The sequence below is a fragment of the Leptodactylus fuscus genome, chromosome 7 (assembly GCF_031893055.1).
Source record: "Leptodactylus fuscus isolate aLepFus1 chromosome 7, aLepFus1.hap2, whole genome shotgun sequence".
NCBI lineage: Eukaryota > Metazoa > Chordata > Amphibia > Anura > Leptodactylidae > Leptodactylus > Leptodactylus fuscus.
Genome location: NC_134271.1, coordinates 141,578,137 through 141,650,225, shown reverse-complemented (window position 1 = coordinate 141,650,225; position 72,089 = coordinate 141,578,137). Strand labels below are relative to the sequence as shown.

General features: G+C 44.2%; 1 protein-coding gene across 1 annotated transcript; it reads right to left on the bottom strand.

Moving 5' to 3' along the window:
* Positions 1-11,835: 11,835 nt before the first annotated feature.
* INSRR (insulin receptor related receptor) lies at positions 11,836-42,266 on the bottom strand. Its single transcript, XM_075281178.1, has 22 exons — positions 42,173-42,266; positions 35,783-36,325; positions 27,420-27,741; positions 26,762-26,904; positions 26,418-26,562; positions 25,967-26,181; positions 25,703-25,826; positions 24,787-25,025; positions 24,256-24,423; positions 23,206-23,389; positions 22,557-22,598; positions 20,775-21,049; positions 20,309-20,445; positions 19,668-19,836; positions 19,419-19,527; positions 16,164-16,234; positions 14,277-14,506; positions 13,986-14,096; positions 13,670-13,829; positions 13,348-13,477; positions 12,359-12,493; positions 11,836-12,199 (listed from the first exon to the last, which is right to left on the bottom strand). Exons 1-22 carry the CDS (start codon positions 42,264-42,266, stop codon positions 11,836-11,838), a joined length of 4,110 nt encoding a protein of 1,369 aa, XP_075137279.1.
* Positions 42,267-72,089: the final 29,823 nt, after the last annotated feature.

Below are 72,089 nucleotides of genomic sequence, written 5' to 3'. Positions count from 1 at the left end.
TTGTGGCCTTCACACAGTATAATGCCCCCCTTGTGGCCTTCACACAATATAATGTCCCCTTTGTGGCGCCCACACATTAATCCTCCCTTAAGGCCTTCATGCAGATTAATGCCCTCCTTTTGGTCTCCACACAGTATAATGTCCCCCTTTTGGGCTCCAGTGCAATGCCCTATATTGGACCCCATACAGTATTATATCTATCTTGTGGCCACAGAAACCTCCTCACCTGGTCAGTGAATTCTGTACATGCCCTTCAAGGGTAGATTTGGAAAATGCAGTGGACATGTGATGGGCATGTATATACTGTATAGTGGATTATGGTATGGGTTGTGGGCACTTTGTAGGGTGAGATAGGAGGACATGAGTCGTACATATGAGGACTTGTGGGTGGCATTATATGGCGGGCTATACCTAAGCTATACCTATAATCCTGTTCCCATCACTGTATTGGGCAGGTGACTTTACCGGAGCCTCTATCTGGATACTTTGACCTCCATTAGAAGCATTTTGGCCAGGCCTAAGAGTTTATGTAAGATGCCTACAAGATGGTGCCCTGGTGTCCTGTAGGATGTTCCTAGTCACTGACAGCAAGCAGAACGGTGAGGAACTGAAGCACAAAGCTGATTATGTTATGTTAGAAAGTTCCAGGTCTTATAGAAACCCACCAAAGCCCTTTCAGGTAGGTAGAGAACCAACCTCTTGGGGTCCTATAGGCACACTCACTACATAACATTCGGTAAATTCCTTTCGGAAATCTACACCCTTATATCTGCCGATTCCTCTTTCTTATAGTCACGCTGCCCCCTTGTGACCGCACAGTGTACCTAGAAGACACATCACAGAAGGATGGGCGCTGGCTGATATTGGTTACTTTAGGTTAGTTCTAACGGGAGGAACAACATCGTAATATTATGGCGGTCTCCTTAAAAGGAAAAAAGTTGCAAAAAACAATTTACAATACGATCAACGCCATATAGCCCAAGCTGTCAGCTGTGAGCGCTGTGCTGAGGGTCACTAGTTATTTCATGCTGCCATCTTGTGGCCAATCTAAAATATTTTCAGTCTCAACCTGAGGAGAAAAGTAAGGAGAGCCCCATTCCTGAAATGATCTGAAGGATAATGATTAGAAATGAGCGAGTAGTGAAATATTCGAGATTCCATATTCGTTTCGAGTAAAGCCTCAATATTCGACTACTCGATCGAATATCGAATCCCATTATAGTCTATGGGAAAAAATGCTCGTTTCAGGGGAAACCACTATTCGACTAAAGGAGAGTCACCAAGTCCACGAGTAGCAGGAGGAGAGTGTTTAGGAGGAGCACTGTGCAGTTAAAGCGCATGGACACCATTATAGTCTATGGGGTGCGTGCGCTTTAACTGCACAGCGCTTGCAGTTGCGCTGATAAAAAAGTAAACTCCCTCGTAACATCCAGCTGACTAGCAAGGACGAGCCTGCTGCAGAACCAGCGTTGATTTGCCACAGGCTCGTCCTTGCTAGTCAGGAGAGCTGGCAGCTTGCTGTTACGAGGGAGCTTACTTTTTCTCATAGGAATGAATTGACCAGAGTTGATTGGCCAGTGTACAGAATTCGGCCAATCAACGCTGGTTCTGCCTGAGGCTCTTCTGTGAGGAGTCTAAAATTGGACCACAATGGAGACTGCTGTGGTCCGATCTTAGGCTCCGCCTCCTCACAGACGAGCCTCCGGCAGAACCAGCATTGATTGTCCAAATGCTATATACTAGCCAATCAAGGCTGGTCAATTCATTTCCATACCTCCCAACTTTTGAAGAACTGAAAGAAGGACAAAATGTGCGGCGCGCTATGCGCGCTGCGGCAAATTTAGCCCCACCCACTTTTGTGTTGACTCCGCCCACTCGTTAATTTTTCATGTGCCCACACACAGTATAATCCTCCTACAGTCACCCGTAAATTATATGTCCCCCCTCTATCTCTCCCCCAGTTTCATATACACCCTTCATCTGCCCCCAGTTTCATGTCCCTCCATCTCTGCCCCCAGATTCATGTCCCTCCATCTCTGCCCCCAGATTCATGTCCCACATCTCTGCCCCCAGATTCATGTCCCTCCATCTCTGCCCCCAGATTCATGTCCCTCCATCTCTGCCCCCAGATTCATGTCCCTCCATCTCTGCCCCCAGATTCCTGTCCCTCCATCTCTGCCCCCAGATTCATGTCCCCCATCTCTGCCCCCAGATTCCTGTCCCTCCATCTCTGCCCCCAAATTCATGTCCTCTCCATCTCTGCCCCCAGATTCATGTCCCCCATCTCTGCCCCCAGATTCATGTCCCCCATCTCTGCCCCCAGATTCATGTCCCTCCATCTCTGCCCCCAAATTCATGTCCCTCCATCTCTGCCCCCAAATTCATGTCCTCTCCATCTCTGCCCCAGATTCATGTCCCCCATCTCTGCCCCCAGATTCATGTCCCCCATCTCTGCCCTCAGATTCATGTCCTCTCCATCTCTGCCCCCAGATTCATGTCCCCCATCTCTGCCCCCAGTTTCATGTCCACTCCATCTCTGCCCCCAGATTCATGTCCCCTCCATCTCTGCCCCCAGATTCATGTCCCCACATCTCTGCCCCCAGATTCCTGTCCCTCCATCTCTGCCCCCAGATTCATGTCCCCATCTCTGCCCGCAGATTCATGTCCTCTCCATCTCTGCCCCCAGATTCATGTCCCCATCTCTGCCCGCAGATTCATGTCCTCTCCATCTCTGCCCCCAGATTCATGTCCCTCCATCTCTGCCCCCAGATTCATGTCCTCTCCATCTCTGCCCCCAGATTCATGTCCCACATCTCTGCCCCCAGATTCATGTCCTCTCCATCTCTGCCCCCAGTGTCATGCCGTCCTCTCCTTCATCTGCCCCCAGATTCACGTTCCACCGCCACATTAAACTTACCTTCTCCTCCGCTCCTTCGCCACTCTCTGCCCGCCTCTCTCACTGACACATGCGGCTGAAGCTGCTCGCGTGCTCGCTTCGCCGCTGCGTCTCTCTCTCGCTGACACATGCGGCTGAAGCGATGAGCTGACCTGTGTCAGCTCCTCGCTTCGCCGCTGCCGCCGGCTCCTGGCTTGTACATCGCGTCTACAAGCCAGGAGCCCGCGGCAGCAGCGAAGCGAGGAGCTGACACAGGTCAGCTCCTCGCTTCAGCCGCATGTGTCAGCAAGAGAGAGATGCAGCGGCGAAGCGAGCACGCGAGCAGCTTCAGCCGCATGTGTCAGGGAGAGAGGCGGGCAGCGGCGAAGCGAGGAGCTGACCTGTGTCAGCTCCTTGCTTCAGCCGCATATGTGTTCAACTCAGATCTGCGTCCTCTGGACGCAGATCTGAGTTGAAATCGGGACATACCTCCCTCCAACCGGGACCGCGGGACATGTCACCCAAATCGTGACTGTCCCGCGGAAATCGGGACGGTTGGGAGGTATGCATTCCTATGAGAAAAAGTAAGCTCCCTCGTAACAGCAAGCTGCCAGCTCTCCCGACTAGCAAGGACGAGCCTGCTGCAGAACCAGCGTTGATTTGCCAAATGCTATACACTGTATAGCATTCGGCCAATCAACGCTGGCTCTCAATCGAATATTTACTGCGAGTAGCTAGTAGTATTCGATCGAGTACGAATATTTCGAATACCGTAGTATTCGATTGAATACTACTTGCTCATCTCTGTTAATGATGCCACTTTTTAGATTGGCACCGTGCATGTAGAAATGGCTCCCACACAATATAATGGAGCTGGCAATGTCTGGTGGCTGCATGAAGTAGACCTCAGCTGGACCAAAGAGATGTGGAGAAGAGTGGGAACACTACTCCTGTATAGCCCACACTGAGAAGGTGGTAACGGAGGTGGAGGAACATATCCAGGTACCAACACAAAACCAAATTCTTGGTTGTAGGGTTGACCGACCTCTGTACACTCTTGGGTAGTCGGGAACTGGTACAGGACTGATGGAGGTGACCTCACTAAGCTTCAGGCCTACATCAAGGTGCGATCTAGGTATGGAATAGTTGCAATATCCTGTATGAGCCAGAGACCAGACCTGGTGTGACCCAGAGAGTTGGTGAGGACCAATGACTAACCATTGAGATGGTGGACCAAGGTCTCAGTTACGTCTGTGTCGGTCTGTCCTTGATTTTGCCAACACATTGAAAACCACAAGAAAATCTCATGCCGATTTAACAATTTTTTTAGAAGGAGCATCTCAACCACAGTGTGTGAGTAGACCCTAAGGAGTTAATGCCATGGTCCTGCTCTAAGAACCTGAAATACTCCTTCACCTTCTAAATGAAAGTAGTTCCCACAAACCCATAAGGGAAATGATGGTCCCTCCTTCCATGTTACAAGTCCCGGTATAACCTAGTAATAATTACACAGACTGAAACTTCTGAGAATTCTGCTGAGAATGAACTGGCCATGGTCTAGCCCTTGACAGATCAGAACAATGGACATACATAACTGTAGTGTGAATCACGCCTTAATGTAATTTGGAATATTTGGGTCAAATCCAGCTTGGTACGAACCAATTTGCCCATCTCTAATACTCACCTATGCTCAACACTCTGTTGTCCAGTCCTGGACCACTTTCCCTATCGTACCGAGACTTGCCGTGTCAGAATCGGAGAGAGTGGCCTCAGCAGTCATTAGAGAGGAACCATTGAGGTCAAGACCATTGGCCAACTGAGCCTCTCCATGTCCTAGCAAGTACTCGGGCTGCTATATTTGTTACACCTCAGCTCCATCTTGGGCTACCATCAGGCTAGTACTGGTGGCATTGCTGTCAAGAGGTTACCGTGCCAAGGAAAGGGTCATGAAGTCAGTAACACCATTTTTCTGACAACGGCCTGGGCCTGATTCATACTGTTCGAGAAGATTCACCTGACCATGTTTCTGCAAATCCTTCAGCCAGTACTGGCACTGGATGAAGTCACTTAGTATTCTCTGAGCTTCACAACCTCAGGGAATAAGAATGAGGTGGATGGCAGTGCTGCCTGCTGTTTCTTGCCCTACACGTCTAATCTTTTGAGTGCCCATCTGCTCCGGTCATGAAGAGTCATCGCTCAATTTCTCCATCCTGAACTCCAGGATCCTATTCACATAGCTTGTACATCCTCCTTTGCCATTCACATTATCCCACTTCTCAGGCACACAACAGATTCGGCAATGTTAGCCTTTGAGAAACAAGCTAGCCTTTGGGGAACAAGATCTGCTCTATAATTGCACCATGTGGACGGATAGCAAAATGGGTAGAAACGGATGTCCAAATGGAAGACCCCAAGACATGTGAACACCTCTCTTATACGAAAGTCCTTCCCACCTGACGGGTCTACAAGGCAAAGAGTGTAGTGTGAGGCAGCACCAAAGAGACACCACCCTCCACAACCAGGTTTCGTCCACTCAAAGAGATGTTGTGCTACCTTCTTACCATCCTTTGGTGGTTTCTCTTGCCACCAGGTTCCACGCCACCATCTTTCCACCCTTTGGTGGTGGCTCCTACTATCTTACAGCCAATGGTAGAAAGGGCAGTACACAAGGCATGAGGCTTAGACTCATGGATCCACCACAGGTCAGAAGATAAAGGACAACATCAGCTTAAGCAAACACAGGAAGGAAAAAATAAATAAAGTCCCAATAGACCGTGCCAAGGTGGAAGTGAACCCTAAACCCAGACACCACATGGTGGCAATTCTAATCCCTGCAGCGCCATCTAATCACAGTCTGAGAAATCTTGATGGATATTTGATCACTTGTATCTACAGATGTATTTTTGGCCGTTATCATTTATTTTTGGCCACATACAGTATGAGGTTATAAATAGCCGCCATCGATCAGAAGGATCAGGAAATGTTTTCCGTGCCCAGACCTTCGTGTGTTCCTCAGACGGGTTGCTAGGGGCCAGGTAATGACTCCTGTATTGTACGGCAGGATGAGGTCTAATGAGCGCTGAGTGCTGGGTAAACATGGCACCCTTTTATCTTGGACAGATCCTTTCTTCTTGCCTTCCTATGGAGAGGAGGGAGATAAATGAGCACATATGTGCCGCTCTATAGGATGAATACAGCTACGTCAGTGGAAAAACTCCACTATGGACACTGGCAAAGTGACTAATACAGGCTGTTAATTCACACTAAATATTAGACCAAGACGGCACACAGGACAGATGGGAAATGAGACAGCAATGATGTGATGTCAGGGGTCAGAAGACGGGTTATATTGATCATTGTTTTCGGGCAAAAAACAGTAGATGGTCTTCTTACCAGATGGACCACTGTAGTTCAGAAAGAGGTGGTCGATCTACAACATAACTCGATATAATGGATTGGCCACAAGTTGCTTTTATATAGTGGGAGTCAGGATTGGCATGATGGGTGTGTGTGACCTTCTAGAAAAGACACCACATTGTCAGGCATCACCAGGATTACTTTGGGTATGGAGCCGTTGGACACTCTACATTGAGAACTGCGTGGTGGTATTGTGCGTCACTACTGTATAGATTAGGTATGGTATATTTGAAGTGTATGGTGTAAGCAGCCCTGTATACCGGTCCATATTATACTCCATTCAGTAAACCCCAAAAGGGCCACTGCTCAGTAGAAAACTTTGATTTTTTTTTTTAAAGTTTTTTTTTTTTTTTTTTTTTTTTTTAACTTCTTTGGCGTTTCGTGAATTTCCTAGCAGGTAGGAGGACCAGACCAATGGATAGGTGGACGTCTAAAATACCAGTAACACACGGACTCCTATGTGCCCCATTGACTATACTGGGATCCATTGGGTGTCCATAGGGTTAAAACTGAATATTGAGTGAAAAGAACGGACTAGGGGGTCAGTCAAAGTGGAGGGGTCAACTGTCAACCTAGTATATTACAGTAGAAAGAGTCAAAAGGAGTAAAGAGCTCATATCACTCGTTTATGTGGATACCACTTGCAGTGAGATAACATTGCTTCCACGTTGCTTTGTGAGTGGAAGATACCTGCCAGGTAAAGAAGGCGACAAACGTCACCCTGTTGAAAGAGGACCTTTCACCATCTGGGACAAATGCCGCTAGAAAGCAGACAGTGCGCTGAATTCGGTGCACTAGCGGCTTTCCCGTTCTGTGTACCCCGTGAAGAGCTATCGGTGTCGGTACTGTAGTTCTTCACTGTCAGAAGGGCGTTTCTGACAGTCACTCAGGAACGCCCTTCCTCACCATAGCGTCTACAGCGCGAGGAGGAGCGTTTCTTACCCCCCCCAGTACTCATCTATGGAGGGGAGGGGGGCGTTCCTCACCGCTCTCACAGTACAGCACTATAGACGTTACTATAAGGAAGGGCGCTCCTGACTGACTGCCAGAAACGCCCTTCTGACACTGAAGAGCTACGGTACCGGCGCCGATCGCTCTTCACCCGGGACACAGAACGGGTCAGCTTTCTAGCAGTGTATTACACCGCATGCGCAGGAGGTGAAAGGTCCTCTAACTACCAGCGGGTCTCCGGCAGTTCTTACATGTAACCGCCCACTGTTACCCTGCCAGAGTATAGCAGGTTTACCAGGGAGATTGAATACTGAAATCTGGGGTACAGAAACTATCACAGCAATCCAGAGGTGAGTGAAATCCGCAGTCTATAAAAGAACAAAAAAAACTTTTAATTTGCAGATGGAGGTGGGTGGAGCCTGACAGAGGGAGAAGGAAGAGGAGACTGCAATGGCAGAGCTGTGAGGAGGAGCTGGGTAATAAGAATCCTCTATTTGATCTGGGAGCAGATTTGGAGAGACGGCGTCATCATATCTGAGGGGAAAGAGAACCATTTCACGTGAAGCGGAGAGAGAAACAAGAGCAAGTCTGGCTCCAAAGTGTCATCATTTTACCTCAGGTACCCCCAGTTATACAGCCTCCTCCATTTTACCTCAGGTACCCCCAGTTATACAGCCTCCTCCATTTTACCTCAGGTACCTCCAGTTATACAGCCTCCTCCATTTTACCTCAGGTATCCCCAGTTATACAGCCTCCTCCATTTTACCTCAGGTACCCCCAGTTACACAGCCTCCTCCATTTTACCTCAGGTACCCCCAGTTATACATCCTCCATTTTACCTCAGGTACCCCCAGTTATACAGCCTCCTCCATTTTACCTCAGGTACCCCCAGTTATACAGCCTCCTCCATTTTACCTCAGGTACCCCCAGTTATACAGCCTCCTCCATTTTACCTCAGGTACCCCCAGTTATACAGCCTCCTCCATTTTACCTCAGGTACCCCCAGTTATACAGCCTCCTCCATTTTACCTCAGGTACCCCCAGTTATACAGCCTCCTCCATTTTGTTTTTGAGACACTTGACATCTGCATTATCCTATCTGTGTGGAGAATGTCCAGAGTAAAGCTTTAGTATAACAGTTTTATATATCACAACATATCACATTGAGGACATTGCAACTGGTTAAGACTGAATACTTGCTCCTAAGGGCTAGCTCACACGGGGGGGGGGGGGGGGGGGGGGGGGGGGGGTTGGGTCGGATTTTGATGCGGAATTCCCTTCAGAATCCGGCTAAAAAAAAACCACCTCCCATTGAAATCAATGGGAGACGATCATTTCCTTTTTCCACGAGCGGTTTGTTCCTGCTCGTGTAAAAAAGCAGCTACATGCCCTTTCTTCAGGCGGACATCCGCCTCGCGACACCTCCCTCCCAACTAGGCCCATTCATTTGGGCCTAATCCAGAGCGGAATGCCGCAACTGGATGCCGATGCACTACATTGGCATCCAGTCACGACTAGTCGTTTTTTGGAGCAGAATCTGATCTGAGGCGGCCTCCGCGTCAAATTCCAGTCCAAAGACACCAAAGCCACTTTTACAAGTGTGACCTGCTGCCATCTTGGGTCCCCTGCAACCTCAAGTGTGGTCAGAATGTAAAACAAACAAGATGTACATGACTCCATGTGATCTATTGTATTGTAGAGCTGTATTTGAGACTTTGTTCACAAATTGAATATTTTTTGGTTCCACACCCAGTGTGTCTTTAAAAAAAAAAAAAAAAAATCCTCACAAGTGTTTCAACCAGTTATCCTGGGGATTAGAGTACTAACTGGAAGACTATGGCACAAGAACTTCTCCAACCTTTGTAAGCACTATGCTGAGATAAGTGTGTGAAAATTATGGAAAAAGTCTTAGGGCCCCTTCACACGGTGTAAGCGCGCCGCTCATTTAGACATGTGGCGCGCTTACGCCGTGTGAAGGGGCCCTTAGAGCCTAAAAATTCACTATAACTGGCAAAGATCTTGAACAGTGGTTAAAAACTGTAAAACGAAGTAGATTAGTAAGTATCAGAACTTCATAGTGTGGTGAATTGGCCAAGTCATTGAGGAGACAAAGGCGTATTAAAATGGTCCAAACATTGTTTTAATAAAATAAAGGTGAAAACAGCACCGGAGAGGAAATATCCGGGAGTCTTACAATCATGATAGGGTTAGGCTTACAGAACAAGAGCTGCACTTATATAATGGTGGCGACCAAGACAATGTAGAAACAGGTAAGTGGAGTGTTCACAAGACTGGCCATTGCTGGACTCGTAGAATGGCCCTCACATTGTCATGTTTCACTCTTCTTGCATCAAAAACAACGATAATATTGTTCAGGTATAAACCCCCTAAAGCTGGAACGTACACTGTCTTAAGGGTCCTCCCCAAGAACATCATGCAAGCTGGTATCACAAGTATCACCATTGTCAAGTATAACTAAGTCATGGGCCTAAGAGTAGAGCATGATGGGTATTCCATCTGATGGTACTTGAATCCAGTCATCATGCTTGGGCATGATGAGGATTCTCTCTATGGTGGTCCTTGATTCCATCTAGGATGATACAGCCTCTACTTGTCAGAACACAGTTATGACGAGAGTATTCCTTAACAAAAACCATTCCTGTTGACCACCTAAGCAGACAGGGGCATTAGGAGAAGAGTAGCCCCATAAGAAAACAGGACCATTAACGTTTTACTACTCCAAAGCTTAGGGTAGCTGGCCCCCTTTTATTGTAGAAGAGAAGAGCCAGCATGACCCTCAGGCTGGGTTTCCTTCTCGTATAGAGTACTGGTTGAGGTACCTAAAGGAGCAAGGGGCCCCTGCCATACAAGCTGCCTTATTAGTAGGTGTACAAAGCCAATTTTATGCAAAATAAAATAAAAAAAAGAAAGCACCATACAAGATAAACCATAACACAACAATTCTACAACCACCAAGAATGGTCTCAAAAATGGTCTACAAGAAGCCTCCTTGGCAGACTATTGCTACTTAACTGGCCTGTAGTGTCATTAAAGTGCACAAAAAGAGTCTCCAAGTTAGCCGCAGGGGAGTTTGACACTGTACAGTAATATTTAAGATGATACAGACTTTGGCATCAATAGTGCATCTCAACAAGGCAACTGAGGAAAGTTTTGTTTGGAGGGAAGCCCTATTACCGATTATAGTAAAATATTAGTGGATCCAGTAGGTTCACCAAATGGCCCTTGGATGTCCCCTTGACCTAGGACTATAGAAGCCAATTTGTCCACTTATATATAGCAGTCCTTGCCTTGATTAGGCCCAAGCCCTTGAAGACGTTAATCAAATTAGGCAACCCAAACATGGTGGAGCTGTGTGCACAGAGGTTATATAGAGACCCCATATTACAAAGTCATAGGCTCTCATTGTGCTACCATAGGATACCTATACAACAATTATAATTTTTAGGAGAGAATACCTCTGTAATAGGTCATCAAATAAGCCCTTAGGATATGTTGCAATTACTTTAGCCCATGGTAAGTGCCGGAAGCACAGAAATTTGTCATCCTCATTTAGTGAACCTAGCCTTAATGTCATATTTCTGTAAAAATAAAAATAGGAGTCTTAATAAATTTTGGTAGGAGACCAAGTAGCCTAAAGTGCCATGGAAAGGTGGCCATACATTTTAGATGGATCATTTGGAGCCTTCATCCGACTGCTTTTCCTTCCGACTACTCCCAATACACATGCAGGCTTGGTATAAGTCCGTAATAGATGGGAGTAAGCCATGGCGGTCACTCATCTTCCCTGAGAAGAAAAAGATTGGGCTTGTTGGACCTTATTTTCACCAATGATTGCCACTGGAGGAAAGTTGGGAAACTGGCTGACGTTAATCTAAGCTGTATAGTCGACTTAAGGAAGATGGCCATCTCCTGCCTTTGACATCTTTTTCCAGAACAATTCATACAATCAAAAACCATAGTCTATAGTAACCATGTAATCATCATAAACAGGTCATAAATAAGAAGTGGGACATCCCTGAGATACAATCAGATCTTATAAAGGGACAAAAACACTGAACTTTGAAGAAAAGACCTGGTGGCCAAACTCATTCAGTTCTCAGTGGCACCAGCTACACAATCATCCAACATAAGGTAGAAGTAACTTTGCTTTAGTCCAGCACCGCTCAAACATCTGACATCCTTTACTCATCTGGAAACCTCATAACGTCACAATAAAATGTTCACACAAAGTCCAAAAATTTAAAAAAAAAGTTAAAATCAAAATAATCTTCAGAGCAACCACAGTCCATGATATGAATCCATTAAGTCCATGGAGCCATTCTATTTCATCCTGCTGCTACGAAGAGTCCTTCAAAGACCCAATGAAGGCTCCGCTTGCTGGTCAGGGTCGTAGGGACTCTTCACCAGATTATGGTTGGATCAAAACGGAGTAATCAAATCCCATTTCTTGGGCAGATTGTTGACAGTAAGACGACTCACAAGATTGTTGAAATAAGTTGCATGGACTGGCATACAAATGAGTAAAGTGTTACGTGTACGGTTCATACGGACGGTCAAAAAGTTGAGACTTTTCAGTGCTTTACATTCCCATTGATGTGATAGATGTTCTTTTTAGCAGGAGGACACTTTTTGGTGTTTATGGCATGTAACGCACGGTCCTTCTTTTCTTTGTACAAAGATGAAAAGTTGGAGAAGGAAGATGAAGAAGATGAAGATGAAAAGGATGGGGGAGGGTTTTCCAAAAGGTTTTTCTGTGCCTGATCTGCTTCAACGTCAGACACTTCAGCCGATTCTCTACGTTTTTCATGGGTGGTATAGAAGAAGGAGAGATGTTTGAAGCTGGGATGCAAATCGTCTTTAAGGCTCTCCAGGATCTGAATAAACGATGGCCGATTTTTGGGACTTTTCTGCCAGCACCAGCGCATCAATTCATGTCTGGAAACAAAATGTAGACAGTTAGCAAGAATTGGTTTTAGGATCCACTGAAAGGATATTCTGGGCATAGCAATTTCCAAATTTGGCAAGCCATCTGATGAGAATTTAAAGGACCAGGAGAGTCTTTCCATGTAAAGAGCAAAACCAGGAAACACTTACAGTCTATCGGGACAGTTCTCCGGTTTCTCCAGGATTCCATTGTCCATGACATAGTGGAGGACCTGCTCATTGGCCATGCCTTGATAAGGCTGCTCTGCTAAGGTGGCAATTTCCCAAAGAACCACCCCAAAAGACCTGTAAAAAGGAAGGAAGGCTAGTGAGAACTACCTGTACTTGGTGAGATCTGAACACTGCAATGATTCAGCAACGTAAACTAATAAGACAGATTAATACTTTTTTTTTTTTTTTTTTTTTTTTTTACTTTCGAAAAACTTTTTTACATTGCAAAAAATTATTTCATCCATAAAGAGCTTAAAGGGATCCCATTGTTTAAACTAAATTTTTTTTTGTCCCCATCACGTCGGACTAGCCTTAAGAAAGGCTATGTCTCTTACCTTTAGATGTCTTCTCCGAGACGCCGTTCTGTAGAAATCCCAATTTTTTCTGGTATGCAAATGTGTTCTCTCGCAGCACTGGGGGCAGTACCCAGCGCTGCGAGAGAAATCTCCAGCGCCACCTCCATCCTCTTCAGGAGTCTTTTTCTGGCGCAGGCGGTGAAACTTGTAGGCCTCGGGCAAAATGGCCGCTTACTGTGTAAGCAGCCATTTTTCTTGTGGCCGCGGGCATGCACAGTCAGCTCAGCCTGTGGCCTACAAGTTTCACCGCTTGTGCCAGAAGAAGACGCGTTCCTGAAGATGATGGAGGCGGCGCTGGAGATTTGTCTCACAGCATTGGGAACGCCCCCAGTGCTGCGAGATAACTCATTTGCATACCGGCAAAAAACAATATTTCTACGGAACGGCGGCGTGGAGAAGACATCTAAAGGTAGGAGAAGAATAGCCTTTCTTAAGGCTATTCCGACGTGTGATCTACAAAAAAAAAATAAAATTAAGTTTGAATCATAGGATCCCTTTACAATTCAATCCACAATAATACGGCATTTAAAAAGATTGGACATCCATAAAACAACAGATAAGACACAGACATACCAGACGTCCGAGTATGGGGTAAAGATTCCGTCTTTGAGAGACTCTGGTGACATCCATCGGACAGGAAGCAGCGACTTGCCACCTTTTCGGTAGTAGTCAGTTTCATAAATATCTCTAGTCATGCCAAAATCTAGAATAAAAACAGAATTAATAAGTCTATCGGCAACCTACAGTCCTCACCAGGCTTTGTGGCATGGCTTTGGTTCAGTATGAATTAGATTTGGGACCTCTAGTATTAATGGTTATAATGGGGTTACCAGTTGACCCATATGTTTAATCGTTCATCTATGAGCAAAGTCTTCTTGCGTAACCAATAACCTACCTCCAATCTTTACTGTAAGGTCCTCCGACACCATACAGTTACGGGCTGCCAAATCTCGATGTACAAATTTTTTAGCATTAAGATATGCCATCCCATCAGCAATTTCGCCTGCCATCTGAATCATTTCCTTTAAGGATGGAGGAGTGGCATTAACTGTATTCTGTAGAAAGGGAAAATTTTTTGAGTTCTTGCGTCGTATACAATATACTCAAAAAGAAATTTGGCTTTGGTTATAGGCTACCATAGAAGTGGAGTCTAAAATGGTGGCCCAGACAAAGCCTGGGATGGCCAAAGCAAACCCATTAAAGTTAAGTACCTCATCATCTGCTCTGAGAGAACGTAAATAACTTTTTAGATCTCCTCTGGTCATGAGCTCCATAATAACCAAAGCTGGTTGTCCTCGAGACACAACCCCTAGAAGACGAACCTGAGGAACATAAGGAACATTGTATCACTTGGCCGTGCCTCTCATTGTTTATAGCAAATACTTCCATTCTTACTTAACACAAGGCTAATATTCTAGTTCTTTTTTAATTCTTGGAAAGAAAACAATGTGGGAACATAGACAATTGTATTGTGAAGTCACCCGCTATAAGAGGTCACTTACCACATGATGACAGATAAATGCTTTCATAACAGATGCTTCGTTCAAAAAATCTATCCTTTCTCTCATGCTGGCCAATTCATTGACTGTTTTCAGAGCCACTCTGGTCAGTGGCTCTCCTTTCACAAGGTCTTTGGCTTCTCCTTCATACACCATGCCAAACGAGCCTTGGCCAAGCTCTTTGATGATGGTAATTTTCTCTCTTGGAAACTCCCATTCATCGGGAACGTACACTGTAATATTGTAACAAAAGTTGTAATGTCTACTTCACATTGTAGATATGGTCCACCAGGCACTCATTAACCCTCTCACCAGACCAGGTCTACCAAGCACCAAGTTCCTACAAACAAATTTTGTTCATGGTCCATGCATGAGGAAGTCAATATGTTCAGTAAACAACTATTGAATGTTTGGGTCTTAATTGTAGGGTTTGGTCCAACGAGCTTCCACAAAGGCTCAATTAGAAGCTTGGGCCACCAAATGTTCTAAAACCATCACAGAGACCTGTATCACCAGTTATCTGACTCAAACGTTACTCATCAGATTATGCTATGAATTCCTCCAAGGCTTTGGCTCTCCAGGGACATGGAGACTCTTTGACCTTTAAAGGGATTCTACCACTAAAACACTTTTTTTTCTAGTTACCACGTCGGAATAGCCTTTAAAAAGGCTATTCGTCTCTTACCTGTGGAAGTGCTCTCCGCCGCGTTGTTCGTTCAAAATACCGGTTTGTACCGGTATGCTAATTAGTTCTCTCGCAGCGATGGGGGCGTCCCCATTGCAGCTCGAAAACCGACCGCAGCGCCGCCTCTCTGGTCTTCAGTGTCCTCCCCTTGCCTCTTCAGCGTCTGTCGGACGCCTGCGCAGTATGCTCTCTGTTTGGCGAAGATTGCCGAACGTACTGCGCATGCGCGAAAGTGCGGCGCCCGCACTATGGCTGGGACCGCAATTTCGCGCATGCGCAGTACGTTCGGCAATCTTCGCCGAACAGAGCGTACTGCGCAGGCGTCCGACAGTACGCTGAAGAAGAAAGGGGAGGACACCGAAGACCAAAGAGGCGGCGCTGCGGTCGGTTTTCGAGCAGCAATGGGGACGCCCCCATCGCTGCTCCTGCGATGGGGACGCCCCCATCGCTGCGAGAGAACTAATTAGCATACCGGTACAAACCGGTATTTTGAACGAACGGCGCGGCGGAGAGCACTTCCACAGGTAAGAGATGAATAGCCTTTTTAAAGGCTGTTCCGACGTGGTAACTAGAAAAAAATGTGTGTTAGTGGTAGAATCCCTTTAAGATTTATCCAACTTGTTCTTTGACATGTTGACAGCCAACCGTGTTCTCCTTACTCCTCAGATTATGCTATGAATTCTTCTAAGGATTTAACTCTACAGAAGTCTGGAGGATTTCTGAGCTTAAAATATACATAAAGGATTTACCTCACTAGTTCTTTGAGGTTCAGAGGTTATCATTCTTCAGGTTCATGAAAAAAGGTTGAAAGTGGCCAAACACGTTCAATAATTGAACTTCCTGACCTTCCCCTACATAGGAAGGTTCAGGTTCAGTCAAGCATGTATGTTCTCTCAATGGGTAGAAGAGAATACGTTGCTGCCAATCTTCATGTTGTTTCCAGTAAGGACAGAGGATTGGGAATGTTGAAATTCAACATGCCCAATCCTTTGTATTCCCCAACATCTCACAAATATCATAAAACGACCATCTAAAGACCTGCAAAATGGTCATCTGTTGGTTTTTCTGACTGTAGCCCAATATGCATGACCACTGTTAGATTGGGGAATGCACTTAAATCATAAATAGGCGCAGCAGTCAAAATTAATATTTTGGGATATCTACATATAATCACTCAGCTTGATAATTTCTAGTTCTATACTCACTCTCCGAGGCACTGAAATACTCCGGATTGACAGAGGCATACAGCGCTCCACTGGGGTAGCCATCATTCTTTCTGGAAGCAAACCAAAAGAGTAATTTAAAAAAAAAAAAAAAAAAAAAAAAATAGTTATATTGCATTAAAACTAGGGGTACTGAATAGTTGATAAATTGTTTAAAGGCAAGGGGACACAATACTGGGACACCCAGAAATGACTAAAAAGGAGGTTCTGAAATTCTAATGCCTGCAGTGGAGAAGAGTCTGAAAGGAGCACCTCATTCAATGTCTATGGAGCCAAACAAACAGTGTAGAACACTCATAGGGCCCCTAGGAACCTATCTATAAAACATAGTGTAGAATACTGTCAGGGCTCCTAGGAACCTATCTATAAAACATAGTGTAGAACACTGTCAGGGCTCCTAGGATCCTATCTATAAAACATAGTGTAGAACACTGTCAGGGCTCCTAGGAACCTATCTATAAAACATAGTGTATAGCACTGTCAGGGCTCCTAGGAACCTATCTATCCAATTTCTAACTAAGGCAAACACAGCCAAAGTTATGAGAGTGAATGTGACATAGGTCTATGGAAAAAAGATGACAGGCAAAGAATACAAAGTCAGATTTTAAAGACAGTACTACTTTATATACAGGGAAACACTTAAGATATTTTGGTTATATTAACAATAGCATTCCTTAACACTGTGTCCGGGTCAGTCAACAAAAAAGGGAGAAAAAAAACAAAACAAACACATGACATTCCTAAGTATGTTTGTGTGCACAGGGTTGTATATTGGGTGAACAACAAGAAACTGCTAGTATATAAATTAATAGAATCATTATTATACCATTGTGTTCAATTATACAGATGAAATTGCTCCATCAAAAGTACTTTCAAGACAATATAGATTGACAATGAAAGGGTTACCTGTGTGTAAGCAGCAGCACAGATTGCAGGAGACAGTCACTCACTGAACCTATCCCATCTAGGTCTATGTCTTCAATTCTATTCTAACACCACTAATCTGCCTGTGTATACTTGCTTGATTCTGCAAGTCCTCTTATAACGGTTGCTGGACTTTCTGAATTGTGCCTTCTATAGCCTAGCTATGACGTAGTAAGATGGGTCATAGATCAGTATTTGCACGTAAACTATGACATCAACGAAAGGCCACAAGGGTCATGAAAACGCAAGCTTAGTCTATAAGATATCAGCACTGTAAAATCTGCCTACCAGTTTCAGGTGGAAATTTCAAGGAGTGAAAGAGAAAGTTGTGATTGAGTTCCAATAGCTGGATAGAGATCTGATCTCGAAGATAGAAATCTGTCCAAAACTCCCTGTTCTTTGACAATATGATGAAACCTATTTACTGTATCTACCATCCACAAGGCAGACCTGCGATGAGTAGTTTCTGCAGACATTACTGGTGTCTACTAGTTTATACTGGAAGTAAATAATAAAAAAATAGACCCTTCACCCTCTGGCAGACGACTCCCTGGTGTTTTCAGACATCCAAACTGATCCCAGAAACAAATATCTCCTCTGTTTTCTCATTTTTTTGTAAACCGACCAGAGATGGTTGTCAGAACCAGTACGTTCCTTTCCAAACTCGTAACTTACTTCTTTAGAGACAAAGTTCAGGAAATAAACTGCAAAAGTGTTACATGTAACCACAAGCCGACACCCAAAAAGAAAATGGAGAGTCTTGGGATGGTCTTCCCGTAGACTCCAGTCATACATTTTTGTAATTGTGAGATTTTTTTTCTATTCTGCAACTTTTTGCCTTCCTGTTCAATAAATTTTGAAGTCTTCGCTTTGTGGAGACTCCTGGACTCTTCATGCTTCTTGTAGTGTTAGAAATCTGATATTGGAGGGTCATTGGTGGAAAAAAGGAAAAAAAAAATGCTGCACCACCACCACAGGTACTGGTAGTTTTGTACAGATCAATGCCTGATTTTCTAGAAACCTAGGTGGCTTGATTGGATATTAAAGTCAAACAAGAATATAGTTTCCGTACCCAGCCGGTACACTGCTTCACGCCGATGAGGACATTGGAAGAATATGCAAATCTGTCTTCCATGATGTAATTAGGAAGTCAGGTGCCTCAGTGTTTAACCAATAGAGGGCGCTCACTGGAATGTGCAAGCCTGTCTTCCCTGGTGTAATTAGGAAGACAGAATCTCAGTGATATAGCGCAATAGAGGCTGATTCCTTTAACATCATGCTCGACCTTCCAAGAAGCCTTTGTTTTGCAATGATGCTGGGATTATTACCAGGTTTAGTCTCTCAACCGAGGACGGCTGTTTCGATGTTATTGCATCTCGTCAGCCCGGTGTAGAAAAGACTAACCTGGTAGAGGTCGAGCATGATGTTAAAGGGAGCAGCCTCTATTGGGCTATATCACTGATATTCTGTCTTCCTAATTACATCAGGGAAGACAGGCTTGCACATTCCAGTGAGCGCCCTCTATTGGTTTGCAACACTGAGGGACCTGACTTCCTAATTACATCATGGAAGACAGATTTGCATATTCTTTCCATGGTCCCTTGCACAGTGGAGTGCTAAAGGCTTAATAAGTCTCCACACACCTAAATGGTGGTCTCTCCCCAAGGAGTGACGATATCCCCCTAACGCCGACGAGGACAGTAACTCTGGAACAGCATGGATGGTTCCCTCTTCCTTTTGGCATGGGTCTATAGGGAAAAGCCATCTGGAAGGCAAGTTTTCCCAATTTCCACGAAGAATGACCTAGATTCTGTTTTCAGAATCCTGAGCAGAACATGTAAGTCTCTGTACACCAAAAGGTGGCCTGCAGAGGAGGAGACTGCATTACCTCTTCTGACCATAAAGAACAACCGCACACTTGGTAGCTGGTGGGACCGCTCCACTCAAGGTGCCTATAAACCTTCAACCAACAGCTTGTTTTGCCAGCGTACCTGGTATACAATTGTTCTTAATGAGGAGAGGGTTGTATAACATTGCCATATAGCAAGATAAGCTAGCTCATCTTACATTAAATAAAGGACTAAGCATGTTGAAACTTATCGTTCCTGATTATCTTTGCCATATCATCTAACAAGGAGGACTAGGCAGGTTCTGCTCACTTTCCCCGTCATTTGTATGGGCAAATGGATAGAAGTTTTGGGAACGAGGATTGGTTGGTGACTTGGTGGATCCTGGTTTTTAGGGATTTAATCATATTCAAGGAAAAAGATCCAAAAACTACCAACCAAAAATATGACACAATTGTCCACTTACCCTTTCTTATTGTAGAAGAAGATGAACAGGGCCAGGCAAGCAATTACCAGCAACAGTAATATCGGCATCACTTTCAGGAGAAGGTAAAGGTTCTCTGATGGCGCCTCTCCTGTGAAAAATAAGATGTACCTCATATTATAAGTATTTATATTTAGTCTATGGTTCTCCCAAATTCCGTGTATGGCTGTATTTGAAAAATCCCCGCCCCCAATTTTTTTTTTTTTCAAATAGATATCAAAGTCAACTAACTTGGACCAAGCACAAAGAAGACAACAGGCTCTGTCCATGATCCGTTGCCTGCCAAAGACGTGGCTCTGATCCGCGCTGAATAGTTCCCTGGTTGCACAAGAGTGAGGTGGATCCCTTTGTATCTCTGAAATTTCTGACGGGAGACACATACTACCGTAGAAGGCCCATCCTGAAAGAGACCGATTGGTAGAGACATATGTAGTCGATAAAAAGTGAGTGAATAGTTTTTATTATCTGGTTTTATTGGTTGGCCATCTTCACGATGGTAACACTTATGGTCTGGTGATGAATAGAGATGAGCGAACACTGTTCGGATCAGCCGATTCGAACAGCACGCTCCCATAGAAATGAATGGAAGCACCTGTGAAGCTGACTTTGCCGGCGGCCGGCCGGCGTCATAGGTGCTTCCATTCATTTCTATGGGAGCGTGCTGTTCGGATCGGCTGATCCAAACAGTGTTCGCTCATCTCTAGTGATGAAGGAAAGGGTCTAAGATTTGGGGGCCCTCCGATAATGAAAACGAAGGCCTTGTGTGTCCACTCCTTCCGCGCCAACCACACCAAGAGAAAATGAGCAAAGGCCGAACGCCATTAAAAAATTTTGGGAGCTACAGAAAGAACCAATTCCCTTCTTACACTCACCTCATTTTCCCGTTTGTACTTGATCTCATACTTTAAGATTAAACCATTGGGATTCTCTGGTTCTTCCCACTGCATAAGGATAGTGTTAAGCCCTGTGGAGGTCCACGTAATATTCCCAGCTATGTTATCGGCAAGTGCTAAAGAAAAGTTGAAATCGAAAAAGGATGTTCATAACACTTACCGACCATTAAATATTTCATTCACATATACATAAAACACTCAACATGACCCAAACTCTTATGCTCTCCCAGACAGAAGTTACTTAAAAGGAACACTCCAGGTGCACCGCTCGAGAACTGAGCATCAAAGATGACTATGCAAACCAAGGTGAGATGACCTACTTTTGTAAACCTAAGCCTAGACATTCACATGGAGAGGCAGAACCAAGTGGGACTGTATAAAAAAATGGATTCCACCACCAAGTATTGGACCCTCTGGTCTATCGTGTACATTGAAATTTACTTACGATTGGGCATGGTTCTGGCAAAGACAAAGGTGGCGGCACTACATCCAACTATGTCTGCAGCATGGTTACAAGCGTGGATATCAATCCTATACTCCGTGAAGTGCTGAAGGTTGGATATAACCATTCTGTCTCGGAAGATCTTGTCCTTGTATGCAGAAGGCTTGGACTCCACGGCTGTATTGTTGATGGTGTGACTTAACAGCCCCTCCGCAAATGAAACGTTCCCTTGAGCTTCTCCGACTATGCCAGACACGTCCCTTCTCCTCTTTTGTGATCTGAGAAGATTCCAGAATTCAAAGTGAGAAGTGACCTCTGCATCAACGATGAGTGGAAAGCAAATACAATGCCAGGGAAAGAGTAGCATTTCAGAAAAAAAAAAAATTAAATAAGTTTGCAATGTTGCATGAGGGTGCAAAAGCTTAAAAAATAACAAAAAACCCAAGAACGCCACAGCATAGCAGGGGTTATAAGCAGGCATGAGCTCGGTTCAAGACTTTCCCTTCTTGGGTCACTTTAAAGTTTTTTGGTTATGGTAGAGATCTACAGGCTGAAGTCCATTTCCCTCAACTTCCTTTTTGCCAAGACCCATAACTCCGTTATGGAAAGATAATCCTTTACTTTGGTCCTGTCTTCTATTACATGTAGTCAGACTATAACCAGACAGTTTGGTAATTGCAATCTAAAGATCACAAAGGCCTCAGAACATGAGGTCCATCTAGCCAAAATAGAAAAGGATTCATTGGCTATAACCAAGCTCATCCTACCCATTACAACAGGTCCCTGAATTTTTGTATGTGCAATACATTACCAACCTCATGTCATGTCAATGAGTCTTTAGAAGACCAACCATACTGTGTATTCTTTTCAGGCAATGTATCTCCAGGACATTCATTGTTCTCCAGGTTTCATCATACAACACAACACCACATACTATCCAACAAAACCTACATAATATCTAACAAAACAACCCAAAAAGTCAATTGCAATACCCAGTTTGATTCATATTGGAATATCCATTATGGCCTAAGGTTCATTGCATATCATCCACCCAACAACATTGTAGCAGGAACAGAATTTTGGATAACAGTCAATACCCAACTAGTCATCCAAATGTCAGTGTTAACAAACATACCCCTTACATTACACTCTCGACAGTACATGATCTCTTTTTTTTTTTTTTTTTCTTTACTTTTCTCCAGAATCAACCCAATATTGTCCATGGTCATATCTGGCAATGAAGGTCATACTTATTCAGTAACTGGAGCTGGATCTATGACTTGTCTACGAAGACCACTGCCCATGTACCATACCCTTATACATAAGCCTAGACTTAACGCGGATAAGAAAGCCAGATAACCATTACCATGTCCCCCACCAGCAAATTAGAAAGCAGGGATGGAGAGCATAAGCATTGCTATTAGATAAATGATAACCAGTTTAGCCATGTTCAAGATGTAGACCAGAAAAATCCCACATCCAGTTTACGGATCCACCAATGGGTAGACCCCTACACATAAAACCATCAACCTTAACGGCCGATAGCCTTTTATTCTGGATATAGTCCGTCACAACCTACCGTTAGACCTGATTTTTGGTTTAAAATCATGGTTGTAGTCTAAACTTGGGTGGTGTTTGAGAACTTCTCTACAGAATTTGGGATACGACTGATTTTCATTTAGACCCTTAGAAAAGGTTAAGGACTCTTCCTTCAAAGACTACATAAATAAACTTGCCATGGCTAAAGAGGTTATCACCACTTTAAGAGAGTGCGCTCTACCTCACCTTGGATTATTCTTGCTGATTAAAGTCACTTTCCATGGAGGCCTATAAATAATATCATTTATTAGTCATATATTACAAGCGCACAGTCTCATGTTGAAGGACCTTTGAGGATTGGAGACATAGCCACTCTACCAACTATGGCAACTAACTCATTACATGCATTGATCTAAGATATTTATGATGTCACTATACATAACGGCAAAATTTTAATCTCATCCATGGGCCATTAAATGCTGGAGTGTAAGATGTCCTAGGAGAAGTTGAGAAAAGATTAAGAAACGTAAGGACTGTTCACAGTCAGGAATCCAGTGTTCCAGTCATGTGAAGGAAGACCAACCTATGTCTTAGGGGAAGCTTCAGTTCCCTGAAATACTAGGCATACTAGAAATTGAAGAGGCGAGTTTACCAATTAGAACATGGTCTTGCTTCCAAAACCCAGAATCTCACATCCATTGCAGGAACAAGCGAAATATTAACCAAACAGTTTCCAAGAGTTGTTGAGAATATATGTTGATGGCAACTGAAGATTGGAGAATTGTAAGAATTTACAACTTTTTATAAAAAGTTGAGTCTCGGGAACATCGCTCATATGTGACCTGGAAGGAAACGAAACTGACTTGTTAGTCAATGCTAGAACTTTTCGTCTTACTTTGGTATGAAGATAGTGTTCCTCAGAAAGTTCTCAAACTTCTTCTGAAAGGAATCTTCATCATCTATGTCTATGAGCTGGCCATCGTTTTTTTGACACGGGCAACATTTGTCATCAGCATCATGACTGTCTTCTTCATCGTTGTCAAACCTGGTATCGGCACTACTGGTGGGAAGCTTCAAGCCTGCAGAGAAAACATAGGAACTAGAATTTAGGAGGACATTTATGATTGAGTAGGACAACAAAGATTGTGATGGTTGGCTCAGAACTTTAGGATGAAACCATCACAAATATTTGATAAAATCTTCTAGATTAGAGAAATATACAAAGACAAGTTATGGAACAAGACTAGGATCAATTCATGTATGCTGTGTGGGTTGTTCTTGAAGGAGACTCCATTGTATGAGGAGTTTGCCTTTGAAGCCCTACCGAGTTGGCATAATACCTGGCATGAGTTTTTGTACAGAAGAACATTCTGTCACAGTACCTGATGGGACAACTATGAAATTATACACCAGATGACAATGTAATACATTCTGTGGAAGTACACTCCATGTATCTACCCAGGTTTGTTGATGGTGTATATCTTATTTTGGAAACAAACAGGGATCTCCATTCCAATGGCTACAGGATAAGTCTGTACCTGGAATGATTTTTTTATTGTTGTTTCATAAAACAACTATAAATCCTGGAAGTCACCAAGCGCAGACAAAACAAAACATTATTCAGCTAAGGTCACATGCACACACAAACACGGGTGCCCACAGTGATCTCCAAAAACATATCAATACCAAAATACCCCCCCCCCCCAAAAAAAAAAAAAAACTGATAAAATGAGAATGACATCAAACTATGTATTTTTAACATTAAAACTCAGTCCGTGTGTTGGGCGGATATACCCATTGATAGCCACCACTTTAAATTTAGATGTTTAAGCCCAACCATATATAAAAAAAAAGTTAACTGGAGCCAACATGCAAGAAGTATTTCGACAGCCCACACAATCCACTTCAGATCTTTTTCTGGTTTGTTAGTAGGTCTCGTACTTACCTTTAGTACAATAATCATTGCTATACAGTTCCTGATCTTCCACTATCAGCTGCCATAACACTAGATAGTAAGTGAGGTTTCCATTACGTTGTCTTGGGGGCTTCCACCGAACAATCAGATGGGATGAAGAGTTGGACATGATCATAACGTCTTGAGGAACGGTTGGTGCTGGAGACGTGAGAAGAACACAAAAAGTTAAATAGACGTGACCCATCCCTTTTCAAAAGTAGTTTCTAGAGATGGTAGAGTCAACCAATTCAGTATCGGATAGGCTGGTTTTCATTCAGAGTTGGATACTTTTTTGCTAACACTATCATCATAGGACATTTTTCTGTCATCCATGACCAGCTACTATATATTCACCATATCATCCTATGTGAGGAAGCCCTTGACCAAGAGTCAAAGTTCTTACCCTCCCAAAGAGACTCTTCAACCCTCTGACAAAGTCTCCTTGAAGATCTTAATTTAACATTTTACCCTAGACACCACCACTAAGTAAGGCATCGATCATACAAATTAAATTGATCCTACCTGCTGGTTTAGTCCGAATATACACAACATCACTCTGAGCACCAAAGCCCCGTCCTTCCTCCTCAGTATGTAATGTGATGGCCCGGACATATATCGCATACTGTGTCCATGGTTTTAGGTTAAACAAAGTGATACTTGGTTCCTGTTCTGTGTTCAAAGGCAACTCCACATCTACCACGTTCCAGTTGTTGGCGCCACAGGCATCTTGTCCAAGGTACTCAGTTATGTTCTGGAAAGGTCTACAGACCAGACAAGGCAGAACATTTCAGAAGACAAAGGACATGGTGACCCTGAGTGATCAACATCACTAGAACTGTTCCTATGGAAAGGAGTCTAATTCTTAATAATATTTAATACAAAAGTTGATGATATATGGTTCAAAATAACTTATTAGCTATCGTTCAGGGATGGAGACTTGAAACAAGGTAACCCTTTTGAGTCAACCGACAGACAGATGCATTAAAATGTGATGGAAAACCAAGATGAGACGTCAATGGATGACTCGGTGAGAGACATTAGCCTCGTAGGACCCAATGTGGTTGACCTACAGCCATTTATGGTCTCCTTAACCAAAGCTAGCAAATGTCTAAATTGCAAAACAGAGTCTTCAATGAAACATTGCCCAAAAGGATTCGGAGGATCAGTTTTTGGCTGGAGATCCTCTTGGGTCTGCCTTAATTTATCCAATCTCAATTAAAGAGAAATTCTGATCTCAATTATTTATGGCGTATCATTAGGAAGTCTGATATATAGAAGTCCAAGAAGTTGGACTTGCAACTATTTTTTGGAACATGGGCCAGGTGGGACAGGCATTGGGGACCCCATTGTTGAAATAGATGTGCTTCATAGGAGGTAGGATCCTTATCGATTAGACATTTATGCACAATGGATATTATTATTATAAATTTTTACTTACGATTCTTTGTAATGGACAACGAAGCTCAGGAGAGCCGTGTTATCCGACTTATATCGCTCCCATTTTAGGAAGATGCGGTCAGATTCCGTCACATTTGTGACAAATCTTAAAGTCTCGGTGCTGCCTGTAATGAGAATATATTTACAGTTAATATAACCAATAGAGGGCATCATTTGTATATCACATGGTCTAACATTCTTTAGATAATGGGTAATAGATTTTCCCCAGTTAGGACTTTTCTTTATTAAAGCAAAAATATCTCACACGAGGCTCGATCTCCATTAGTGCGCGGGTTGATGTCGGCCTTGTTCTGTCTCCCCTTGGTTCCGGTGAGGTCCTCGGTGTGGTAGATTTCAGACAAGCAGAGTTTGGGATTGAAAGCAAAGTATAATTTTCCAGCCGGAATAGACAGACTTTCATGGTTTGGATCCCATAGTTGTTGTAGATTCTGATTGTCCAAGACGTACAGTGTATAATTCCTAAGACATCAAAGGAACAGATGAATTGATAGACCCAGCTTTAAATATCGGAGGAGAACAAGAACTTTGTGGATAATTCTAAATTTTACAAATTTGCTACCAAAGAGCCCCACCCAAAAAAATTTAATGTGAGTTATAGTTTTCACGATATTGGTCAACACAAGCAACAATGTTTTGGGGAACATTTCAGACATTTCTTACATGGTCTTGTAGAAACAGTCCAGTCATTTTCTTACCCGTCCACCATGACATCTCCTCTGATCAGCTTCAAATTTTTGAAAAAGAACAGGGACACCAGAGCGAAGGAATGTTTGATTTTTAGGAAGCCTGTGATGGTCTCGATACGACCCAAACTTCGTTGAAGCTCATGAGCCAAGTTATCTGAAAAAAATCAGCAGTTGAGTTAAAACATTGAGGCCAAACTCATGGAACCATTTAATCAAAATGATTCAGGCACAATAGCCAACAATGGAAGTCATATCAACTTCTATGGGGCCCTAGAAGGTAGGAAAGCCCAATCACTTCTACATCACCGAAAGTAAATTCCCATTACTTGACATTCTGCATTGGCGATACTTACTTCCTCGGCGTATGTTGAAGATCAGACTTCCTTCCACGTATGTGCAACCAGTCAGCTCTTTTGCGGTCTGAATGGTATCAATGGCTTTGGTCCCAACTTTACAAATCTTAGGGCAGTGGCCTTCACATTTGTGGCAGACAATACTGTAATAGAAGTAGAAATTTATGTCTAAAAACACAAAAATAGTTGGGCTTATTAAAAAGGTCAGTGGCTGTTCTTGGCTGGTTAACCAACTGTAGGAAAAGTTTGGCACGATCTCCATAGACGTGCATGAGGTTTTAGAACCGGTTGGAGAACCTCTTGTTGCCCAAGTTTCATAACAAAGATGATCCTCTGATGGGTTCAGGCTCTAACACAATAATGGTCCAGCAGAAGACACAAATTTGAAGGGTACTATATCCATTTCCTAGGAATTGTTGGATTGGTCCTCAAAATCATGTTGTTATCTGGTGGGCCTAAAGAACTTCAGTCCAACCCAAGTGGTTAACTCAGTGACAGCAGTTACTCTTAATTTTGGCAAAGCAGTGAGGACAATCAGGGCCTGAATGATCATCTAGCCATTGTGAGAGTTGATAGGTGGCCAAATGAGGTTTAACCCAGAAAATGATCTGGCAGAACATGCATTTTATTTAATTAATTCACTCACTTAGATACAAACCTGCTCTCATTCATGGTGTATCCCGATGGGCACTCTGAGAGACAGCGGTTCTTATAGATGACGAATTTGGAAGACTCCCTAGGGTTCTCGGAGACTTTGACCAGACTACCACAGTATTCAGCGGTGATGCATCTCCAGCCCTCATATTCGTAGGTGTTAGCCGGGCAGGACGGCAAGCACTGACCATTGAAGAAGAAGTTACGACACGCCATACAGGTCTGGCTGTCTCCAGGGGTACTGCAGCCTCCTAGACACTCTGGATGACAGCAATCTCCGGTGCTTGTACAGGCTGTGTCTTTACCACAGTTACACACAGAGAACACTGCGAATAGAAGGGGAGGTCCATCAATGAAGGTTCAACAGATCATATTCAACTATATTGGCCCCCATTAAATACATATAGCATGGCAACATTAGATATGCTTGGTGTGTTTGTATATGTACCATTGACTAGTTATGTCTGTTCCGTATGCACGAAATACGTCCTTGATCTTGTCCTTACGTCCCTATAAACCAGACATGGCAAATCGATTTTTCCACCAGATTAACAAGCATTAACCGATTTACCGATATCGCTAATCAAGAATTACCATTCTGCCCGCTCAGCACAGTCTCTGCATGAACATGTCTTTGGCTTTGTAGAAGTATCGACCCACTTAATCCGGGCACATTAGGAAACAAGGCTCTTCCATGGAGGAAAGATATTAAATGGCTGTTGCCGGCACACTCTGGACCAGCAACCTCTCCTGTATTTCATTATGAAAGAATTAGGTTGAGGTGTTTAAACATTGACACAAGGTGAGCAAACGAAACGCGCCGCAAGACTGCAGCAATAAGCACATTCCTGGGTCTCCTTGATGGAGGTTGAGATCTTGACACCAGGAGAAAGATTCACACGGAAAACCAGGCACAGGTGGCATCAGCTATGTACTGTGCCCCCAGGCACTTTATGTCCCCAATTTTGTTTATAAGCCAAACACGCAATAAACCCGTCTCCTTGTACAGGATTACGTCTGCCAGAAGAAGCTTGTTACATTTGTTGTCAAAGACCGAAGTCTATTGCACAAGATCTTGTTGTGGTTTCAAACTTTGCCGGGTACATTGGCGGGGTCTTGGGTTGGCACAAACATCTCCATACCTTTTGCCTTACTTCTTTTTCGAGAGGAGCTTTCTGAAGGATTAAGAACATAGCACATGCACCGTTTAGATCAGTGCTCTCCACTATACTGCTCAATACAGCGCAAACGTTAAAGGGTTGCACCTTTGCTAGAAAATGGAGCAATCGTTACATATATCTGGTCACATCACAGAATAGTAGACAGTGAACAATCCCTTCGAGGAGGACAGAAAGGACCAACACAAGGATCCGCGCAGATCCAAGGTGGATTATACAACAAATTATTTTATTGCAGACCAAACAAACATGATGCACAACGCATTTCAGGGCGTTTGTTACCCCTTTATCAAGTGTGTAAAGCATTGAAATGCGGAAAGATTGCAGGTACAGTTGTTCGGCCTTGTTCACTCTCCCCTTTGCTCCTGTTAGGTCCTCTGTGTGGTAGATGTTCCTACAGTGTCTCCAGCATTTAAATGCTTTACACACTTGATGAAGGGGTAACAAACGCCCTGAAAGACATCGTGTATCCTGTTGGTTCTGGAATAAAATAATTAGTTTAATAATGAACCTTGGATCTGCACAGCTCCTTTTGTTGGTCCTTTTTGTTGATATCCAATCTACAACTGTTCCATGGTCCTGCCGCGATCCTGCTCTACGGATGCGAGTTAAATACCACAATATGAGTTACCACACAACCCTACTATGGGAGGAGCCACTTGCTATACTTGTTTTTTTCAGTTTTAGTGATAATGCACTGCTCAGTGCCTCCGTTTTTGTTTTAATATGGGGAACTTGAACTAAAATTGAAGGGATTTACCCACTGTAAACATGTGTAATATATAAGGTTACTAGTAGGGTTGAGCCGATCTTGAGATTTCAGGATCGTTTTTAAAATCCAATTTTTGATCATTTTCCAGCCAATCCCGATCATGAAATTTGCTCGATCGCTGATCGGGATCAGATCTTTCCCGATCCCTCAACCCAAGTTACTTGTCATTCTCTGCTCAGCCTACCTATATGGAATATGCCAGCGTTTCCGTAGGTATAGTGGCCATGCTGCGATTTACAAAAAAAACACTATTTTCTGCAAAGTGTGGCTAGGATTAGCCAGAGTCCCATCTACTTTGCAGGTACTGTAAAACGCCAAGACCAAAATGAATCATTTTCACACCGTGGGGCCCTCGGCCTAATAAGGCAATAAGACGCAGAGTGGTGTTGGGTGTAACAACTACAAAGTCCCCTTAGTCTTAGACATCGCATCAATAACCTTACTACAGTAACTCCAGACAGATTAACTTCTAGGGGGTTTGATCAATCAAAAATCCTCTTAGGCTTCTCACTCAGTAGGAGCAAAAATAATTATATGTAGACCGGCCGTGTCTGTCACGATGCCCTTGGAAGAGGCCAAAAGAAATGACCTCAAGGAAGAGAGCAAGAATGTGATCTTGGTGGACTAGATGGACAGAATAACTCAGATTCTTGCTAAACACCTACAGAGATGCTCACTAGACATGAGCGAGTAGTTGAATACTCGATATTCATTTCGAGTAGGCCCTTAATATTCGACTACTCGAATATCGAATCCTATTATAGTCAATGGGGGGAAAATGCTCGTTTCAGGGGTAGGCAATATTCGATCAAATTGAACTTACCAAGTCCACGAGTGAGGGTCGGGCTGGATTCTCCGAGAAGTCTTCTCTGTGCAGCGTCTCCGCGGCATCTTCCAGCTCTGAATTCACTCTACTAGGCATCGGGCAGAGACGACTGCGCATGCTCGCACTACAAGAAAATGGCCTCTTACAGTCAAAGCGGCCATTTTCTTGTAGTGCAGGCATGCGCAGTCGGCTCTGCCCAGGCCCGATGCCTAGCAGAGTGAATTCAGAGCCGGAAGACGCCACGGGGAAGCTGCGTGGAGAAGACTTCTAATGGTAAGAGAAGAACCAGCGTTGATTGGCCGACTGTATAGCATTCGGCTAATCAACGCTGGTTCTGCATCAAATTTTTCCATTCGAATAGCGAGTGGTACTCGAATGAGTACGAGTGTTTCGAATACCGTAGCATTCGATCGAATACCTCAAATACCTACTCGATCGATTACTACTCGCTCATCTCTAATGTTCACCTCACAAGGTAGCCCCGATCGTGCCCCTTATTTGTTACAAGGATAAAGACGTTGATGGAATTTATAAAAAGTTTTTGGGCGCAAAAATATATCCCTTTACCCTTTTTCTACCATTCCATCCTCGACTGGTGTAGACTTCAATATACAGTAACATTCAGTGAGAGGCAGAAACAGCTCTCAATACAGAAACAAGAGTGTGAAAAATTCTGGATTTCACAGAAAGGAGCCAAAATTTGCATATTACAAAATTAAAGTCACAATTACTGCCAGAAAATCAAAAGTCATCCAACATTTAGTTACGCTTTAAGAGCCACAAGTCCCATAATCCTGGTGCATCTCAAGTCAGCCAAAGGAATCAACGGTCTTAAAAATTGGTGACCTACCACACTCACCGTGAAGGGGAAAGTAGTGCACCACATGGCAAGGAGGTGCATTGTGACAACCACCGTGAAGTTATTAACCAATTTATTCAGTTGAAAGAGGTTTTTGTTCATGGTACAGAGTTGGCCTTAAAGGGGCAGTGCCCTGGGATGATCGAATGGATTCAGACAGAGCCGGATTCAACCTGAATTTTCCCCAAAAAAATAAAATAATTTTTTTTTCGGCTTAACCCACACCTGAAACTTCTGGGGTTCGTCATACACAAAGAAACATATTCTGGGGCCTTCTCAGATCCTCCCGAGTATAATAACTGGAATCCCAGAGGAGGAGGGTAAAAAAATACAACACAGTTATACTGACCTTGCTTTTCCTTTCCTGGGCATCATGATGTCACCACTGAGGCCTGTGATTTGGTCACCCCAAGGCACCTGACATCAGCCAGAGGCCTGAAGAGTAGGCCAGGGACAGCCAGACGCCACAAGGTTGCCCAGAAGAAGTGAGGCAAGTTGAATATATTTGTTATTTTAACTTACCTCCCTGGGCCCTCATGTATGAATTTGTGGTCTGTGGACACCTTGGAGTATAATAATAGCACTTCGGTTTGTTTTGGGTGGACTTATTCGACACAGACCAGGAGGGCTGAACTTCAAAAATATTCATCGAAATGCAGCATATAAGGTTGGCTTATCTGTAGTCTTATCGTTTGACTCAGACTGTATAAGAGCACTGCAACTGGGAAACCTTCCAGTGTCAAATAGACACCAAATTCCTGGGACACCCATCGGGTGCCAGGTCCTGGTTAGGCTCAAATCCCCTTTAGGAGTACTGTGGTATTATTGTTGTAATGCAAAATCAGCAAAGAGTAGAAGATGCCAAGACATGTACCCATCCTAACAAACAGCTGGCCCTTAGGTCTACATCTACTTTTTAGAAATCTGATTACTAAAGCATTTCAGACGAGAGTCATCGCTTTTGCTTTAACAGAGGGCTCGAGGGATCATGTAATAGTTTGGTTTCCCAACCACCACCATCTTTAGTAACCCGTCTTAGCTTTCAGATCCTCAGCCCATGAACAAGTTAGCGCAAAGGTATAGATTTTGAAGCTGTAAAAAGACTCTCCTCCTGTTTCAATTTGTTATGGACTGACTCCGTGTAGGGACTACGATACAACCATATTCATTTAAATATGGAGAAGTTGCAACATACGATAAAACCCATAGTTTTACCACCACCGAACATTCATGAGAGATCGGCGAACCAGATTCAACGTAAGTTTACCTGAAGTTTTGGGTTTGACCCAAACCCGAAGCTTTGGAGTTTCATCATGTGCAAACCAGACATGAAACTCTAATGCTCTGGGGTCTATTCATACCTCAGAATATATTAGGCGAGGCCTCTTCTGGCCTCCTGGGTGATGTCATGTGCCTCAGGGTCACCACTGATGCCTGTGATTGGACTTCAGATATTACATGATATCACCCAAGAGGCTGGAAGAGGCTACAGAGAAAGGGACAGTAAGCCCAGAAAAGGTGAGGGAAGGAGAGCATCAACGTTTACTTTTTAGACCTCTTTTGGGTCCAAAACTAAACTTTGGGCTGAATCGTCTGACCGAAAACTAATCTTCAGAGGTTCAACCATCTGTATCAGTCAAATAGTATGGTGTGGAAGACCCATAGAATAGCCCAGACTGGATGTAAATCTCAGCATATACCTACAGACAGAGCAAGGAGTGCTATGACTCCCAGGATTAAACTTTAATCCACCTTATTGCTAGGCTGAGTACTGAAGGTCAGCCATAAGAGGAATGCTTCCAGCCACCAATATTACGTGCCTAACGTTACAAAAAAAAAATTCCAGTCAGCTCCAGGCCAGGGAAACTTTCCTGGGAGATCTTGAGATTTATTGCAAGTCTCGTCTCCCTGGGCAAGCATTAAGAGGTTTACGTGGAAATTTGAGAAACACGAGATCTAGAAACTCAACATAAACAGGGGCCAAACCCCAATATGGGGGTCTCCAGAGTCAGACAGATAGTAGAAGGGGACCTTGTGGATGGCAACGACCATTACGGTGACCGTTCACATTACACAAAGGTCAACCAAATTGTCAATTCTGGTAAGATTGGCCGACATCTATGGCGTGACAAAGCTCTGGAGGTGGTCAGGACATGGCTGATATGAGGGCGACCTACATCATTGGTTTCAAGAATACTCTGGCGAAGCCCATCACGTAATATAGGACACTGCCCCCTACTGACAGCTGCAGTAAAACTTGGCAGGAGTTGCCTGTGTTTGATATGTAAATGTGACTCCAGACCAGGACGTGCAGGAACAGTGTGCCAACCGGTCTGTTACCTCAACAGAAAAACAGATAAATCTCACAACACTGACTCGTCTTGTTCTTCATCTTTTATCTCCTTTGTTTTTATAAGTGTATGATATATACCAGAGATATATCCCCTCACTTGTACTAATGGAGATAGATACTGGGTTGCTGCAAGCAAGATCACACTTTCAGTGGCTACTGCTATTGCCACCATACTTTACACTACAGTTCTGCTTGGTTAGACTACCTGCAGTGTAGAAGCAAGCACGATTCTGGTAGGAAGCCAACGTAAGATAGTCCTAATGTGCCAAGTACAAACAGGCCACGGCCATGAAGCTGTGCCCCTACTCGAGAGACTGCAGCCACGAAGCTCTTGCGCCTCCTAGAGAGACTGCGGACATGAAGCTGTGCCCCGCTAAAGAGACTGTGGCCAGGAAGCGATGTGCCCACTAGAGAGACTGTAGTATGGGCACAGCTTCATGGCCACAGTCTCTCTATTGGGCACATCGCTTTCTGGCCGCAGTCTCTTTAGCGGGGCACAGCTTCATGGCCGCAGTCTCTCTAGTAGGGGCACAGCTTAATGGCCACAGTCTCTTTAGTAGGCACTCATTTTCCTGGCCACAGTCTCTCGAGTAGGGGCACAGCTTCATGGCTGTGGCCGCAGTCTCTTTAGCGGGGCACAGCTTCATGGCCGCAGTCTCTCTGGTAGGGGCACAGCTTAATGGCCACAGTCTCTTTAGTAGGCACTCATTTTCCTGGCCACGGTCTAGAGTAGGGGCACAGCTTCATGGCCGCAGTGTCTCTGGTATGGGCACAGCTTCATGGCCAGAGAGACAGCGGCCATGTACTTGTGCACCCACTAGAGACACTGCGGCCATGAAGCTTTGCCCCTACTCGAGACCGTGGCCAGGAAAATGAGCGCCTACTAAAGAGACTGTGGCCATTAAGCTGTGCCCTTACTTGAGAGACCGTGGTCAGGATGCTTAGCGCCTACTAAAAAGAATGCAGCCACGAAGCTGTACCCCACTAAAGAGACTGCGGCCTGGAAGCAGTGCACCCACTAGAGAGACTGTGGCCATGTTCCTGTGCGCCCACTAGAGACACTGTGGCCATAAAGCCGTGCATCCCCAAGGACTACAATTGCTAAGCTCTGTGCCATTAAGAGACTGTAACCACTGAGCATTGTACCCACCAACCCGTGCCTGTTACTTCAGAAACAGCGCCTCACCAGTGCAAGTCGGGTATTGCAACTTGTTTGATTGAAACTAATATAGCACCAAGTGTGGAGTTAATTTTTTTTTTTTTTTTTTTTTTTTTTTAAAAAAGGGCATATGACTTTCTAATCCTGTACATGTACTCTCCTATACAGAGAGACAGGCAGCTTGTCTAATATGTCTAATTTGTCTAATGATGCTGTCAGTGACTTCTAGAAACATCCTCATACCTGGAAACAACACTATCTATAAACATACCTGAAATGGTTAATGCCGTCAGACAACTTGGGACGTGATTCATGTGCGGTCTGAAGGGCTGGCATGACAAATGAGCGTTTTCTCCCCAGATGTCAGCCCGTGTTTACTGTAAAGATATAGGAGCGCCCGCAGCACGTGTGCAGGAGCTATACCTGCGCCCACGGGGCAACAATCAGCTCGGGTTACAGCAAGGTGCACGCGTGGCCTCACTGCAGCAGCTATGCAGGCGCCCATTAACCAATACCTTACCAAACAAACCCAAGTATCATTACCATCATCATCTAAGGACAGTGACCTTCATACAGTAAAGAGCAATGCTGATCTAGTGTATCCAAGCTTATCATGTGGGATATTGCACTGCTAAGGTGTGTCTACGCAGTGTATGACTGTGCGCTCATGTATATAAATTCCACCGTGTGATACTTAATGTTGACCCGGTGAATCTAAGCCAACATGGTGAGGTTAGTGTCCTTCTTATTGGTGTACCCAATATCATCATGTGTACTAAGTTCTGCTTAGCTGGTGTATCTAGCATTGGCTCATCAAGCAGTGTCTAAGCCTATAATTTGTCATCATCGGGTCAACCTGTACCCATGTATCTAAGCCACTCGTATAGGATACCTTCTGTGGATTTGGTATAACTGAAGCTTATCATGTTTGATATGGTGCCGAGTCGGTGTATCTAAGTTGACCAGTCTAACGTGTTGTCCCATGTGCATGGGGGAATCTGGCCTAAAAATCTAACCCAGACAGGAGACTAGGACTCTTTGCACCACATTGGTCTATGATAGGAGTCCCTGCATCTCAGTCTGGGTCTCAGTCTCTTGTTTGGGTGTAGGCCAGGTTATCTAGTAGATTTGCTGCCATCAACTGGTTTAGCAGAAGCCCTCACAACTTCGAGAAACGATTCATGGCAATGGAGGAAACGTTATAAGCAATGGATTCTGACCTTTCTGGCACCGACGAGACGTCCAGCACCTTGGTTCTGAAGGTCCATCTATCTCAGTCTTCACACATGAAGATTCCACGACGCCAGGACAAACATTGGTACATTCCTCCACGGGCTTGTTCCCGACAATGTAGTTGTTTTCTGCCGAGTCTGACAACAATGACCAGTCTATGGTGGTGAGGTAACAGAGCTCCTGGTTACGCTCAATACGGACTGCCCCTCGTAGGATGTTGGTGAGACTATGAAGTCCTACGTCCCGCAAATGAGGCATCTCGAAAATCACCAGGGAGTATTGGAAGAACAGGCGAGTACCCCGGATCACAGAGAGGTTCGGAAAGAGTTCCTGAAGACTTTCCAAGCCGTAGACACGAAACAGGAGGAGATACTCTGTGATCATGGTCAAACGGGGGAAACTCAGGCCTCGGAAATCTTCAGGTTTGGTACCAAACATGAGCAAGATCTGTAGATTACCTTGGATGATGGTACAATTCTCTAACTTGCGGAGCTGACTGACGTCACTGCGGATGTCCATGCTGCCACAAACTAGAGGACAAAGAAGAATCAATTAGGAATTGGATATAAGCCATCTTATACAAGAACATATTAAGACGCCATCCCACGAACAACTAAAAAGCCTACTATTAGCTTTCATATGAATCAGATGCCATATTATGGAGGCATGTTCTTCCAGAACTATTGCAATATGGCGCCACACCAGGACAGAGGAGAAAAAAAAAAAAAAATTATATATAATGGTTTTTTTTGTAGTCCTCTAATGGACACCAAGTTCTACAGGAATTATATGTAGGAACTTTCCACTGGGCAGTACATCATGATCGTGTTTATGGCAACACAAAAGTTATCTCGTACAGTGTAAAAAATACCGATAAACCTCAACGATTACACAATACCTGTTATGCCGACAAGGAACCCGCCACTACTACAACTGCTGCCCATGTCATGTTCCAGCAAAACATGGGAGCCCCCCTTTACAATTGACACCCAATAACATCCCAGATCTGCTAAATGGGAGACAAATTCGGAGATACAGAAGGCCACGGTAGCACGTTTAGGCTACAGTAGTATCAGCAACATGCATCATGGTGCTGTCTTATTGAGAAGTGCTCCTGGGATGCTTTGGAGAAATGACCATACCACTGGTTCCTCGGCCAAATCAACGTAGCGCCAAGCTGTTAGTGTACTTCACATGAAGGTTAGAGGGTCCAGTTACCATACATTATGCCCCCCCATACCATAGTGATGGATGAGAAGACCTCTTCATACAATTGCCAAAGTCTTCTCCACACCGATCATCAGCTATCATTGTGCCCGAGACAAAAAGCAGGACTCATCACAGAAAAGGATAGACCTCCATTCCAGCCTTGCCGTGCACCATGATAGCAATGGAATGAGGTCAGTGGAGCATCTGGCTCATTATCCAGTGTTGTGCAGTGTTTGTGCCAACACCGTTCACCACCCTAGGCTTGGGAAGTGACGTCCAATTTCATTTGCAGTACAGAATGGATCACTACATTCTATCCATACAAAAGTTCACCACCCCGGACCTCTTGCAGGCATTCTTGTTTTCCCAACCACTGGGACACGCAATGTTGAACCGCGCTAACATCTAAACCTAGACATGTAGCTATTTTCTCAGAGTCCACGTAAGGAGGACAGAATCCATGAATGTGTGACCGGTGCGGATAACTGGAGACATCGCACAATCTCCTCATAACGATTGATCCAATTCTTGAGGTTTCATGTGGCTAAAAACTTCACTATTGACCTGAATTTTACGGCCCTCCTATTAGTTGCTCCAAAACTTAAAGAACCTCAGAACTGGTCAACTTCATGTGACATTGAGTAGACAAAGTCAGGAATCTCACACCATTACTTGAACATTGTCAGTGGTCAGCAGGGAAGGGAACGTGGCCAGAAAAGATGTTGGACCACCTAAAGTCATTCTCTATATATTTTTTTAAAAAAACAACCAAAAAACATAACATTGGGTCCATTTCCAACATGGACGATGCCAAAACCCAAAAGATCTAACATGTATTTCAATACACTCCTGGTCCAAGTCGACGAGGGATAGTTAGCCATCACTTCTTGTTCATGGACCATAGAGACCATGGAACCAATTGAAAAAAATAAAAAAATAAAAATTATTTCGCTTTATCCCTTACCCCAACAGTTCAGAAGACACCAACCACAGTAACTATATCTAGTAACAGTAAAGCTGGCGGTAGACCATTCCTTTACCTGTCAGTGGGTCAATTACAGGATGACCACATGAACTAATTAAGCCACAAAACCTATTTACCCCAACAACAGGTCATAAAGGTCTGACACATCGTAAGCTTAAGATTTACTGCAAATTTACAGTAAACAAGTGTAGACGTATGACCCATGCTGACCCGCATGTTTCTGAACTTCCAGGTTTAAGGTCAGTATTTGACACTTGGGCCTTGGTCACCTCGACGAGAACCCTGTGCAGCGAATTCCTAGGCACCTAAGAATCCTCAAGCGGTCCAGCTCCAGTATATTGCACAAATGAAAACCAGTCTGCATTGGAAAGGAAAGAGGGTCTTAAAAAGATACAACTACTCTATAGGACACACGAGCAGAGGTTGCCACTTTACAGATCCAGCTGCTGCCATAAGGCTGTGGCAATATGGCCAACGTACTGCTTCTCTGTATGGCCCACTCAGAGACACCACACAGTTTCCCCACCAGGTAACCTTGATTCCCTCTGGTGGGGAAAGAAGACGCGGAGGATCTTCACAGGATCAACATGCCATGGGATATTGGCTTATTCGCTACAGGCATCCAAGGCTGTTGTGGTGGTGCAAATCCCACAAGACCTGGGTTCTTGCTCATCAGGTGCCCCGATTTGCTGAACCATTCAAGTGGTTAATAACTTGCAAGACTTTCCTAGGTCACCCAACCGTTCTAGATGTTGCCTCCTCCAAGCAGTCCTTCTGCAGATATAGGACCTCTTGCTCTTACAAAGTCACTCCGTCTTGCCTTTATGAAGTGCAGGAACAGTGAGCCATCACTTACCCTGGGTGACCTGGACAACGCCTGACATCAGTGGGTCAAACCATAGAAGAGCAAGAACTTCCCCCACAGGGCAGCTTAGTTCTACTGCCAATGAATCACCATGTGATTGAGACTCCAGAAAATTCCAGAGCACTGACCGCATTATGAACTTCCTTGACGTGCATATATGTAACCCATAATGTACTTGCACTATGTTGTATGATAACACACTATAACATAACCAATGAACCTGACTGCCAAGTTGTGGCACTGTACTCTCACCGTACCTGCAGGAGCTAAACCATTACATATGGGTGAAGACCAACCTTTGGGGTCACAGGTCGGATCCAAAAGGTCCCATATAGATCCGTTAGCATCTCTTTAGCTATTGTTCCAGTCCTGGCCACTTTCTATGCATTGACCTGCAGTACATCCGGACACAAGTAAGTGGAAGTGGGTGCATCCTTTTCAATTAAGACCACCAACCCTTTATCTTTGGGATGGGTGGAGGTCCTAGAAGTTGAACCCTCACCAGTTGTGACTTGAAGCCATATCCTACAATAGGAAAAAGCCTTTAATTAGACAGCGCCATAAAAAGGGACCCACTCGGACCCTGCTAGACCGAGGATGAGGGTCCCATCGCACCCATGGGGTCTTTGAACTTAGTCCCCTCAAAGGCTCCATCGTAAAAAAATAAGTAAATGTTCCACTTAGGGATATAGGTCAAGAATTGAAGGGACGCCCCTTCACATAAACACTTAGGCGGCAAGTGAGAAAACCCTCACCTCAGTCTATTTTCCTAGGCTCATACAATGGACAATGTCAAGGAGTTGTGTGTTTATTGGACTTAAGGAGACGGCATTGGGTCTCTGGCATTCCTCCAGCAGAGGAGGGGTTAATGATTGCATAACAACTCCTGGAAATGCAGGTTACGCGGCTTCTGGACCAGCAAACATAACCATCTACTGTTTTGGGCAAAATATCAAAGCAACAAAAAATAACATTTTGGCCCAAGATTCAGTGCAGCGTATATACGGTATGTACAGTAAACATACAGACGGTACTTTTTTGTTGACTGATCACTTCTTTTGTAGCAATTTTTCCCTTTCAGTCCAAGGTACAAGCGAGATGTCTCATCGTAAAACATAGACAGCAACAATAAAATAAGCCTAGCAGCCCTGGTCTGTCCATCAAAATATTCAGGCTGTACCTTTAAATAGAGTCTCTTTTTGTCAATTCCCCCCCCCCCAAAAAAAAAAAAAAAAGTTCACTTCTATCCCATTGCTCCTTTTAGCACTAGGGTAGCTGGCATGGCACTTGGATGCTCTCCTCAAGTTGCAACATGCGTCTTCTAGACTTGACCAAAGCACGGCAAGTGTGTCTACGCAGCCCTCCCTCTATTAGTCAGATTCGGCCAGACATTCAGCAGAATAAGCATCGTGTAATACTACAATTCTCCAGCAGAGGCCACTGCAGGGAAAACGTACGGCTGGTCAAAGCATCCCCTCGATCACTGGTGATCTCTAAAGAACTGATCACTGAACTGACAACAATGTAACAAAGTTATGGGTGGGAGAGAATGGGGTGGGAATCGTCCAAAATCGTTTTACAGAGCTGGAAAATACAGATACATCATACAGCGCCCCCATCTTTCTGCTAATGAATTTGGCCTCCCCATGGTCTTCTGGGATATATAAACTTAAAGGATTTTTTTGGGGCACCCAAGTTTCCCATACTTATACCTGGGCCCTGAACCGATCAGCTGATCGGGCTGCTTCCAGGTGTCAGAAGCAGTTCTACAGCCCCATCCACCATATGGTGGCGACACCGGGGTACTGCAGCTCTGTGCTTAAGAGTAGACTAGCGTCTGGTCCAATGGGTGAGAAGCACTGTGGGAAAAACCACAATGTGTTTGCACCCATAGCCTTAAGGAAGCCGTACATGGTTCCTTTTTGACTTCCACGATGCAGCCTTTTGATCAATGGTGGGATTGTTGGGACAAATAATCCCACCATCATGGTTTTTTGTATTTTCATCGTGGTCCTTGGCCATAATAGCTAAATTTGGGCTGGTGAAAGTTGAGCTGGAAGATCGAGGGAGTCTATAGGCCTCACATGGAACAATGTGGTATAATTGGTGCCAGGGAAGAGCAGAGCTGGAAGATCGAGAGAGTCTATAGGCCTCACATGGAACAATGTGGTATAATTGGTGCCAGGGAAGAGTAGAGCATAGCAACCAGGTCTCATTGTTCACAGGGTTTTCGGCTGCTATGGACAACTGCACCAGTTCTAATACATCTCCAAGATCTAGAACTACCATGGTGGTCAGAAAGAAGGCCTATAGGTCAGATTTTTGGGTTATATGGCGATACATGCATTGACCCCCAGATGTTCCATTATAGCACTACGGACATCCTTGGAAACAGACAGTGATGTCATGGCGGCGGATATAGGTAAGTTGACTCGTTTCAAACCCATAACTCCATAGATAGAAAACCATCGGAACGGGTGAAAGGTGGGGAATGGACAGATCTATACGGGTATCCAAAAACCTATACAATAGACATAAGAAGTGGGTTTTCAGCATATATACAAAAATTGGTTGCCTGTGTGATGTAAAAAAAACGACTAACAGGATTAGAATAAAGGGTCTATTTTTTTTTTCCCCAAAACAGCGCCACTCATTTTCAATGGCTGTGCCTGGTATTGCAGCTTATTCCTATTCATGCAAGCGTCACTGCCCATAGTCTAGAGGGGCGCGGTTTCAAAAGGCAAAAAGAGACCCTTTATTATAGGTTGGACATCCCCTTTAATTGTACGGGCGGGCATTTTCAGCACCCTGTTACAAACTTTGAAGCCACGCCTTCATTCTGAAGGTCCGGTGGCCTTCGTAGACACCAACTTATTGCCAAGTCCTCCTCTCGGGCTAGTCCTGACACAGTGATCCCCCAAAAGTCACTGCTGCCCGATAACATTGACCATTAGGGTTCATTCACACGGTGCAGTTCGACAGTTAAAACTGCATCAGAAAAATTAAAAAAAATTTGATGGAGATTCTTAAATTTTCCAGCTGAAATCTGTAAAATTGAGATTTTTTTCTGATGCAATTTAGTACCATGTGAATACGGCCATATGTGATGTTTAACCCATTGTGGTAGGATATATCGCCGTGATCACCATCATTCCCCAGAAAATCTCAAAAAGTCTCAAATTTCTTCTGCAGATTTTTTTTGGAACCTTCACAAATCTGACACACTCAACTAAAACCCAAGACATCAGCCATACTCCATGACATACACTCCAGAAATCTAAAATATACAATACGCAATAAAACATGGCGGCTACTTACAATCGGTCGCGTCCACGCCTGCGACACACACAAGGCCGATGAGCAGCGCCGTACTGAAGAGTATAACACACACCCGGGGTCTCGTCCTCTCCATGTCCTCAGTTTGGAAAATCTAGTAGAATATTTTTTAAAAAATTGATACAACTAAAAAATTTAAAAAAACAACGAAGCGTCCGGGCAGCTGGCAGCGTGCAGGCACTTCCTGCCGCCTCATGGGTACATTGGGGGTAGTAGTAGATGCTGGAACAGCGAGCTGGTGTTAGAGGAGTCTCCGCATAGCATTGTGTAGTTGAGCTTTACAGTGTGAGCACCTGTGTATTGTCAGGGGTGTGCCCAGCCTCATTGGATCACAGCAGGTGTATCCTGGGCCGGCCGCACTGACAGCTCCACACTGCCGCCCATTGGCCACCCACGCCCCCTAGTGCTAATTGCAAGGACTCAACTCCACCTCCACCTGCTGCAGTGCAAAAAGCAAACCCTGTCAAGTTTTACAATGTAATCCTGTATATAGCACCGCACACAGATTATCGCACCCAGTGCATGACTATAAATCCAGGAAATCTACGTCGCATGTGATCGATCCAAAATATACAGCCAAATTTTAGATATTCCATAAGGGTCGGATGGGCTGCAGAAAACTCCTGCAAGTGCAAAAAGTGAAAAGTAACGAGTTTACGTTCAGAATGGGCGGAGCGTAAACTCCGTGTGAAGGTTCCCTAAGGCTGAGGTCACATGGGTTTTTTTTGGACCGGGTTTCGACACCGACTGATGCTGACTTCAATGGGAGCCGTTCACTTCTTTTTTTGTTCCCACTTGCGGAAAAAAGAAGCGAGTTGCGCCATCTTGCCACGGTTTCCGCAGCTGAATCAGCCGCAGGCATCTGCGGTGCGACACCTCCTTCCCAACTAGGGCCTAATCTGGAGCGGAATGCCGCGACTGTCGGAATGCCGAATGCCAAAAAAATCAAGGAATTACAGTACTTGCAAAGTGGATGGGATTCATCCAAATCCTATACCCACTTTGCGGAAAAAAATCGCAGCACGGACACACTGCAATTTCCAAAACCATAGCGGTTTTGAAAATCGCAGCATGTCACTTATATCTACGGAAACGCCGGCGGTTTCCCTGTAGATATAATGGTAACAGAAAGTCTGCGGAGGGAAAACTCTGTGAACTTTGTGTTCCAAAGGCTGCAGGAAGAACCGCGATGCGTTCACGGCTAAGGCGGATTCCCGCGTCAAAATCTGCTTCAAAAAACTGTGTGAGCTCAGACAACTGTGAGGCAAAATGGCCCTTACATCCACGGGGGAGCCATTTTCATGGATCCGTGAATACGGGGAACATTAGGACATACCGTATTTTTAACGGTCTCGTCAAGATATCGCTCATATGAATAGCCCCGATCAATTCCAAAAAACGTCTGTCACACGGCCAATATTCACTATTTTGGGAATATTGGGTTACTACTAGTGTTGATTAGAATAGTATTCGATACATAGTTTCGAATACCTCGCTCCCATAGGAATGCATGGGAGTAGGCGAACAGCAAGGGGTTAAGCATCGGCAGCCGGCGCCGGCCACTCCCATAGAGGTTACCTTTCCCTATTGCACATGGGCAGTCTGTGGGCAGTATGCTATCTATGGGCAAAGTATTGCAGTACATTGTACAGGATCAAGTTCCCTAGTGGGACAGTGAAAATTAAAAAAAATAAATAAATAAATTAAAAAAAAAAAAATTAAAAATTAAATAAATTAAAAATAAATAAATAATTGAAACAAAATAACAAATTAGGCTCGGTTCAGATTTGCGAATAACGGAGAGGTGGACCGCTAAAAGAGCGGTCTAAAATATGGCGGAGAGAAACGTCCTCCCTCTTTTCGACGGTTTCTGCGAACTCCCCCAAAAACACTAAGAAAAAGCTAACCAAAACATTACTGGTAGCCAAAAATGGTGGCATCTAAAAGTACAACTCGGCACACAAAAAATAAGCCCTCATATAAACATAAAAAAAGTCGCCCCCAAACTACCCCGTGTGCTTAAAGGGTTAATGGGTTGCGTAGAATTAGAAAATCAGGTTGTGCAGGGTATTGCAACTGAGCCCATTTCAGTTTCTTAGAGCTGAGCTGCAGTACCAGTCATAACCTATACACAGGAGGGGCGCTGTTTCTGGAATGAGCCATGTTTTCCTAATCCTGTTCACTCCCTGTATTTCTTGGGAATATAGACAGTCCATGAATGGGGAAAGGGAGCGACAACCACTGGGGAGCAGCAGTTGTCACACTCCAGCCCCTGGACTGATGCCCCACCTACAGCAGCTCTAGGAGAGCAGGGCTCGTTCTTGGTAGACGCGGCTCCTCGCATGGAATATTTTGGTGACAGGTTTCTCTCTTTGTTTTGGGTCGTCCAGCACTAAATATTTACCCTGAAAACTGTGACTGTAACAAAGGCAGCCGAGCATCAAGATAGCGCCACATGTCACATAACAGGAAACACCAGCACACGCCTGTCACTGCCACACATTAACCCCGCCATCCCTGGAGACAGTCAGCACAATACTCATCACTCTATTCTCTATTGTGCTCTACATGTATGTATGTACAGTATAAGTACAGTATATATGTAATGTGCTATACATGTATGTACAGTATATGTACAGTATACATGTAATGTGCTATACATGTATGTACAGTATATATGTAATGTGCTCTACATGTATGTACATTATATGTACAGTATATATGTAATGTGCTCTACATGTATGTACAGTATATATGTAATGTGCTCTACATGTATGTACAGTATATGTACAGTATATATGTAATGTGCTCTACATGTATGTACAGTATATATGTAATGTGCTCTACATGTATGTACAGTATATGTACAGTATATATGTAATTTGCTCTACATGTATGTAATATTTATCAATGTAATGTACTTCATATGTATGTAATGCTATATATGTAATGTACTGTACATGTATGTAATGCTCTATATATATATGTCTGTAATGTACTGTGTATGTAATATACTATAATGTACACTGTATATATACTGTATGTAATATGTTATATGTATGTATATGTATAATGCCCCCTCTATCTGCACCCAAAGTGTAATGTAGTGTATAGGTATGTACAGCATTGTACAGTATGTGTATATATTGTTTTGTATATACAGTATATGTACTGCGTGGTAGATGTATATATTGCTCTCTCTATATATATATATACCTATCTATTGGTAATAATTAGAGATGAGCGAACACTAAAATGTTCGAGGTTCGAAATTCGATTCGAACAGCCGCTCAATGTTCGTGTGTTCGAACGGGTTTCGAACCCCATTATAGTCTATGGGGAACAGATACTCGTTAAGGGGGAAACCCAAATCCGTGTCTGGAGGGTCACCAAGTCCACTATGACACCCCAGGAAATGATGCCAACACCTCTGGAATGACACTGGGACAGCAGGGGAAGCATGCCTGGGGGCATCTAACACACCAAAGACCCTCTATTACCCCAACATCACTGCCTAACAACTACACACTTTCCACATTCAAAAAAACCTCTATCAAAGTGGGAAAATACCTGGAAACCTTCTTTACTCCCCAAATGGATGGACACAAACCCCAATTTAAGCTCAACAAACAGTAACAACCACCCCTTTAAATCACGTTCCCCATGACAACCACAAATGGAATAGGCAATGGGAATTCCAAAAGCCCTCACCCTTAACTGTCATTTTGAGTGTGTGTGTGTGTGTGTGTGTGTGTGTGTGTGTGTGTGTGTGTGTGTGATGTGGTAAGACCTTCCAAAATTCACTTTTCTAGCCCTTAACATGAGCCCTTCCAAACAAAGTTACAGGACCTTAAGCTGAGCTACCAGCAGAGATTGAGGCCCTTGGCATGAGTAGAGCCTTGCACCAGCAGTGTTTTTGGCACTTAGGGTGAGTTGAGCCTTGTACCAGCGTGTGTCCCTTAACATCAGGCGGGCCCTAAGTTCTGCGCTTTGCACAAAAGTTCCACATTAACTAGGCTGAATGGTACAAAGATTAGTAGGCCCGAGAACCAGGAACAGGTCTTGCAATGGCTGTCGGATAACGCTTAAAGCACATTGTCCACCAGCCAGTCAGCCTCTACCTCCTCTTACCCAACAGTCTTGTCCTCCTTCCACCCAAAATTCCCAATCTTCTCAGAACAATAACCCCAACTGTCCCTGCTCCCCAGAGCTGTTCTCCCTTCCTTTGACTGTACCGCAACCTGCCCCTCCATTTCGCGATTCCACGGACCTAACAGACGAGTATCTGTGTCCAGATGCTCAAACACTAGAGTCTCCTCCATTCCATCTCCGGTCGATTTGGTGGCGGATGACCAGCAACCCACCCTCATCGACGACGATGAGACGCAGTTGCTGTCAGGGCAGCCAGTTGACATGCGCATTGTGCAGGAGGAGGAGGCGAGACAGGAGTTGGAAGAGGAGGTGGTGGACGACGAGGACACCGACCCCACCTGGACAAGGCAGATGTCAAGCTGGGAAAGTAGTGTGGATGTTGAGGCAGGTGCAGCACCAAAAAGGGTAGCTAGAGGCAGAGACATGTCCAGAGGCAGAGGTCAGCTGCTTTGCCGAAGCCAGGCCAGACCCGGAATGTCCGAAGATGTTCCCTTTTGTACCCAGCCCAGAAAAACTCCCCCATCGAGGGCACGTTTCTTGAAGGTGTAGAGTTTTTTCAAGGAATGCGCCGAGGACAGATATAGTGTCGTCTACACAATTTGCCTCTCGAAATCGAGTAGGGGCCCTGAGAAGAGCAACCTGTCCACCACTTCAATGCACCGTCATTTGGAATCCAAGCAATGGAATCAGTGGCAGGCAGCAACGGCAGGACAAACGTCGCCCGCCGTTCATGCCACTGCCTCTGCTCACAGTGCTGGCGATGCACTCCAGAGGACGAGCCAGGACATCACTTCATCTGCCTCCGCCACTTTGTTGACTTCTCCCTCATCCTCCCCTGTTTCTGTCTTATCTCCTTCTCCTGCACCATCAAAGGCACCATCAGGCGCTTCTTTACAACAACCCACCATCTCTCAGACATTGGAGCGCCGGCAGAAATACACCGCTAACCACCCACCCACGCAAGCCTAGAACGCCAACATCGCTAAACTGCTGGCCCAGGAGAGGTTGGCGTTCCGGCTTGTTGAAACTCCCGCCTTCCCGGACCTGATGGCAACTGTGGCACCTCACTATGCCGTCCCTAGCCGTCTCAACTTCTCCCGGTGTGGCGTCCCCGCCTTGCACCAGCACGTGTCACTCAACATCAGGTGGGCCCTTAGTTCCGCGCTTTGCTGCAAGGTCCACTTGACCACCGACACTTGGACAAGCGCCTGTGGTCAGGGATGCTGCAGTGCTTATCTTTAATGACAGGCAGGGTGAATGTGGTGGAGTCTGTTCCCCGGGTGCAAACTGGGGTGGCCTATCTCCTCTCCCAGGCCAAAATTCATGGCAGGAGTAGACTGAAACCCTACGACGCTGCAACCTCCACCACAGCTACTAGCGGCAAACGCTAAAACACTGGTGTGGGGAGACGTCAGCAGGCGGTGCTGAAGCTCATCAGCTTGGGGGACAGACAGCACAGTGCCTCCGAGGTCAGGGATGCCATCCTGGCTGAGATGGCATTTTTTTTCCCCTGCTACACCTGGGGCCTGGCATTTTTACGCCTGTGATAATGGCTGGAACCTGGTAGCGGCTCTGGAGCTTGCCAGCCTCCAACACGTTCCATGTTTGGCCCACGTCTAACCTAGTGGTGCAAAGTTTTTTAAAAACATACCCAAATGTACCGAAGCTACTGTTGAAAATGCGGCGCTTGTGCGCCCACTTTTGCAAGTGCACAGGAGTCGCTGCTAGCCTAAAAACACTCTAGCAAGGCCTACATCTGTCCAAACACAGGCTGTTGTCCGTCATTCACACACGCTGAAACCCTACAATACCATATCTTGAGCAGGGTGTGTGAGCTGCACAGACCTTTGATGGAGTTCCATCTACAAAACCCAAGGGTTCCTCAAAGTCAGCAACCAAAGTTTCTGCACCATGAGTTTCCAGGGGTGGCAGAGTTATGGCTAGGGGAAGAGGCATGGATAGGGATGATGTCTAGGGGCAAAAGCAGTGTGGATGTGGAGGCAAGCTAAGCAGGAAAAACTGGGGGTACAAGCTAAGGCATGGACTGGGGTGATGTCTAGGGGCAAAAGCAGTGTGGATGTGGAGGCAAGCTAAGCAGGAAAAACTGGGGATACAAGCTAAGGCATGGACTGGGGTGATGTCTAGGGGCAAAAGCAGTGTGGATGTGGAGGCAAGCTAAGCAGGAAAAACTGGGGGTACAAGCTAAGGCATGGACTGGGGTGATGTCTAGGGGCAAAAGCAGTGTGGATGTGGAGGCAAGCTAAGCAGGAAAAACTGGGGGTACAAGCTAAGGCATGGACTGGGGTGATGTCTAGGGGCAAAAGCAGTGTGGATGTGGAGGCAAGCTAAGCAGGAAAAACTGGGGGTACAAGCTAAGGCATGGACTGGGGTGATGTCTAGGGGCAAAAGCAGTGTGGATGTGGAGGCAAGCAAAGCAGGGAAAATGGTGGCTAGAGGCAAAGGGATGTCCATAGGCAGCAAGGGCAAAGATGCAAAACTCTCCCGTTTCAAGAATTTTCCTGACTTGTTTCCCCACAAAACATTCCTGGGAGGAGGGCTGAAACACCACCCTCCTCCTCCTCCGCTGTTAGATTTACCCCAGCTACGAGCTGAAAACGCTGCAACACTGGTGTGGGGAGACGTCAGCAGGCTGGGCTGAAGCTCATCAGCTTGGGAGACGGACAGCACACTGCCTCTGAGGTCAGGGATGCCATCCTGGATGAGATGGCAATTTGTTTATCCCCGCTGCCCCTGGGGCCAGGTTTTTTAGCTTGTTGGAGGGCTCTGGAGCTTGCCAGCCTCCAACACGTTCCATGCCTGGCCCACATGTTCAATGTAGTGGTGCAATGATTTTTAAAAACATACCCCAAATTAGCTGAGCTAAGGGTGAAAGTGCGGCACTTGGACACCCACTTTCCCAAGTCTACAGTACCTGGAGCTAGCCGCAATACACTCCAGCAAGGCCTACATCTGCCTGAAGCACCTACTGTTGTGCGAGGTCACCACACGCTCTAACCCTAGATACCGTATGTTCAGCAGGGTGTGTGAGCAGCAGAGACCTTTGATGGAGTACCAGCTACAAAACCCAAGGGTTCCTCAGAGTCAGCTCCCTCACTTTCTGCACCATGAGTTTCCATGGGTGGCAGACTTATGGCTAGAGGCACAGGCATGGATAGGGGTGATGTGTAGGGGCAAAAGCAGTGTGGATGTGGAGGCAAGCTAAGCAGCAAAAACTGGGGGTACAAGCAGCCGGTGACATCATCACTGACAAGCACAGCTGTCTGTCAGCTGACAGGCTGACTTTCACCAAAATGAACAGACAATGGATAGACTCATCATATACATGTCAGTTACATGACAAATTTAGTGCAATTTGCAAGTCCAAGATGGTTTGGAGATCTGCGGAGAGGAATCTCACCACCTCTTGCGGGTGCCATCATTTGGAAGGCAAGCCCTGGGCTCAGTGGGTGAGAGCAAGCGCAGGATAATCGTCGTTTGGCCTGGCGGCCACTGCCTCTTCCACTGTTGACAGGGCTGGCGCTGCAGTCCAGACCAGGAGCCAGGACACCTCCACATCTGCCTCTGACACTTTGGGGAGTTCACCCTTATCCTCACCTTTTCCTGCCATTTCTCCTTTTGCCCGCGCCATCATGCGCCTCTTCCCAGCAACTCCCCATCTCCCAAGCCTTTCATTTCATGCTAAAGTACAGCGCAACCCACCCACATGCCCAAGGCTTCAACGGCCTCATCTCAAGAAATCTGGCCCAGGAGATGTTGGAATCCCGGCTGGGGGACACTCTGCCCTTTTTGGGCAGAGTGTCTACTGCGCCACCGCACTGTGCCGTCCACACCAGCACTTTCCCCCAAACATGAGGCGGTCCCTAAATTCAGCGCTTAGCCCTAAAGTTCCATGTGACCAGTTACGAATGGACAAGTGCATGCGGACAGGGACGCTACCTTTCAATTTGGGCACAGTGGTTGAATGTAGTTGAGGCGTGGACCGGGTCGCAAAATGTGGTGGCCTGACTTGTCTCCCCACACAACATTCCTGGGAGGAGGGCTGAAACACCACCCTCCTCCGCTGTTAAATTGACCCCAGCTACGAGCTGGAAACGCTGCAACACTGGTGTGGGGAGACGTCAGCGGGCCGTGCTGAAGCTCATCAGCTTGGGGGCCAGACAGCACACTGCCTACAAAGTGAGTCATGCCATCCTCGATGAGACGGCAATGTGGTTTTTGCCACTGCACCTGGGCCCAGGCATGTTGTCATGTGTGATAATGGCCGTAACCTGGGATTGGCTCTGTAGCTTGGCAGCCTGCAACATATTCCATGCCTGGGCCACGTTTTTAACTCATTGCTGCTAATCTTTTGAAAAAGGTACCCCAATGTTCCTGAGCTACTGGTGAAAGTGTGGCGCTTGTGCGGATAGTTTTTAAAGTGTATAGTTGCCGCTGCTAGCCTCTATGCACTCCTACAACGCCTGTACCTGCTGGAACAACGGCTGTTGTGCGACGTCTCCACACTGCTGGCACTAAACATATCATGTGTTGAGCAGAGTGTGTGAGCAGCACAGACCTTTGATGTAGTTCCAACTCCAAAACCCTCGGGTTCGTCAAAGTCAACTCCCTCAGTTGCTCAACCATGAGTGGCCATGGGTGGCAGACTTATGTGAAATCCCATCCCATCCATTGCACTGGACACGAAACATTAGCATGCGCTCAGCACAACTTCGGATATGGCAGATGCGTTAAGCAGGGTGCAGGGTACAACACAGACCAGGCCCGAGCACCAGGAACAGGTGTTAGAAATACTGCAGCATCTGCCATTTCCTTCCAATTTTGGGGTTTTGGACCCGCCACCGACTTGTCTGGACCTAAGTGGGGATCATGAGACACAGTTGCCATCAAGGCAAGCTGTGGTCATGTGCGGTTTGCAGTAAGGGGGCAGTGCGCAATTGGAAGAGGAGTTGGTGGATGACGAGGCCACCGACCCCACATGGACAGGGGTGATGTCTAGGGGCTAAAGCAGTGTAGATGTAGAGGGAAGCTAAATCAACAAAAAACCTGGGTAGAAGCAAAGGCATAAACTGGGGTGATGTTTAGGGGTGAAAGCAGAGTAGATGTGGAGGGAAGCTAAGCAGCAAAAACAGTGGGTAAAAGCAAAGGCATGCAAAACTCTACCCTGTTGGAAGACTTATTCCTAGGTCTGGAACACGTTAATGGCCCCCCTGGACAAATTACTGCCACTCAGGGGCCTAGTGTCACCAGGAGGGACAAGTATAGGCGCATGTTGTGGGAATACCTGGCCGACACCAGCTCTGTCCTCTCCGATCCCTCTGTGCTCTACAGCCTAAACTTATTTTCTCATCTTTTTTTCTGAACTGCACATCTCTTGCCTGCTTCCTTTGGGATCTTAGAAATGGTGGTCCACTTCCACAGATGGTAACTTCAATAGACAGTGTAACGGGAGTAGCTGAGGGATCGCTGTCTTAACCACTTTTTGGCACAAAATTGACTTCCAAAGCCAAATATGGTGCAAGTATATGATGCAAGGACACCTACACACCTATCTCTGACACATTGGGGAGTTCACCCTCATGCGCCCTTTTGGCCTGCACCATCATGCGCCTCTTCCCAGCCACTCCACATTTCCCAAGCTTTTCATTGCAGGCAGAAGTACAATACAACCCACCCCCATGCCCAAGCCTGTAACAGCCTCATCGATAAACTGCTGGCCCTGGAGATGTTGGTGTTTGTTTATGCTTCTGGAGACCCAGGCCTTCCGTCAGCAGATGGCAGCTGGGGCACCTCCCTATGCTGGGCCTAGCCGTTACTACTTCTCTTGGTGTGCTGTCTCTGCCTTGCGCCTGCATGTGTCCCATAACATCAGTCGGGCCCAGAGCTCTGCGCTTTGCTGCAAGGTCCACTTGACCACCGACACATGGACAAGCGCCTGTGGTCAGGGATGCTGCAGTGCTTATCTTTAATGACAGGCAGGGTGAATGTGGTGGAGTCTGTTCCCCGGGTGCAAACTGGGGTGGCCTATCTCCTCTCCCAGGCCAAAATTCATGGCAGGAGTAGACTGAAACCCTACGAAGCTGCAACCTCCACCCCAGCTACTAGCGGAAAACACTGTAACACTGGCATGGGGAGATGTCAGTAGGCCGTGCTGAAACTGATCAGCTTGGGGGACAGACAGCACAGTGCCTCCGAGGTCAGGGATGCCATCCTGGCTGAGATGGCATTTTTTTTTCCCTGCTACACCTGGGGCCTGGCATTTTTGCGCCTGTGATAATGGCTGGAACCTGGTAGCAGATCTGGAGCTTGCCAGACTCAAACACGGTCCACGCATGGCCCACATTTTCCAACTTGTTGGTGCCATGTTTCTTTGAAACCTACACCATTGTGCCTGATATACAGGTCAAAGTGGGGCCATTTTCGTAAGTGAGAACTAGCCTCTGCTAGGCAGAAAACATTCAGAGCACACTCCTCTCATCTTCGCACCGTTGGCTGGCGGAGGAAGACGAGGGGGTTGGAGTGGCATCTGATGTCCCTATCCCACACGAGGCTAGAGGGTGCACTTCAGTGCATCCCATTGCTTCACCACAAATGGTGTGAAGGGGAGTGGAAAATGGAGGAAATGGAGAGTGACCCTTACAGTTGGGGCCAGCAAAGGCATGCCAAGTAACACACTGGCACACATGGCTGACTTCATCTTGGGTTGCTTTTCAACACATATTTCACATCATGAAGAACAAATAATACTGGATTTTTTCAAGCCTCGAACCCCGGTCTAGGTCTAATGTCTGTTCCTTTCTTATATTAGGGGAGAGGGAAAAAAAATTACTTCAGTGATACGTTTAGCGTACATAGACTGACTATTAATGTGTATCCCACTTAGTGTTGTTAGGGTTACACACCGTCACAACCTGGCTAAAGCTTCTATAGCTGTTAATAAAGTCAACATAACTTTACGGTATCCAAAAAGACAGCTGGTACCGACAGAGAGCAAGACAAATGTCACCCAAAGCTGTGAGCTCTGAACACCCACAGTGACTTTGGCGTCATCATCATTATAAGGGAGCGGGTGGTAATAAATAACTTGGCAGTGCCTAAAACCCAAAAAGCTTATACAACTATATTTACATTAAGATACACAAATGAAACTTTTCAGTAGCATGTCATGAGACAAGCTGATAAGCTCTTCCTTTGTGCAGTGCTATTTGAAAGTTAAACGCTGCCTTTATTTTAATTCTGGAGAAGGTGCAGACATTAGATTTAGAACATGTTGTCTTCATTGTCCAAATCCTCTATATAGGTAACGTGTTTTTCGGGCCGAGCTGTCTGGGAACGAGCTGGTGCAGCACTGACAACCTGGGTGAATATGGCAAGAGCCTGAGATGTAGGGTGAATGAATCCCCAAATTATTTGTGGAATTCCCAGTGAGACAATGGCACTGTATACCAGTATTAAAAATTGTGGGTGCACATAACCCCCATATATTCTTTGAATTCCCAGTCAGACAATGGCACTGTATAGCAGTATTAAAAATTGTGGGTGCACGTAACCCCCATATATTCTTTGAATTCCCAGTCAGACAATGGCACTGTATACCAGTATTAAAAATTGTGGGTGCACATAACCCCCATATATTCTTTGAATTCCCAGTGAGACAAAGGAACTGTATAGCAGTATTAAAAATTGTGGGTGCACGTAACCCCCATATATTCTTTGAATTCCCAGTCAGACAATGGCACTGTATACCAGTATTAAAAATTGTGGGTGCACATAACCCCCATATATTCTTTGAATTCCCAGTGAGACAATGGAACTGTATAGCAGTAGCAAAAATTGTGGGTGCACGTAACCCCCATATATTCTTTGAATTCCCAGTCAGACAATGGCACTATATACCAGTATTAAAAATTGTGGGTGCACATAACCCCCATATATTCTTTGAATTCCCAGTCAGACAATGGCACTGTATACCAGTATTAAAAATTGTGGGTGCACATAACCCCCATATATTCTTTGAATTCCCAGTGAGACAATGGAACTGTATAGCAGTAGCAAAAATTGTGGGTGCACGTCACCCCAATATATTCTTTGAATTCCCAGTCAGACAATGGCACTGTATACCAGTAGTAAAAATTGTGGGTGCACATAACCCCCATATATTCTTTGAATTCCCAGTCAGACAATGGCACTGTATACCAGTATTAAAAATTGTGGGTGCACATAACCCCCATATATTCTTTGAATTCCCAGTCAGACAATGGCACTGTATACCAGTATTAAAAATTGTGGGTGCACATAACCCCCATATATTCTTTGAATTCCCAGTGAGACAATGGAACTGTATAGCAGTAGCAAAAATTGTGGGTGCACGTAACCCCCATATATTCTTTGAATTCCCAGTCAGACAATGGCACTATATACCAGTATTAAAAATTGTGGGTGCACGTAACCCCCATATATTCTTTGAATTCCCAGTCAGACAATGGCACTATATACCAGTATTAAAAATTGTGGGTGCACATAACCCCCATATATTCTTTGAATTCCCAGTCAGACAATGGCACTGTATACCAGTATTAAAAATTGTGGGTGCACATAACCCCCATATATTCTTTGAATTCCCAGTCAGACAATGGCACTGTATACCAGTATTAAAAATTGTGGGTGCACATAACCCCAATATATTCTTTGAATTCCCAGTCAGACAATGGCACTGTATACCAGTATTAAAAATTGTGGGTGCACATAACCCCCATATATTCTTTGAATTCCCAGTGAGACAAAGGAACTGTATAGCAGTATTAAAAATTGTGGGTGCACATAACCCCCATATATTCTTTGAATTCCCAGTGAGACAAAGGAACTGTATAGCAGTATTAAAAATTGTGGGTGCACATAACCCCCATATATTCTTTGAATTCCCAGTCAGACAATGGCACTGTATACCAGTATTAAAAATTGTGGGTGCACATAACCCCCATATATTCTTTGAATTCCCAGTGAGACAATGGAACTGTATAGCAGTAGCAAAAATTGTGGGTGCACGTAACCCCCATATATTCTTTGAATTCCCAGTCAGACAATGGCACTATATACCAGTATTAAAAATTGTGGGTGCACATAACCCCCATATATTCTTTGAATTCCCAGTCAGACAATGGCACTGTATACCAGTATTAAAAATTGTGGGTGCACATAACCCCCATATATTCTTTGAATTCCCAGTGAGACAATGGAACTGTATAGCAGTAGCAAAAATTGTGGGTGCACGTCACCCCAATATATTCTTTGAATTCCCAGTCAGACAATGGCACTGTATACCAGTAGTAAAAATTGTGGGTGCACATAACCCCCATATATTCTTTGAATTCCCAGTCAGACAATGGCACTGTATACCAGTATTAAAAATTGTGGGTGCACATAACCCCCATATATTCTTTGAATTCCCAGTCAGACAATGGCACTGTATACCAGTATTAAAAATTGTGGGTGCACATAACCCCCATATATTCTTTGAATTCCCAGTCAGACAATGGCACTATATACCAGTAGTAAAAATTGTGGGTGCACATAACCCCAATATATTCTTTGAATTCCCAGTCAGACAATGGCACTGTATACCAGTATTAAAAATTGTGGGTGCACATAACCCCCATATATTCTTTGAATTCCCAGTCAGACAATGGCACTATATACCAGTAGTAAAAATTGTGGGTGCACATAACCCCAATATATTCTTTGAATTCCCAGTCAGACAATGGCACTGTATACCAGTATTAAAAATTGTGGGTGCACATAACCCCCATATATTCTTTGAATTCCCAGTCAGACAATGGCACTGTATACCAGTATTAAAAATTGTGGGTGCACATAACCCCCATATATTCTTTGAATTCCCAGTGAGACAAAGGAACTGTATAGCAGTATTAAAAATTGTGGGTGCACGTAACCCCCATATATTCTTTGAATTCCCAGTCAGACAATGGCACTGTATACCAGTATTAAAAATTGTGGGTGCACATAACCCCCATATATTCTTTGAATTCCCAGTGAGACAATGGAACTGTATAGCAGTAGCAAAAATTGTGGGTGCACGTAACCCCCATATATTCTTTGAATTCCCAGTCAGACAATGGCACTATATACCAGTATTAAAAATTGTGGGTGCACATAACCCCCATATATTCTTTGAATTCCCAGTGAGACAATGGAACTGTATAGCAGTATTAAAAATTGTGGGTGCACGTAACCCCCATATATTCTTTGAATTCCCAGTCAGACAATGGCACTGTATACCAGTATTAAAAATTGTGGGTGCACATAACCCCCATATATTCTTTGAATTCCCAGTGAGACAATGGAACTGTATAGCAGTATTAAAAATTGTGGGTGCACGTAACCCCCATATATTCTTTGAATTCCCAGTCAGACAATGGCACTGTATACCAGTAGTAAAAATTGTGGGTGCACGTAACCCCCATATATTCTTTGAATTCCCAGTCAGACAATGGCACTATATACCAGTATTAAAAATTGTGGGTGCACATAACCCCCATATATTCTTTGAATTCCCAGTGAGACAATGGAACTGTATAGCAGTATTAAAAATTGTGGGTGCACGTAACCCCCATATATTCTTTGAATTCCCAGTCAGACAATGGCACTGTATACCAGTATTAAAAATTGTGGGTGCACATAACCCCCATATATTCTTTGAATTCCCAGTGAGACAATGGAACTGTATAGCAGTATTAAAAATTGTGGGTGCACGTAACCCCCATATATTCTTTGAATTCCCAGTCAGACAATGGCACTATATACCAGTATTAAAAATTGTGGGTGCACATAACCCCCATATATTCTTTGAATTCCCAGTCAGACAATGGCACTGTATACCAGTATTAAAAATTGTGGGTGCACATAACCCCCATATATTCTTTGAATTCCCAGTGAGACAATGGAACTGTATAGCAGTAGCAAAAATTGTGGGTGCACGTCACCCCAATATATTCTTTGAATTCCCAGTCAGACAATGGCACTGTATACCAGTATTAAAAATTGTGGGTGCACATAACCCCCATATATTCTTTGAATTCCCAGTCAGACAATGGCACTGTATACCAGTATTAAAAATTGTGGGTGCACATAACCCCCATATATTCTTTGAATTCCCAGTGAGACAATGGAACTGTATAGCAGTAGCAAAAATTGTGGGTGCACGTCACCCCAATATATTCTTTGAATTCCCAGTCAGACAATGGCACTGTATACCAGTAGTAAAAATTGTGGGTGCACATAACCCCCATATATTCTTTGAATTCCCAGTCAGACAATGGCACTGTATACCAGTATTAAAAATTGTGGGTGCACATAACCCCCATATATTCTTTGAATTCCCAGTCAGACAATGGCACTATATACCAGTAGTAAAAATTGTGGGTGCACATAACCCCAATATATTCTTTGAATTCCCAGTCAGACAATGGCACTGTATACCAGTATTAAAAATTGTGGGTGCACATAACCCCCATATATTCTTTGAATTCCCAGTCAGACAATGGCACTATATACCAGTAGTAAAAATTGTGGGTGCACATAACCCCAATATATTCTTTGAATTCCCAGTCAGACAATGGCACTGTATACCAGTATTAAAAATTGTGGGTGCACATAACCCCCATATATTCTTTGAATTCCCAGTCAGACAATGGCACTGTATACCAGTATTAAAAATTGTGGGTGCACATAACCCCCATATATTCTTTGAATTCCCAGTGAGACAAAGGAACTGTATAGCAGTATTAAAAATTGTGGGTGCACGTAACCCCCATATATTCTTTGAATTCCCAGTCAGACAATGGCACTGTATACCAGTATTAAAAATTGTGGGTGCACATAACCCCCATATATTCTTTGAATTCCCAGTGAGACAATGGAACTGTATAGCAGTAGCAAAAATTGTGGGTGCACGTAACCCCCATATATTCTTTGAATTCCCAGTCAGACAATGGCACTGTATACCAGTATTAAAAATTGTGGGTGCACATAACCCCCATATATTCTTTGAATTCCCAGTGAGACAATGGAACTGTATAGCAGTATTAAAAATTGTGGGTGCACGTAACCCCCATATATTCTTTGAATTCCCAGTCAGACAATGGCACTGTATACCAGTAGTAAAAATTGTGGGTGCACGTAACCCCCATATATTCTTTGAATTCCCAGTCAGACAATGGCACTATATACCAGTATTAAAAATTGTGGGTGCACATAACCCCCATATATTCTTTGAATTCCCAGTGAGACAATGGAACTGTATAGCAGTATTAAAAATTGTGGGTGCACGTAACCCCCATATATTCTTTGAATTCCCAGTCAGACAATGGCACTGTATACCAGTATTAAAAATTGTGGGTGCACATAACCCCCATATATTCTTTGAATTCCCAGTGAGACAATGGAACTGTATAGCAGTATTAAAAATTGTGGGTGCACGTAACCCCCATATATTCTTTGAATTCCCAGTCAGACAATGGCACTATATACCAGTATTAAAAATTGTGGGTGCACATAACCCCCATATATTCTTTGAATTCCCAGTCAGACAATGGCACTGTATACCAGTATTAAAAATTGTGGGTGCACATAACCCCCATATATTCTTTGAATTCCCAGTGAGACAATGGAACTGTATAGCAGTAGCAAAAATTGTGGGTGCACGTAACCCCCATATATTCTTTGAATTCCCAGTCAGACAATGGCACTATATACCAGTATTAAAAATTGTGGGTGCACATAACCCCCATATATTCTTTGAATTCCCAGTCAGACAATGGCACTGTATACCAGTATTAAAAATTGTGGGTGCACATAACCCCCATATATTCTTTGAATTCCCAGTGAGACAAAGGAACTGTATAGCAGTATTAAAAATTGTGGGTGCACGTAACCCCCATATATTCTTTGAATTCCCAGTCAGACAATGGCACTGTATACCAGTATTAAAAATTGTGGGTGCACATAACCCCAATATATTCTTTGAATTCCCAGTCAGACAATGGCACTGTATACCAGTATTAAAAATTGTGGGTGCACATAACCCCCATATATTCTTTGAATTCCCAGTGAGACAAAGGAACTGTATAGCAGTATTAAAAATTGTGGGTGCACGTAACCCCCATATATTCTTTGAATTCCCAGTCAGACAATGGCACTGTATACCAGTATTAAAAATTGTGGGTGCACATAACCCCCATATATTCTTTGAATTCCCAGTGAGACAATGGAACTGTATAGCAGTAGCAAAAATTGTGGGTGCACGTAACCCCCATATATTCTTTGAATTCCCAGTCAGACAATGGCACTGTATACCAGTATTAAAAATTGTGGGTGCACATAACCCCCATATATTCTTTGAATTCCCAGTGAGACAATGGAACTGTATAGCAGTATTAAAAATTGTGGGTGCACGTAACCCCCATATATTCTTTGAATTCCCAGTCAGACAATGGCACTATATACCAGTATTAAAAATTGTGGGTGCACATAACCCCCATATATTCTTTGAATTCCCAGTCAGACAATGGCACTGTATACCAGTATTAAAAATTGTGGGTGCACATAACCCCCATATATTCTTTGAATTCCCAGTGAGACAAAGGAACTGTATAGCAGTATTAAAAATTGTGGGTGCACGTAACCCCCATATATTCTTTGAATTCCCAGTCAGACAATGGCACTGTATACCAGTATTAAAAATTGTGGGTGCACATAACCCCCATATATTCTTTGAATTCCCAGTGAGACAATGGCACTGTATAGCAGTAGCAAAAATTGTGGGTGCACGTCACCCCAATATATTCTTTGAATTCCCAGTCAGACAATGGCACTATATACCAGTAGCAAAAATTGTGGGTGTATATAGCCCCAATTCTATTGCTAGGGGACTTGCAGGGTATTTCTGAGGTGAAGGTGGGGGGGGCACACCGTTGGAACGGGGATTTGGGGTGTATATATGCGGTATACGGGAATACACTGTCAGTGTGTTCCATTCAGGATCCTGGGAAAGCTGGGTTGCGGCGATTGAGCCCGTCAGTGCCACGTTACACTGACAAGCTTCTCCCTGGAATTTAGCTCTTACAAGAGCTGTTGGTTGTCTTCTCCTTCCTATCCTAGCCTGTCCCTGCCTACCCAGAATCTAACCCCTAGCTAACTGGACGGAAACCTCCGTCCTCGGTGAATTGCAAGCTCAGAATGACGCGAAGCTGGGCGGCGCTGTTCTTTTAAATTAGAGGTCACATGTTTTCGGCAGCCAATGGGTTTTGCCTACTTTTTTCAACGTCACCGGTGTCGTAGTTCCTGTCCCACCTACCCTGCGCTGTTATTGGAGCAAAAAAGGCGCCAGGGAAGGTGGGAGGGGAATCGAGTAATGGCGCACTTTACCACGCGGTGTTCGATTCGATTCGAACATGCCGAACAGCCTAATATCCGATCGAACATGAGTTCGATAGAACACTGTTCGCTCATCTCTAGTAATAATAAATATTACTCTTTCTATGTAATGTATATATTGTACTGTTTTCTGTATATATTGCATTGTAGTTACTATATTCTATGTACTATATATAGGTGAAGGTATGCAGTGTACGGTATACATATACATGTCATATTATATGTTACATATTAAACGTGGGAGTCCGCGGGCGTTATCTTCGGCAGGGCCGCTACATACAGGACTAATCTCTGTAAGAAGCTTTTAGGTAAACTCTGCCTGGGACGTGTTTGCTGTCTGCATTGTCTTCTGTAACCTGTAGAGCTCCTCCTTAATATAATTCACCAAACCCCCCCCCCCAGAGAGAAGACCCTCCTCTACACTACACGAAGTAGCTGCCAATTCACAGATCCCCCCACCCAAGGCCAACATCTTCTTTGAGAAGGTCACTCCTCTAGAATACTAGCAATGTCATTATGGGCGATCACCACAGAAGAAGATAGTAATGGCACCAATGTCTGGAAAAACTGGTGGAAGATCTCACATTGACCATGCAATCTGAGCAATAGCAGCATGACCACAGAGACCTCGAGTGATGTGGAGGTGAAGTGAGGAACTTGATACTGCTTGGGGCAAATAGAGGCAGGAAGGTCACCGAAAAACAAACAAACATGTTATTCCTCTCCATCTACCATGACTAATCATGAGAATATTCAGACTTGTACCCATCCTCAACCTGCACTCTAGGACCCAAATCCATACGGTACTTGCACCTCTCTGTATTGGCACCTCAATACCTGTACTAATCCTCAATACTCATGTATATCCCATACCTGGACCTCAATACTTAAACCATCCCTACCCGCACCTCAAGATCTTCATCCATTCTTACCAACATCTCAAGTCCTACACTGGCCCCATCCTGTGACTCAAGACCCATGTCCATTCTGTAACAGTACCTAACCCCAAACTACACCTCAAGACCTAAAAAAAATTCTAAGCTGCCCTTTATGACCTGCAGCCATCCCTCAACCTGCACCTCAAGACCCTCATTCATTCTGGAGCAACATCTCAAGGCCTACTCCCATCCACAACCTCTGCCATAAGACCCAGATCTGTACTGTTCCAATCCTTATGCTTCACCTCAAGCAATCACAAACTTGCCACTCAAACTCTGTACTTATCCTCAATGTGGACCTTGAGGCCCTCATCCTTTTTATATCTATATCTTAAGGTCTACACTCATCTACAACTTATGACTCAAGACACTATATCCATTTTATTCCAATCTCCAACCTATAACTCAAGGTCTATAGTAATCCCTGATGTGCCCCCAAAGACCTCTACCTCAAGCTCCTCATCCATTCTGTATCTGCAGCTCAAGGCCTATATCCATCTATAATCTGTCCCTCAAGACCCACATTCATTCCATACTTGCACCTGTACTCTGTCTGCACCCATCATCAACATGTACTTCAAGACCACATCCATCCTGTACCTGCACATCAAGACTCAAATCCATCCTTTAAGTACACCAATCCTCTATGTACACCTCAAGAGCTGCAACAATTCTATATCTCATGTTCCATTCCATCCTTGTAAATGCATCCTAAGACCTCCATCTACTGCACCTCATTCCATAGCTGCACCTCAAATTCTACAACCATCTTGCTCCTTATAATTAAAGGGGGCAAAATCTCTCAGGATTCGTTTTGTTTTGGGTTCGGATGTCTCGAGTCTTAGATTCATTTTGGGTCAAACATGTTCTGTAGGAACCACATGTTAAAATGGCTTAAAACATAGTAGAATACTCTTAGGTCTCCTAGGAACCTATCTATAAAACATAGTGTAGAACACTGTCAGGGCTCCTAGGAACCTATCTATAAAACATAGTGTAGAACACTGTCAGGGCTCCTAGGAACCTATCTATAAACATAGTGTAGAACACTGTCAGGGCTCCTAGGGACCTATTTATAAAACATAGTGTAGAATACTGTCAGGGCTCCTAGGAACCTATCTATAAAACATAGTGTAGAACACTGTCAGGTCTCCTAGGAACCTATCTATAAAACATAGTGTAGAACACTGTCAGGGCTCCTAGGAACCTATCTATAAAACATACTGTAGAACACTGTCAGGGCTCCTAGGAACCTATCTATAAAACATACTGTAGAACACTGTCAGGGCTCCTAGGAACCTATCTATAAAACATAGTGTAGAATACTGTCAGGTCTCCTAGGAACCTATCTATAAAACATAGTGTAGAACACTGTCAGGACTCCTAGGAACCTATCTATAAAACATAGTGTATAACACTGTCAGGTCTCCTAGGAACCTATCTATAAAACATAGTGTAGAATACTCTTAGGACTCCTTGGAACCTATCTATAAAACATAGTGTAGAACACTGTCAGGGCTCCTAGGAACCTATCTATAAAACATAGTGTAGAATACTGTCAGGTCTCCTAGAAACCTATCTATAAAACATAGTGTAGAATACTCTTAGGACTCCTTGGAACCTATCTATAAAACATAGTGTAGAATACTGTCAGGTCTCCTAGGAACCTATCTATAAAAGATAGTGTAGAATACGCTTAGGACTCCTAGGAACCTATCTATAAAGCATAGTGTAGAATACTGTCAGGGCTCCTAGGAACCTATCTATAAAGCATAGTGTAGAATACTGTCAGAGCTCCTAGGAACCTATCTATAAAACATAGTGTAGAATACTGTCAGAGCTCCTAGGAACCTATCTATAAAACATAGTGTATAACACTGTCAGGGCTCCTAGGAACCTATCTATAAAACATAGTGTAGAACACTGTCAGGGCTCCTAGGAACCTATCTACAGTCCTATGAAAAAGTTTGGGCACCCCTATTAATCTTAATCATTTTTAGTTCTAAATATTTTGGTATTTGCTACAGCCATTTCAGTTTGATATATCTAATAACTGATGGACACAGTAATATTTCAGGATTGAAATGAGGTTTATTGTACTAACAGAAAATGTGCAATATGCATTAAACCAAAATTTGACCGGTGCAAAAGTATGGGCACCTCAACAGAAAAGTGACATTAATATTTAGTAGATCCTCCTTTTGCAAAGATAACAGCCTCTAGTCGCTTCCTGTAGCTTTTAATCAGTTCCTGGATCCTGGATAAAGGTATTTTGGACAAACAATTCGCGTTCAGTTCAGTTTGATGGTGGCCGAGCATGGACAGCCCGCTTCAAATCATCCCACAGATGTTCAATGATATTCAGGTCTGGGGACTGGGATGGCCATTCCAGAACATTGTAATTGTTCCTCTGCATGAATGCCTGAGGATTTGGAGCGGTGTTTTGGATCATTGTCTTGCTGAAATATCCATCCCCGGCGTAACTTCAACTTCGTCACTGATTCTTGAACATTATTCTCAAGAATCCGCTGATACTGAGTGGAATCCATGCGACCCTCAACTTTACCAAGATTCCCGGTGCCGGCATTGGCCACACAGCCCCAAAGCATGATGGAACCTCCACCAAATTTTACAGTGGGTAGCAAGTGTTTTTCTTGGAATGCTGTTTCTTTTTGGACGCCATGCATAACGCCTTTTTTTATAACCAAACAACTCAATCTTTGTTTCCAAAATGAAGTTGGCTTCTCCAAATGTGCTTTTGCATACCTCAGGCAACTCTATTTGTGGCGTACGTGCAGAAACGGCTTCTTTCTCATCACTCTCCCATACAGCTTCTCCTTGTGCAAAGTGCGCTGTATTGTTACCGATGCACAGTGACACCATCTGCAGCAAGATGATGCTGCAGCTCTTTGGAGGTGGTCTGTGGATTGTCCTTGACTGTTCTCACCATTCTTCTTCTCTGCCTTTCTGATATTTTTCTTGGCCTGCCACTTCTGGGCTTAACAAGAACTGTCCCTGTGGTCTTCCATTTCCTTACTATGTTCCTCACAGTGGAAACTGACAGGTTAAATCTCTGAGACAACGTTTTGTATCCTTCCCCTGAACAACTATGTTGAACAATCTTTGTTTTCAGATCATTTGAGAGCGGGCTGTCCATGTTCGGCGACCATCAAACTTAACTGAACTTGAATTGTTTTGTAGAAAGAAATGGTCCAAAATACCTTCATCCAGGATCCAGGAACTGATTAAAAGCTACAGGAAGCGACTAGAGGCTGTTATCTTTGCAAAAGGAGGATGTACTAAATATTAATGTCACTTTTCTGTTGAGGTGCCCATATTTTTGCACCGGTCAAATTTTGGTTTAATGCATATTGCACATTTTCTGTTAGTACAATAAACCTCATTTCAATCCTGAAATATTACTGTGTCCATCAGTTATTAGATATATCAAACTGAAATGGCTGCTGCAAACACCAAAATATTTAGAACTAAAAATGATTAAGATTAATAGGGGTGCCCAAACTTTTTCATAGGACTGTATAAACATAGTGTAGAACACTGTCAGGGCTCCTAGGGACCTATTTATAAAACATAGTGTAGAATACTGTCAGGGCTCCTAGGAACCTATCTATAATACATAGTGTAGAATACTCTTAGGACTCCTTGGAACCTATCTATAAAACATAGTGTAGAACACTGTCAGGGTTCCTAGGGACCTATCTATAAAACATAGTGTAGAACATATTATGTGCAGTGGCCATAGTATATGAAATATGTAGTATGAGCCGCCATATTTGTTGTCACTACAGGAAATGTAACCTGTAGGGTTTTGGGATAAACACTTGTATATGAGGTAGGGGATAGACAAAGCGGAACCTTCATTTCTAAACTCCTGCTTGGTTATCCCCAGTGAAGTGAAAGGGAAGAGAAAGCAAAAAAATAAAACAAAAAAAGTGATATCGTCCTTCTATGTTTATGTTTCCCTCTAGTGGCACCTTTAAGACACTGCATACGCTGGAATTAAAGGGCTTTTCCAGGTCACAGAATTGGATTGGTCATCAACACCCCGGCCCCTGCGTATCAGCTGATTCAACACTGTACATTTATATACAGTATCCTAGCTCTGCCCATATATTTGAATAGGACTGCTCAGTCCCATCAATGAACGTAATGTCACATGGCCTGAAAAGTGGAAGCCAGCAGATCCACAGGTTTCCTTGTGTTGGACAGCTACTGATCTTCAGATGATGACTTTGGCAACTTTGCAACCATATTTGTTTGGAGGAGAAGAAAATGTGTAAGCGGGCAAGTAAATGGCTCAGTCACAGAAAACAAAGGGCAGTAACTGTCCATACCAATAGTTGGTCACTGTTACTAGTGGGGTTCCACAGGGAGCAGTACTGGATGGGTTACTGCTGTAACTATAGAGGTTCCATAGGGGCAATATTGGAGGAGGTCACTGTTAATAATGGGGATCCAAAGGGGGCAGTATTAGAGGAGATCACTTTCATTAGTGGGGTTCCATAGAGGGTAGTATTAGAGGAGGTCACTTTTACTAGTGGGGTACCAGAGGGGGCAGTATTGGTGGAGGTCATTTTTACTAGTGGGGTTTCAGAGGGGGCAGTGTTGAAAAAGGTCATTGTTACTAGTGGGGTTCCAGAGGGGGCAGGATTGGAGATGATCATTGTTACTAATGCAATTCTACAAGAGGAAGTATTGGAGAAAGTCACTGTTACTACTGGGGTTCCTGGTGGGGGTGGTGGTGGTGGTATTGAATGGGTTACTTATTGGTGCAGTTCCATAAGGGGCAGTGTTGGAGAGGGTTACTGTTAATAATGGGATTCCAGCTGGGGTAGTATTGGAGGAGGTCTTTTTTTACTAGTGGGTTTCATAGGGGGCAGTATTGGAGGAGATCAGTGTTACTAGTGGGGTTCATAGGGGGTATTATTGGGGGAAGTCATTATTACTATTGAGTTCCACAGTGGACAGTACAGGAGGGGTTACTTTTATTAGTGGGGTTCATAGGGGGCAGTATTGGGCAGGGTCATTGTTACTAGTGGGGTTCATAGGGGCAGTATTAGGGGAGGTCATTATTACTATTGAGTTCCACAGTGGACAGTACAGGAGGGGTTACTTTTATTAGTGGGGTTCCACAGAGGGCAGTAGTGGAGGGATTACTGTTACAAGTCAGGTTTGAGAGGGAGCAGTATTGGATGAGTCACTATTACCAGTGACATCCCACAAGGGGCAATGCTGAAGGGGTTACTTTTACTACTGGGGTTCCACAGAGGACAGTATTGGTGGACATCACTGTTGCTAGTGGGGTATCACAGGGGGTGGTATTGGAGGGGTCACTTACTAATGGAGTTCCATAGGGGGCAGTATTGGAGGAGATCACTCTTATTAATGGAATTCATAACAGGCAGTATTGGAGGGGGTCACTTAATAATGGGATTCCAGAGGGGGCAGTATTGGAAGGGTCACAGTTGTTAATGGGGTTCATAAGGGGCAGTATTGAAGGAGGTCACTGTTACTAGAGGGTTTCAGAGAGAGCAGTATTGGATGAGATCGCTGTTAATATTGGGGTTCCAGAAGGGGCAATAATGGACAAAGTCACTGTTATTAGTAGGGTTCCATAGTGGATTAACACACAGAACCAATGTCCACCATTGGGAATCAAGAAAAAGGTCTGTACAGGGGTGTCTTCATTGGGGCATCATCGTGTTTGTCTCCTGAGGAACCCCTAGGTTGTTTGTCTTGGGCAGAAACTAGGGTTGAGCTGATCTTGAGATTTCAGGATTGATTTTAAAATCCAATCATTTTCCAGCTGATCCCGATCGCTCAACCCTAGTCAATACTTCTCTATGGGAAAAGTTACTTTTAGGGTTGAGCCGATCTTCAAATTTCAAAATTCGATTTCCGATCACTTTCCAACCGATCCCTATCGTGAAATTTGCTCAATCGCCGATTGGGATCGATCTTTTCCAATCCCGATCACTGAACCCTGGGAGAAATTCATTGAGACTAGGGTTGAGAGATCGGGATCGGGAAAGATCGGATCCCGATTGGCGATCAAGCAAATTTCACGATCGGAATCGGGATTGGCTGGAAAATGATCGAAAATCGGATTTTCAAATCAATCCTGAAATCTCAAATCGGCTCCACCCTAATTGAGACAGATTTGTATATATGTCACTACCATATATATATTAGGACCTACATGCTTTTTGATATACCCTATGAGACTAGTTGTATGCTAAGGTATGCAATGGCTTCATTGAAGAGGGCCGACAGCAGGGAGTCGCTCAAGCTCAGGAACGGAGAGTAACACTGGTTTTTATGTTTGTCACCTTCCCTGGTCCCACATTGTTTATACTCTGGGGTCTGAAAAGACTTCACAATATTATAATAATAGTTTCTGAGTGGTGTACCCTAAAATCTTTAGAGATATGCTTTACAGCAGCCACATTGGTCATAGACACAAACACCAGGAGATGCTGAGTGATGTCTATAAGAGAGTTTACTGGACTGGAAGGGCAGTAGATAAGCTGTGACCATCTCCTATAGTGAAGGTGGCCCTATTACCCAGGTCTATCATCTAGTGTTCACTGGATCAGTTAAGGTAATCTCAACTCCCAAGACAACCCCTTTAACCCCTTAAGGACACAGCCCAAATGTATGTTAAGGACCAGGCCTATTTTTTCAAAATTGACATGTGTCACTTTAAATGGCAATAATTTTGAGACGCTTTAATTTACACAAGTGATTTTGGGTTTATTTTCTCGTAACACATTATACTTCATGTTAGTGGTAAACACTAATCAATATTTTTGTATTTACTTATTAAAAAAATAGGAAATTTGATGGAAATTTGGAAAAAATTGCAATTTTCAAAATGTGAAATTCTCTGTTTTTCAGGCAGATAGTTATACCACCCAAATACAGTAATAAATATTATCTCCCATATCTCTGCTTTATATCGGCATCATCTTTTGATTGTATTTTAATTTTATTTTGGACGTTATAAGGCTTACAAGTGTAACAGCGATTTTCCAGATTTACAAGAAATGTAACTATGTTTTTTTTTTTTTGTTTTACACTTTTTTTTTTTTAAAAAAAAACTTTTTTACATTGTTTTATTTGTGCTGCAAGCACACTAGAACCAGTGATCAGAGAGGATCGCTGGTTCTATACTAACTACAGACTGCAATACACGTGTATTGCAGTCTATAGAGGAAGCTAGCTATGCAGATGCATAGACTAGCTTCCACTCGTCCTGGCATCCAAGGGGTTAACCCTCCCCCCCATCGGAGGAGCTCGCTCCGATGGGGGGAGGGATTAAGGAGCTCACACAGACTCCTGCTGCCGGCAACATGATTTATAGCCCGGCCAAACCCCTAGGGTGCCATGATCACTATGGATCATAGCACCTTAAGGGTTAAACAGCGGGGGTCGGTGCAATCACCGTCCCTGCTGCTACAGGGGAAGCCTGGCTGTCAGATACAGCCGGCCTCCCGTGGAGATCGCACGGGCTCTGCTTCTGAACCCGTGCGATCTCTATCACGTACAGGTACGTGGGAATGCGGGAACTAACCACATTCCCTGACGTACAGGTACGTGATTTAGCGTTAAGGGGTTAAGAAATGATGGCAGCTGTTCCGAAGGCTATAACACTCAGCATACCCTCCTGCTTCAGGTATCAGGTACCCTCACTCAGGTACTCAGTGACACTATCTCTGTAAGTTGAGTGCGCCATATCTTTAAAAAATTAAAGCCAAGAATATCCGCCTGCAGAATCCTGGTTCTAAGTGTTATACCTCTACAAATATAGTGGGGAGTGAGAGGGGAACATAAACTACACATACATTTTTCACTCCTGACTGTGTATCCAAGTGGTGAATTCTCCAGAAATTTCACACCAAGATGTCACCAAGATTAGGGTTCTAGATGTGATAGTCTTATAGATACAGTGAGTTGTAGGCACAGTGGGGAGAATATACATTGCACATACAACGCTCACAAGTGGAGATCTCTCCAGAATTATCACACCTAGATGTCACCAGGATCACGGTTCTAAGTGTTATACTACTACAGATATAGTCAGTTGCAGACACCTAAATGTCACCAGGATCACGATTCTAAGTGTTATTCTACTACAGATATAGTCAGTTGTAGATACAGTGAGGAGAGCTAGGTAAATTGCACCTACAGTTCCAACTCCGGATTGTGTATCCAAGTGGTGATATCTCTAGTAGTATCACACTGAGATGTCACCAGGATCACAGTTCTACATGTGATACTTCTATAGATATAGTCAGTTGTACACAAAGTGGGGAGAATTAGGTGAATATAGACTGCACATACATCTCTCACTATTTATCCAACTGGTGAAATCTCTAGCTGTATCACACTGAGATGTCACCAGGACCACTGTTCTAGATGTGATAGTCTTAGGCTGCATTCACACAGAGTAACGCCAGGCGTCACTTGTGTGTAATTTGTGTGTCTTTTACGGCCGTCATAAAACGTTTACATAGAGTTCTATAGGAAAAGACGGCCGTCATTTACAGCCGTCATTTACGGCCGTCATTACAATGACGGCCGTAAATGACGGCCATCTTTTCCTATAGAACTCTATGTAAACGTTTTATGACGGCCATAAAAGACACACAAATTACACACAAGTGACGCCTGGCGTTACTCTGTGTGAATGCAGCCTTATAGATACAGTGAGTTGTAGGCATAGTGGGGAGAGGTAGGCGAGTATACACTGCAAATACAGCTCCATGTCCTGTAAATCCAAGTGGCTATATCTCTAGCAGTTTCACACTGAGATGTCACCAGGATGATGTTTCTAGGTGATATACCTTCAGAGATAGCGGCATGTAGGTAACATCTCTCCGTATGGTCCTAGCTTTTGTCACAGTTAGGAAGTACTCAGCATTACTATGTATTAGGCAGTGATATCTCTACATGTATTTCTTTTCCAAATGTTCTATTTTACTATCGCACTCCCTGCACTTAGTTTTAATGTGGCCGATACTCTAACCTTATGGCCATAACATATGTGCTGGTGTACGGACGCACACCATATATACTCATTACTAGCCCCTGTATATATGTAATGGTATACAGCATGTACGATATGGACGCAGGATATGACACAAATGAAGATTTTAGCTGTTGGTCGGGCTTTTTTTGTCTCTTTCCCGTCTTCAGTAGGATCCATAGTGGATCACCTGGTCCATAGGGCCGGCTGGCCTGAGCTATGGTAACTTGTGCGGACCCTAACCCATCACTGTCTGCCGCTGCCAGACAGGCCCTTATAGACTTAGACCAGACAGAGGCAAAGTCAGAAGTTCATCTAGAACATCCCTAGACTAAACACAGACTGATATTCTCCAAACAGTCATTAACCCCTGCACTGCCAACAGCAGACCCAGCTCATCTCTGTATATTCTACTTGGCCACTAGATGGCAGGAGCATACTATGAATATACCATGCTCCATTTACACCTATAGGCTCAGGTCTATCCTGAGTGCCCTCACCCATCACCCACATGGGACGTGCATTGAAGGCCAAAGGGACTCAGATTATTGCACCCTGTACAGCATATTGCTCTGAGCCATTCAAGTCACCAGAGGGACCCCTAAACATTTGGGTTCAGGTGAGTATTTTTTTTCTGCTATTAGATAATTCTTTGTAAAATCCTGGCCAACCATGTAATGTGCATCCTGCAAAATCCAAACCTATTATAAAGCTGAGCATGTCATATCTAGTAATGACCACAAGGTGTCAGTGTTATTTGCAGAACACTGGTGTAAAATAAAACGAATTCATATGAACCGGTGACCACTAGGTGTCAGTGCGCACTTGTATCTTTTCTTACTAATTCCTAGTCTTTTTGGGACACCCCCTTTGTATTGATGTGGTCTTTAAATTTGCAGCAAAACTCGTGAAATTAAATATTGTCAATAAGAGAAACTAAATAGCACTTTTTGTGGTTACAATACCTTTGATTTCTAAGGGCCTGTTCCCACAATATAACATGGCGCTCATTCTGACACGTAAACACGTGTCAGAGTCAGCGCCTCAAAACAGAATCCCATTGACTTCAATGGGTTCCATCTTACGCACGCTAAACATTGAAATCAATGGGCGGCTTTTTAACCCATTGATTTCAATGTGTGACGTGCACTAAACGGAACCCATTGAAGTCAATGGGATTCTGTTTTGAAGCGCTGATTCTGAATGAGCGCTGTGTTACATCTTGGGAACAGGCCTTTAGAGAGTGAAGTTGCGGCCAATGCAGGTACTGTTGAATTTATTGAATTTTGCC

What these genes read in the sequence shown, in the direction of transcription:
- INSRR (XM_075281178.1), bottom strand. Translation starts at nt 42,266, where the DNA reads ATGGAGAGGACGAGACCCCGGGTGTGTGTTATACTCTTCAGTACGGCG. An exon ending in CTTCAACATACGCCGAGGAA is followed by an intron (nt 26,563 to 26,761) that starts GTAAGTATCGCC and finishes GATTTTTTTCAG; the next exon opens with ATAACTTGGCTCATGAGCTT. An exon ending in CATTTATCTGTCATCATGTG is followed by an intron (nt 14,097 to 14,276) that starts GTAAGTGACCTC and finishes TATGTTCCTCAG; the next exon opens with GTTCGTCTTCTAGGGGTTGT.